This window comes from Muscardinus avellanarius (genome assembly GCF_963383645.1).
Source record: "Muscardinus avellanarius genome assembly, chromosome: 2".
NCBI classification, from domain to species: Eukaryota; Metazoa; Chordata; class Mammalia; order Rodentia; family Gliridae; genus Muscardinus; species Muscardinus avellanarius.
In genome coordinates this window covers 109886566-109958654 of record NC_137787.1, presented here as the reverse complement: position 1 = coordinate 109958654, position 72089 = coordinate 109886566, and the positions used below count along the sequence as shown (strand labels likewise).

Here is a 72089-nt window from a genome sequence, read left to right as displayed (position 1 = left end):
GCATGCAAGATAAAAAAACACTTTAAAGAGAAAGTATGAACATTTGAGAAACAAACAGTAAAAAAAACCTCAGGAAAAAAAGCTTTAACTAAAACTCCCAAATATAAAGAAAAAACAGATTGCTATTGTATAACTGAAAAACACAATAGCCAAGTGGATGGGATAAATAAAATGGAAGGAACTGAGAAAAGAGTTACATAAACTAGAAAAGGTAAGTGGAATTACAAAGTTTGAACAATGGAGAGAGAATAAATTGAAAAAGGTCAAGAAGCTAAAGAAATCGTGCAACTATGACAAAATACCTAATAATATTGAAGGAATCACAAAAAAGATCCGGAAATGGATGATGTTAAAAACACATATGACTGGGCTGCATGACCCCGACCCCGGAAGGGTGGGCAGCGCGGGCAGGGCACCCTTAGGCCACCACCCACACACCTGGAAGAACCCGGAGGTCCGGGCCACAAGGCCCCGACCCGGGTGGGTGGACGGGCGCTGGCAGGCACACTTAGGCAATCCCCCACACCCGGAAGGACCCAGAGGTCCAGGCCACAAGGTCCCAACCCTGGGCGGGTGGAGCACCCTTACAGGACACCCCCACACACACCCGGAAAGAAAAAAATATTTTTCATCGCTACCAAGTGCCTGATCCCACATCCTCTCCAAACCACACATACTCTCTTCTCTTATTAAAAAAAAAAAAAAAAAAAGGGAAAAGAAAAAAATATTCGAGAGGGGTTAAGATGGCCACAGCGGCAGCTAGAATACTGGAGATGCAGACAAAACATATTCATCTGAACTAGAACTTTTGGAAAAATTCCCCGTGAAGGAGGACTGATGCTTCTCTATATCATTAAGAATCCTGGACATCACCTATAAGAAGAGAGTCTAGCAGAGACCTAGGAAGAAGGCGGTGGTGGCAGCAGTGGCTGAGATGGCGGTGGAGACTTGTATTTGGGAGAGGAAGACATCTGATCCAACCAACCCTGATCCTCTGAAGAAATTACCCCAAAGGTCGAATACTACTGTCACGCATGCTTAGGAACACTGGACATTATGCAGTAAGGGAAATGAGCTTGGGAAAGATTTGAAATGGTGGAGACAGTCCCATTGGCAGCGGCAAGTACTCAGGAGAAGCAGAGATCTGATGTAATACACCTGGAACTTTTGAAGAAATTACCTCAGAGGCAGAATACTACCACCATGCACCCTCGAGAACGTGGGACAACCTGCTGGATGAAGAGGGTGCTCAGATCAGAGCCTGCTGAGGAGTGAGGCTGGTGCCGGGGCCAGCGAGGCCAGGATCGGAGCCTGCCATTAGGCAAGGCAGGTGATGGGCCTCCAAGTCCAGGATCGGAGCCTGCCATGAGGCAAGGCCACTACTGAGGCCTCTGAGGCCAGAATCAGAGCCTGCCAAGGGGTTAAGCTTGTCCCGGGGTCAGCAATGCTGGGATCAGAGCCTGCTGCGAGACAAGGCTGGTGCTGGGGCCTTCGAGGCCAGGATTGGAGCCTGCCAAGGGGTTAGGCCAGTGCTGGGGCCAACGAGGCTGGGATTGGAGTCTGTCGTGAGGCAAGGCTGGTGCTGGGGCCTCTGAGGCCTGAATTGGAGCCTGCTGAGGGGTTAGGTTGGTGCTGGGGTCAGTAAGACTGGGATTGGAGCCAGTCGTGAGGCAAGGCCGGTGCTGGGGCCTCTGAGGCTAGGAGCGAAGCCAGCTGATGTGTTAGGCCAGTGCCAGAGCCAGCTAGGCCTGGATTGGAGCCTGCCACGAGGCAAGGCCGGTGCTGAGGCCTCCGAGGCCGGGATCGGAGCCTGCCAAGGGGTTAGGCCAATGCCAGGGCTATCGAGGCCAGGATCAGAGCCTGCCATGAGGCAAGGCTGGTGCTGGGGCTTCTGAGGCCTGGATAGGAGCCTGCCGAGGGTTTAGGCCGGTGCCAGGGCCAGCAAGGCCGGGATCGGAGCCTGCTTTGAGGTATGGCCGGTGCTGGGGCCTCTGAGGCTGGGATCAGAGCCTGCAGAGGGGTGAGGTCAGTGCCGGGGCCAACGAGGCCGGGATCAGAGGCTGCTGTGAGGCAAGGCCGCTACTGAGGCCTCCACAGCAGGGATCGGTGCCAGCCAAGGGGTTGGGCCAGGGCCGGGGCCAGCAAGGTTAGGATTGGATCGGAGCCTGCCGAGGGGTTAGGCCAGTGCCGGGGCCATCAAGGCCCGGATCGGAGCCTGCTGTGAGGCAAGGCCAGTGCCGGGGCCTCCGAGGCCCGGATCGGAGCCTGCCATGAGGCAAGGTCACTACTGAGGCCTCCGAGGCAGGGATCAGCGCCAGCCAAGGGGTTAGGCTGGTGCTGGGGCCAGCCGAGGGGTTAGTTTGGTGTGGGGGCCATTGAGGCCAGGATTGGGGCCTCTAATGAGGCAAGGTCGGTGCTGGAGCCAGCGAGGTCAGGATCAGAGTCCCCCAGGTGGCCAGGCCACTACTGGGGCCGTCAAGATTGGAATCGGAACTTGCAATGTGGCATGCACAGAGAAATAGCACAGAAAATAAAATCCAGATGCTTCTTCTAATTAGCAAGAACTAGGAGGAAAGGGGTAGCAGGAGGAGGTCGAGTAGTAGAAAGGGCCCTATTGAGAAGCGATTAAGGTGACCAATCAGAGAGGAGGGGATGGGGAAGGATGGAATCTCTTTAAAACTCATGAGGTGCGTAAACAAATATATTAAAGATAACCATCAATTAAGCGTGGGATCAAGGGAGGGGAAGGGAATGGGATGGGGATTGGATGAGGGCTTATTGCATGATATGTGCTTGTATATCCTCTCAAGTCTTGTATTCAAAAGTGATGTATGATTACAAAAAATAATAATAAAATAAAATGTTGAAAAAAAACATACATATGTGCCAGGTATGGTGGCACATGCTTGTAATCTCTGCACTTGGGAGGCAGAGACAGGAGGATTGCGCAGGTTCGAAGCCAGCAGCACTGGCTTAAGCGACCCTGTTTTCAAATAAAAAGTATAGCCAGGAGTGGCGCACGCTTGTAATCCCCATGCTTGGGAGGCAGAGACAGGAGGATCGCACAAGTTCAAAGCCAGCTGCGCACGCTGGCTTAGGAGACCCTGTTTCCAAATGTTGAAAAAATGTAAAAATAGGTCTGGGAGTTTAGCCTGGAGGTAGAGGGCTTCCAGGAACCCCAGTACCACCAAAATAAATAAATAAATAAATAAATAAATAAATAAATAAATAAATGTATAAGATATGTTTGGGAGTGTAGCCTGGAGGTAGAAGGGCTTCCAGGAACCCCAGTACCACCAAAAAAAAAATACATATGAAAATCCAAAGGAGTATATGAAAAAAAGCCCTTGTGTAATTAATAAGCAATTTCAACAATGTTAAAGTTTACTATATCAGTATGGAAGAATTAATTGCACATATGCATATATTAGCAACACACAAATAGACTAAAATAAAAAATGAAATACCATGTAAGCCACTTAAAGTGTGAAAAATTATAAGTATAAATTTAAGAAAGCTGCCAAACATGGTGATGTATGACTTTAATTCCAGTACTTAGGAAGCTGAAACAATAGGATAACAGGTTCAATAACAGCCTCAGTAACTTAGCAAGGCCTTCAGCAACCTAGTGAGACCCTGCTTCAAAAGAAAAAAAAAATTAAAAGGGCTGGGGGTATAGCTTGGAGGTGAACTGCCTTGGGTTCAATACCCAATACCTCCATCAATCAATGCATAAATACATAAAAATAAATAACAAAGTTTATACAGAACTTGCATGCTCAAAACTAGAAAGTGTTAATGGAATAAATCAATGAGGATCTGAATAAATGAAGAGGTATACTATAATCATGGATTAGAGGAATTAAAATAGTGAAGTAACCATTTTTCCCAAATAGATATAAAAGTTTCAAACAGACCCTATCAGCCACCCATGGTGGTACATGCCTAAAATCACAGTACTTGAGAGGGGGAGACAGGAGGATCACAGGTTTAAGGTTAGCCTCAGCAACTTAGTGAGACTTCAATATAAAATAAAAATGGCTTGGCATATATCTCTGAAGTAGAATAGCCCTGGTTTTAATCTCCAGTACCAAAACAAAAAGGAAAACAGCTCACTCCTATCAAAACTGCATAACTTTTTGTAGATAGAGACAAGATTATTCTAAAATTTATATTAAAAGGCAAAAAACAACTAAAATAATTTTGGAGAAAGTCAGTTTATTCAATGTTAAGATTTCTTCTATAGGTACAGTGCAAAGACTGGACCAGATCAAGAGGAAGATAGACAAATATATCATTTATCTGAGGCACATGCCATTTTAGAGGCATTTTTCTTCATTTTCAAATATTTGTAGAATTTTTAGCTACCTTTCAGGTAATTATCTCTAGTTTAATTATATTATCATCTGAGAATATAATTTATATGTTTGCTTTCTATTTTTTTAAACATTTTTTTCAGATGCAGTGTAGAGAGCCCAGAATGAGGTGAATCTTAGAGAATATTTCATGCGGATTTGAGAAGAATATGCTCTGCTGTTGTATAGACTATTTTAAAAATATCAGATATATAATGTTGATTAATAATGCTGTTCAGTTTTACATAGGTTAAGAAAAGGAATTCAGAGGAAGAAAAAAAGCCTTTTCAGTAAATGTAGCTAAAGCAATGAAACATCATGGGCAAAGAAAAATGAACATCAGTCTAAACCTCACAACTTGTAAAACAAAATGTCAAAAAATGCACCACCAACTTAAAGGTAAAATGTCAAACTACAAAAAATTTTAGAAATAAAGATAGGAAAGTGTCTCAGGACCTATGACTAAGCAAATTGGTCTTTCACTTGACACTGGAAGTACAATTCATAAAGGGAAAACTGTAAATTGAACCTCAGTGAAATTAAATATTTTGCTCCTTAGAAGACCCTGTTAAGAAAACAAAAAAGACATGCTACAGACTAGGATAAAATGTTGAGAAACCATATATCTGAATAAATGACTATTATCTAGAACATATAAAGTTCTCATCAGACTCAAATTCAAGGAAATAAAAAGTACAATTAGAAAAATAGGGAAGCTGGGCATGGTGGCCCATGCTTGTAAACCCAGCATTCGGGAGGCTAAGACCGGAGGATCGTGGTCTGCAGACAGCCTCAGCTACTTAATGAGGCCGTTAACAACTTAGTGAGACCTTGTTTCAAAATAAAGAATAAAAAATAAAAAAGAATAAAAAGGGTAGGGGGTTTAGCTCAGAGGTAGAATGCCCCTAGGTTCCATCCCTAGTACTGCAAAAAAAAAAAGAAAGAAAATGGAGAAAAGATATAAAGAGATATTTTACCATAGAAGATACAGAGAAGGCAAATAAGCGTATGATAAGTTATTTGCCATCATTAGTCATTAAAAGAATACAAATTAAAACCACAATGAAATATTCTGCATACCCATTAGAATGTCTAAAATATAAGACACTGACCACACCAAAGGTAAACAAAGATGAAGAGAAATTGGATCCTTCAGATGTTCAGGAATGCAAAATAATATGGTCACTTGGAAAACATTAGGCAAGTTCTTTTTTCCATCTTATTTTTTAAAACACTTTTATCGATGTGTGTTGTTATACATTGTTATACATCATAGTAAGGCTCCAAGTGGTGTAAATGTACATGCACACAGGTCTTGGTATGTTTCCTTTCAGATCCCACTACGCTTCCCACCACTTCCCACACATTATAGTGAGATTGACAATGATGCCTTCATAAATGGATTAGTAGGCAATTTCTTAATGAAACATGCTACCATGTGATACAAGTGCACTCTTGAGCATGTATCCCAAAGAAATGAAGACTCATGAGGCCAGAACAACTTCTGTCAACACCAGCACAATGCCAACACTACTTGCTATAACTCCCCAGTGAAAACCACCCAGATGTAACTCATTTGGGAATGGTCAAACTGTAGATAGAACATCCATACCATAATATAAAACTTAGCAGTGAAAAGGAATAGAATATCAAAACACTCAACAAACAGTGTGAACTTTTATGTAATTATGTTTAATGTTTAAGTGCTTGGTGGCAAATTTAATTTATTACCATTTTAGACACTTCTTTATTGCACGAATGGAACCAATTTTAGAGCCATTTTTTATACTCTTACATCAACATAAGTGAAAAGTTTACTTTTCTGTGTGGTACTGGGGATTGAATTCAAGGTTTTTGTATGCTTGAGCTACACACTCAGACCTTTTTATTTTTTATTTGAAATAGGGTCTTGCTAAGTTGTCAAAACTGGCCTTGAACCTGTGACTCTCCTGTTTCAGCCCCCAAAGTACTGGGATTACAGGTGTGTGACACCACATCTGGCTGAAGTTTGCTTTATGACTAAAGCCAAATACCTAAGTTCAAATCATACTCTAGTAAAACTATGGCTGTTAGGCTAAAACTGGTTTTAGTAATTTAAAATTTGTAAGTAAGCCCCATATTTCTATTTAAATATTAGGCTGATCCAACAAAATTTACCAAACATTTGTTGACTCTTTGCCAGGAATTCATGGTCTAATGGTGGATAATAAATGTCCTATGTCACTATATTGTGTCAAGGGAGATAGATGTATAACAGAGGTATTTGCATGAATTACAAAAAACATAGAAAGGAGATGATCAGCTTGCTGAGGGTGCAGGGGAGGCCTTCCTAAAGAAAGCCTGTTTGAGCTGAATTTTAAAGGTGGTCTTGTGACTACCTTTCTTGTGAACAGGAAAGAAATCTGATAAGAAGATTGGATATCATATGGAAATTTACAAAGAAACAGGGGCAACCTTTTGTTGTTGGTGGTGATGGTGGTGGTGATGGGGGTGAAGTGACAGTTATCTTGGATGATGAGGCTAGAGTTAGTTGGTGGTGGCAGTACTCTTGCTGGGTATGGCAGGAGTGGTGGTGGTATTCATGTTGGCAGCCATGCTGTCGTTGCTGCTGGTACTGGTGGTAATTGCCAAGAGCAATACTGTAGGCTGTGGCATTGTTGGTGGTATTGACAGTGGTGGAAGTGGTGTTGGTGTTAGCATCATGATGATGGGAATGGTGATGATACAGATGTTACAGGTGGTGGTAATGGTACAGATGATGGTGCAGTGAAGATGGTGGTGCTGGTGCTGGTGGTATTAAATGATGGTGGTAGTGTTAAGGTGGTGGTAGTAGCGATAATGATGGCTACCAGTGGTGTTGATGGTGGGGATGGTCGTGGTTGTAGATGCAATTTTGTGGGAGCTCACAGTATTAGTGCTGGTGGCAATGTTACTGGTTGTGATAGCTCTGCAGGAGGTGTTTGTAGTGGTATTGAACAAAATAACATAGAAGGATGTGGTATTTATAATTTTATAACTGTTTGGGACAGTGGTAGAAGTTGTGTTGGTGCCGGTGGTGATGGTGATGGTAGGGATGATAAAGTAGGGTTGATGAGGGTTGGTGATGGTAGGGATAAAGAGGTAGATAAGCCAGAAAATAACTGAGAACCAGACTGATTGATATTCTTGCAGAATGGCGGCTGTGAACACTAGGAAACTAGTGGGAAACTTCTTAGCAACTGTCCTTAAAAGGACAGAAGTGAAGATATGGGGGGTTGAATAACAAAGGCCAACATTTTTTATCATTTCAACCACAGTCTCCATGGAAGTCATTGTGTTCCTGGAGGCTTATTTAACTTTAAAGTCTTGCTTTTCTCTGTCTGCTTCTGCCATTGAGTCAGGGTATAACCTCCAGCAAATGATTTAAGCTCATCGCCTACATGTTCTCAGTCCCCAAATTAAGGCATCAGCCTCACTAATGATTTTCCTAAAAAGGATGACTGCTCTTGTGCTCAAAAGAGCTAAACATGCACACACTATCATTATCAGGATTAAGTACAAAGGGACTTCTCTCTTGGAAAATCAGGCTGACAGGAACTGTGGGCTGAAGGTCCCAGGGCTGCTGCAAAGAGGAGGTACTAAGGGGCGGTGGGCAGAGGACAGAAAAGAACAGGGCAAAGCTTGAAAGTTCACTCTTATTTAATGATTAAAAGGAGGAGAGACATAAAGCAAATAGATCCTGAGTGGTGTTATTATAGAGATTCTCAAAAAGTGAAAGCTGGAGTCTCCTATTGTTTAAAAATAGAAAGATGAAAAGAGGAGGAAATCACTGAAGACAGTGGTGATCTTAAATGTGTGCATCAAAACTTTGCTCTTTCAGATTGCTTTTGCAAGCACTGTTATTCCTGAAAATGGTTTGTACAGTATATGTAGAACTGAGATTTTAAAAAGAACCTGAAGAAATGTCTCCAAGGCCACAGAGGTGGTTAATGGTGGAGCCAGGATTAAACAGTATAGGCACACTGGAAAGAGCACAAAAGCAGAGATCTGTTTGTTTGCTGATACTTCCCATCATTTTTTGGAGAGTTTCTATTTTTTATTAGTTTTAACCGTGTTGCTAATTCCTCCAAGGATGGGCTGCTGTTGACTGTCAGCTCCCATTTCCTAAAGAGAAAGGCATACTTCCAAAGAAGAGGCCCACTCTCTAGACTTTTTTATTGTATACTTGGGATAGTATAGGAATGAAGCCCCCTTGGGAAGTAGGAATCACATTCTCTCCACCTGCTTAGGAAAACTGACATGGTGATGAAAGAAGGGGACTCCCAGAGACTCAACTGAACGTGGCAGAGGGAGAAGGAAGAAGTAGGGATGATCTGGCATCTTCTTCACCCACTTAAGGCCAAACAGGCTTGTTTAAAGATGAAATGCCTCCACTTGATTTTTGTCATTAACTTTTCTTCCCCTTAGCTTTAGAAGAATAATTTAGAAAGTCTTATCTATGGTGAAGAAATAATTAGCTAACTGTTAATTGTTCCTCTCACTTCAGTTTTGATTTAATGTTGTTGAAATTGAAAATGACACATTCATATTAGATCATTTTTGTTAAATATTCATTGAAGTTTCTCATTGAGTGATATCTGGGGTGATACTTAATAAACAACTAAAATTAATACTGGGTGACAGCACTTGAACTAAATTTTGTTTGTCTTTTAATTTTTCCATGTTGCTGTTTTATCCAAGCAATAAAGTTTAAAACAAAATAGATAACAACTAGCATAAGACAAGCTTAGATTTCAAAAAAACTAATAAAACAAAATACAGTGAGAGCAAAGCAAAGATAAAAGAATAAACTTTGTAAGAAAGTGACAAATATTTGTTGGAAAGTCTAATTGAAAGAGCATAGATTCAATCAGAAGACAATGTTCAGAGCAAGTGCCACCAAGAAACATGAGCAGGTTCAAGACCAGCATCATCAACCTAGAGAGGCCCTCCTCAACTTAGTGAGACTCTGTTTCAAAATAGAAAATTAAAAAATAGGGCTGGGATGTATCTCAGTGGTAGAATACCCAGGTTCAATCCCTAGTATCACACACACACACACACACACACACACACACACACACACACACACAAACTGCCTAGACAAAGTGAACAGAGTCTCTGAGGCTGTAGGGCTATAACAAAAGATACAGTATTTGTGTCATTGGAGTTACAGAGAGAAAGAAGTGACAAAGTAGGACTGAAAATTGTTTGAATAAAACATAGCTGAAAATTATCTAAATTTGACAGAAAGGTAAACTCATAGATTCAAAATACTAAGCACATTTCAAAACAGTTTAAGCCAAAAGAAATCCAAACCAAGACATACTACAGTAAACCTTCAGAGACATGTAAAGAATGAAGATTAATCCAAAAGGAAGAAGATAAAGAACCCTAAAAATGGAAGCAACAACTGAGAAGTAAGCAAGCACACAAATAGTTGGACATCTCAACACCTTTCAATAACTGATAGGCCAAACTGACAAAGTCAGCAAGTATGCTAAATAACCCAATGATATCATCAACCAAAAGGAATTAGTCAACATTTATAGAATGCTCCACTCATTAAAAACAGAATACACTTTATTTTTAAGAATCTACTGAATATAAAGCAAATATAAAAATATCCTGGGCTATAAAAAAACCTGGACATATTGAAAAGTTGAAATAATACAGTTTTCTGATCATCGATCTAGAAATCAATAATAGAACAACAGAAAAACTCCCAATAATTAGAAATTAACACATTTGAAAATAATTCATGAATCAAAGAGGAAATATCCACTCACCCCATGTGGCAGCTGCGGATATATATATATATATATATATATATATATATATATATATATATAAGTTATATTTGACTAGGTCAAATGTAACACACATGTGCACATCACACTGGCATGGACATGCACCATTTTGCCCAGAACTCTATATAAGGGACAGGTCAGTAAATTAAAGCTGCTGACTCTGCATGCATTCTTCTCACTAGGGTCTCATTGGTGAAACCTCCCCTGCAACTATAGCTGGCCCCTGACACTTGGCGTATTCTGCAGAATGTGAGAGCCCCCAGAAGCCCTCTGGAATTGTATCTTGGGGAAGAATAAACCAGGGTAAAGGAGATGTGGTGGCCCCCACCCTGCTTGCAGTTCCTGGTAGCAGAGTATCTGGCCATGTGGAGCCCACTTAGAATTGGGATGATGTACAGTCCCAGCCAAAAGGAGTCTGGAAGGCTTTAGAAATGCCACATTGGGCACTACTGCAGCACAAGAAAGTGGCTAAGTGTGCCTGTCTTGCGCTGAGGCACCATCCATTGGGGCCATTGGCAGTGCAGGGAGAGTCTGGACACCAGTGGACTGCTGTGGTGGTGGCAGTCAGCAGAGGGCTAGACTACAGACTTAGCTCAAATACCTGGTTTGCCTGGTTGGCAGGAAAACCAGACGACCTGAGGCCACATGTGGAATTATTTACTGCCCCCCCCCACAATGCACAAAGTGTCCTGGCACTAGTTGACACAATGCCACCCTCTTTGGCAAACCAACAAGTTTTCCAGACCTAGGGCTGCCATCGGGGGTTATGAAGGTCCTCTCATTACAGTTTGACATGCCCCAGTGACTTTGGAAATTGGGCAACAGACTCTTAAGTAATATATATCCCCATAGCTGAGTATATTCTGGGGTTGATAAATTGCAAGGGATTGACTGTGCAGACAACTATCAAAGAATTCCAGCTATGGGTGCATGTGGTAAAGATCATTATTAAATGACATCTCCATCATGCTCGCTCCCCCAAGCCATGAGGATCGTGAATGTACAGCAGTCAAAGTTACCGGAGGAGCCCGAGGAAATTGTACAAACAATACTAAAGCTAGAAGAGGCAAGAGTAATTTGCCTGGCCCATAGTCCATTCAACTCTTCCATGTGGCCAGTGCAAAACCTTGATGGTTCCTGATGCATGATAGTGGACTAGCAAGAGCTAAATAATGTGAAATAGCCCTTGCATGCAGCAGTACCCAACATTTCAGAGTTGCATGAACTGGGGCAGTTCCATTATGTTATGGACTGGGAAAATGCATTTTTCTCCATTGACATTACCCCACAAAGCCATGAACAATTTGCTTTTACCTGGGAAGGGTACCAATAGATCTTTTTGGTATTGCCCCAGAGATATCTGCACAACCTTGTGTCATGGTCTGGTGTTACAGGATTTATTCTCCTGGTGGAAACCTGAGGCTGTATGGTTATTCCATTTTACTGATGCTGTTATGCTAACATTCTGATTCTCTAGCAGAGCTAGAAGCAGCTACATGCAATCTCCAAGCCAATATACAGGAATGGGGATGGGCTGTCAATGAAGACAAGGTCCAGGGACCTTTGGTATTCTGTCAAACTCTCGGGAGTTTTCTAATTGGGTAAGAAAAAGGTGATACCTGAAGCAGTGATAGGCTGAGAACAGTCAGTTACAGAAGTATCTAAGTCTTTGGGGGTTTGGCAAATGTTTATACCTCATTTTAGACATGCTTAAGTACACTTTATACCATCTTGTTTATAAGAGGAAACTTGGGATTGGAACCCTGAAATAGAAAATACTTCCACCAAAGAAGGATGTGGCACCTGCACAAACTCTGCAGATAGTAGACCCTGACCTTCTTTCCTACTAACCCTCCAAGTGAATGATGTAGTCTTTGGATGGGTGTTATAGCAGAAACAAGGGGCAAGAAATAGCCTAATTGGATTTTGGTCATAGCTATGGAAAGGGGAAGAGGCATGCTACTCTCTCATTGAAAAAGAGTTAGAGGCCTTATATGATGCCCTCTTAGCTTGTGAACTCATTATAGACACTGGGTCAGTGGGGGTGCAGACCACCTACTCTATTGAAGGTTGTCTGAGATCCTAGACTTAGATTCCCTCCCCCCAGGAAGGATCAGCTCAAATAAATGCCCACTCTGACAAAGTGAGGTGCATACTTAGAGCAAAGAACACTGCTTTCTAGAAGCCTTTTGTCTGAGCAGTTACATACTTTGTTAGGGCCAGTACAGCTCTGAGTGACAGCCCCATCAGAACCCATGGAAGCAGGAGATGCCCCAAGTCCCTATATGGAAGGGAAAGCATTGTTGGGGTCAGTGCACTTCCAAGCAACAGCGCCAAAGTCCCTGTGAGGAAGGAAGAGCTCCCCTTACCTGCAGAAGCGTGCTATTCTAATGGCTCCTATAATGGGCAGGGCAGCCGTCCTTTTGAGTGCCTGTGTTCTTATAGACTGCCACAGAAACATCTTGATATGAGACCAGTGCCAAACACTCAGTGAATAGTGACCTCTGGGTGATCTGGTTAGTTCTCATGAAGGAGACTGGGCCCTTACATGTCTATGTAGACAGCTGGGCAGTCCACAGGGGACTAACCTATGGCTGCCCCAGTAGGCAGCACAGGACTGATTGATTGGGCACCACCTATTGTGAGGCAAAGAATGTGGAAGGACCAATGAAAATGAGGCCTCTGAGAAGGAGCTACTATATATCAAGTTCCAGGGCATAGGACTTGGAATACCCCCAGTAATAATGTGGCCAATGCTTTAGCAAAAGCTTGAGCTCTTCGGCTACTTCTTGAGCCTTTCTCAGTAGCACCATGGTTACATAAGAAGTTAGGCCACATAGGTGCCCACAACATGGGGCTTGTAGCCTAGGGTGGGAATTGTCTCTGACCTGTGCTCAAGCACAAGATGTTGTATGACAGTATCCTTGCTGTGCAGAACACCACTTGCAGCAATGTAGGGTTCCTAAAACCATGGGATAGGTTCCCCAAGGTATTAAAACTTTTCAGAAATAGAAGGTTGACCATCCTGGCAAACTGCCAGCAGAACACAGTCACTGGAGCACAAATTTCTAAGGGGCCCAAGAATTGCTATCTTCCCATCTCCCCATGGAAATCTAATCTTGTCATAAAACCTACAGTCTCCCCAGGGTATACAGGAACATTGGTTAACCAACACCAGTTTATTTTTGAATGCTGAGGATTTTGTTTTTTAATTGATACATAGTATAGGCACATATTTATGTATAATAATGCAATACATATGTACAGAAGATATAATTAGAATAATTAATATAGAGGTCCTTAAACTTTTATTATTTCTCTGTACTTGGGAATCTTTGAACTCTCTGAGTTAATGTACTGTGCTCTAGAATTCTAGAATCGATTGCTTCTCTCTGTGTTTTGATGCTTGTTATCCAAACTCCCTATTCATTTTCCTTGCTCTCCTATCTTTTTTTTTTTTTTTTTTGGTGGTACTGGGGTTCCTGGAAGCCCTTCTAGCTCCGGGCTACACTCCCAGACCTATTTTTTTTTTACATTTTTATTTGGAAACAGGGTCTCCTAAGCCAGCGCACGTGGCTGGCTTCGAACCTGCGCGATCCTCCTGTCTCCGCCTCCCAAGCACGGGGATTACAAGCGTGCGCCACCACGCCTGGCTCTCCTATCTTATTAAATGTAGAACTGTGTTTTATTCATTTCACTAACAATGTTTTATCCCTTGATAGACATATGAAATATTTCCAGTTGAAGGCATTAAAAACAATGCTGACATGGGCATTGTGTTAGAGGAACTTGTATGCAAACGTGCATGGGTTTTTTCTTTTTCTTTTTTTTTAATTGATGCATTGTAGTCATACATATTAGTGGAGTAGTAGTGGTAGAGGCATACATACACGCATCCCTTATTTAGCCCTTCCCCAATTCCCACCCCATTTCCTTCCCCCTCCATATTTCTGTGTTTGTCTTAGTGATTGACTTTGTTATGTTTGTGAATGTATATAATGTACATCATGGAATTTCCCTCTTTCTTCCTCCCCTTCCCTTCAGTTAGGTCACCTTATTTGTTCATCTTTAGTTTCTCCTTATTCATCTAGGGTTCCTCCTATGACTGTTTTTCTCTTTAGCTTTGGCATATTATGAAGAGCATCCAATTTTTTTTATTTTTTGTGACTGACTAATCTCACTTAACATAATGTTCTCCAGCTCTATTAATTTCCCTGAAATTGAAGTAATTTTGTTCTTCATTATGGCTGAGTAAAATTTCATTGTGTACATATCCCACAGTTTTGTAATCCATTCGTCCACTGATGGGCATCTTGGCTGGTTCCATAGTTTGGCAATGGTGAATTGTGTCTATGAACATAGATACACATGCATTAGTTTGGTAGTTTGGTTTCCATTCTTTTGAGTAGATACCCAGAAGTGACATTGCTGGTAGGTTTGTTTCCATTCTTCTGGGATCCTCCATACTGTTTTCCAAAGTGATTGCACTAATTTGCAATCCCACTAATAATGTACTAGAGTTACCACTTCTCCACATCCTCACTACTATTTGTTGTTGTTTGTGTTTTGAATGATTACCATTCTAGTTGGAGTTAGGTGAAATCTCAGGGTAGTTTTGATTTGCATTTCTCTGATTGCTAATGATGTTGAACTTTTCTTCATATATTTATTGGCCATTTAAATTTCTCCTTTTGTGAAGTGTCTATTTCATTCACTTGCTCATTTTTATTAGGTTATTTGTTTTCTTAGCAGTGACTTTCTTGAGTTCTCTCTATATTTTAGATATTAGTCCTTTATCAGAGGAGTCTTTGGCAAAAATTTTCTCCCATTCTGTTGGCTCTCTGATGAGGTTCTTGACTGTTACCTTTGCTAAAAGAAACTCGTCAGTTTAATGTAATCCCATATATTAATACTCATTTTAATTTTTGTGCCTTTGAGGTCTTGTTGAGAAAGTTTTTACCTGTGCCTATGTATTGAAGTGTTGGACCTATTCCCTTTTATAATAGGTCCACAGCTAACATCATATTAAATGGAGAGAAACTGAGAGTTCTTCCTAAAAACAGGTTTAAGACAACAATATACATTATTACCACTTCTTTTTTATATAGTACTTGAGACCCTAGCCAGAGCAAAAGGCAAGAGAAGTAAATCAAAGGAGTACAAATAGGAAAAGAACTAAAACTATCCCTATTTGCAGATGACATATAATATACTTAGAATACCCAACAAACTCAACGAAAAGGCTTATATAACTGATTAACAAATTCAGAAAAATGTTTGAATACAAAATCAATCTTAAAATATTGGAAGCTTTCCTCTATGACAACCATAAATCCACTGAGAAAGAAACCCATAAAACACTTTCACTTTTAATAAATAAAATATATTTATTATATATTATATATAACATAATTATAATATAATATAATATAATATAATATAATATATTATTATATACTATACTTCCACCTAAATAAAATACTTAGGAATAAGCCTAAGCAAGGAAGTAAAATACCTCTAAAAGGAAAATGATAAAACATTGAAAAAAAGAAACTGAAGAAGATCTTTGGAGATAGAAATATCTTCCATGCTCTTAGATAGGCAGAATAAATATCAAAATGGCCATTCTTTCAAAAGTGATCTACAGATTCAATTCAATACATATTGAATTATCAAGGTCATTTCTCACAGACATAGAAAAATCAATCCTTAAATTCATTTGGAACAACAAATACCCCAAAATAGCCAAAGTAGTTCTCAACAGCAAGAATCATGCAGGAGGCATCACAATACTTGACTTTAAACTATACTACAAAGCCATAGTAGTAAAAACAGCATTGTATTGGCACAAAAATGGACAAATAGACCAAAGAGCAGAATAGAAGACTCAGAAACAAATCCACACACTTAATCAATTGATTTTTTACAAAGGGGCCCAAAATATACTCTGGATAAAGATAGTCTGTTCAACAAATGGTGTTGGCAAAACTGGTTAACCAGCTGGGAATGGTGGCACACGCTTGTAATCCCTGCACTTGGGAAGCAGAGACAGGAGGATCGCGCTGGTTCGGAGCCAGCCTTGCTGGCTTAAGAGACCCTGTTTCCAAATAAAAAATTATAAAATAGGTCTAGGAGTGTAGCCCAGAGGTAGAAGGGCTTCCAGGAACCCCAGTACCACCAAAAATTAATTAATTAATTAATTAATTAATACTGGTTAACCATATGCAGAAAAATGAAAATAAACCCCACTTTCTCACCTTGCACAAGAGTCAATTCAAGATGGATCAGAGACTTGAAAATTAAACCAGAGACCTTGCAGCTCTTTGAAGAAGGCATGGGTCTCCTTTCCATCTTCCAGTGGTCACTATTGCAAAAGCAGGTTGGGCCTTGCCTCAAGACCATAGAGATAGCACTGGCATCAATCGAGGGGGCTTTTCCTCCACTCAGTAAGGCTGTGTAAGATTCCACTGCCCATGCCAAAGTCTTCAGTGGACAGGGGTACTTAAAGAAGACAGAGAGGCAGTCAGACAAATGTAGGGAAGAAAGAAAAAATGCAGTGCTCTACCCCTGCCAAGAAAAGAGTTGAAAGGTAAAATGGAGAGTAAGCAAATGTTGAACAAATAACAAAGAGATAAAATACATAAGGAACAGTCAATTTTGCAGGTGCATGAAGAGTACGTGGTCTGCTTCCCCTCATGAAGTTCTGGAGTTGCATACGGATGTTCAGTGCCAACAATATGGCCCTATGCAAAGCCTGGAGAAAGAATATGCATGTAAACACACAATACATGCATACTGCATTCACATGTGTGCACTCACGTACTTCTGCATGCACACACACACACACACACATACACACACACATACACACACACACACACACACACACACACACACACACACCTGCATGGGTTACACCCCCAGATCTATCCTAGTGAGGCCTCTAGGTAACCTGGAGGCTGAATAGGACAGAGTATATGAGGGTCTGCCACAGCTCATGCCCCTGACTCAGCAGATGGATAGTTGATGAGTCAGAGGTCAGAGTAAGTACACACTCTGTCCCCAGGACACAGGCACTTCTGCTTCATGTGGTCCCTCAAGTCACACCAGCAATAGATTTCTGCAGCTGCCCTTTGGATAAGCTTTAGTAGATCTTCTTATGGAACCAAGCAGCATTCCTGATAGACTCCCACCTCTCTCAGAGCGTCTTTATATTTTCCCAACCCCAGGGTCATCCAGACTAGTCAAAGGAGCAGCTGCCCATGTTTCTCAATAACAAAGCAAAAAAAAAAAAAATTGACCCTTTGATTTAAAAAAGATCATTGAGAGTTAAAATATAAAGTTCTAGAGGAAGAAATCGGAACAATGTCTTCATGGTCTTGGAATAGGAGACAATTTCTTAGAAAAGTTCTAAAACTACTAAAGCAAAAAAAAAAAAAAAGAAAGAAAATTGTCTTCGTTAAAATTTAAAACTGTGCTTATCAAATGCACCATTAAAGAGGTAAGGAGAAAGCCAGGCATGGTGTTACACACCTGTCATCCCAGTTTTTGGGAAGCTGAGGCAGGAGGATCGCAGGTTCAAGGCCAGCCTCAGCAATTTAGAGAGACTTGCAGCAACCTAGTGAAACCCTGTTTCAAAACAAAAAATAAAAAGGGCTGGAGGTATAGCTTAGAGATAAAATGCAACTGGGTTTAATTCCTAGTACCCTCCCCCTGAAAAAAAAAGAGAGGTAAGAACACAGGCACAGACTTATAGAAAATATTTGCAACAATCAGGAAAATCTTTATCCAGAATATATAAATATGACATAATCAATAGAAACACTCAACTGAATTCAAAATTACCAAAGAATTTTGACAGATGCTTCACAAAAGAAAACCTCCATATAGCCAATAAGCATATGATTTGGTGTTCACATTCATCAATTATCAGTGAAATGCAAATGCTCAAAATAAAAACTGCAGGCAATCCAAAAAGGAACCCAAGGAGAAAGCATAGGTACCTCTCCAGTGCTGCTTTGGGGACTATGAAACGTGCAGTGCCTTTGGGAAAGACGTAGTTTTTAAAAGTGTTCAATTCTTATCCTGTGTCTGAGCAATTCTACCTCAAGGTATAAAAACAGTTTCCTAGGGTTCCTATAGCACAGACTGCTCAACTTAAGCAACAGAAATGTGTCATGTAGAATTCTTAAGAGTAAAGGTCTTCGTTGGTAAGGCCACCCTCTATCTAAAGCACTGAGGAAGCATCAACTACAGCCCCCCCCCTTTACTTTCTGCTAGTTCTTTTTAGCTTGGGATAGAACAATTGCAATTTTTATCTAAAATTATTCCTTGTGTGTGTCCCAAATCATCCCTTTTAGGGGCCCATAGGTATAGCTAAGTGGTAGGGCACTTGTCTAGCAAATGCAAGGTCCTGGATTGATCCCCAGCACTGAAAAAAATAAAGATGTCTACAGAATTTCTCTTACTTATAAAGGACCCCAATCATTTTAGAGTAGGGACTTCAAGATATGAATTTGGGGGAGACAGAATTGAAGTCGTGACATTTCTGAACATACATGAGTGCATCCTGTCCACAGAAAGCCATAAACAAGAATATTGATGGCTGTTTAATTCATAATAACTGACAAGAAGCCAGATGTGCAACAAAGAGAATGGATTGACAATAAGTTTATACAGTAGAGCATCAAATGATGATTCAAACAAAACAAAATGATTGCTACTCTCAACCACAGGGATGACCCTCAGAAGCATCCTATTGAGCCAGATATTTACACACTAGTTTTCTTTATATAAAATGTATATGAGCTAAGCCGGGCGTGGTGGCTCAAGCTGACTTCAGCTAAAATGCAAATCATAAAGAAAACTAACAATAAAAAATGCTGCTGAGGATGTGGGAAAACAGGAACCCTTATATACTGTTGGTGGGATTGCAAATTAGTGGAGGCATTACGGAGATCAGTGTAGAAGTTCTTCAGAAGACTTGGAATGGAATCACCATACAATCCAGTGGTAACTCCTGAGTGATTTTCCAAAGAAATTGAAGTCAGAATTTACAGAGATACATGCATGTCCATGTTTATAGCAGCACAATTCACAATAACCAAATTATAGACTCAATCCAAGTGCCTGTTAACAGATGAATGGATTATGAAATTGTGGCATATACACACAATGAAATTTTACTCTGCCATAAAGAAGAATAAAATTATGTCATTTGCAGAAAAATACATAGAACTAGAGAATGTTATGCTAAGTGAGGTTAAGCAGTCTCATAATGTGAAGGGTTGTATATTTTCTCTCATATATGGATGCTTGAGAAAAATTGGGAAGCAAAGGATTTTAGACAAAGGAGGGAAAAACCAGTGGAGTGATGGAGAAGCCTCGCCTAGGGGAGGGAGAGAGGGGATATTTAAAGAAGGAAACAGTTCAAGTAATGCTATGTACATATACAAAAGTATCAATGCCAATCTCAATATCCTATACAGAGAAGGGGAGGGAGTGTGGTGGGATCCAGAGGGGAACACACCATCTGCTGTGTGATGTACGTTTCTATCACTCTGAACCTCATCGTGATGTATAATTACAATGCATCATTAAAAGCATATTTGTAAAAGTCTACATGAAAAAATAATAAAGTATGTGAGCAGATAGGCCTGTTTCAATACAGAGCCTTTGTCTTTTTCATACAATTTTATTTTAAGTGTTGACAAAAATAGTTCATCTGGAGGAGGCGTAATAAAATCTACCTAGCATGGCTGGTTAATCCAAAACTGTCAAGTCTAGCCAGCAAAAGTCCAGGGACAGATTCTCTTAAGAGCTAATGCTGCAGACTCTAAGCAAATAGAGCCTAGTAATGAGATAACCATCATCTCTCCAGTCACTTTTACTTGAGGCCTATGTAACATATGCTGCATGATTATATTAGAGCTCTCCAGAAAAATGGAAACACTATAATACTGTATACAGATGCTCCTCAACTTATGATGAGATTATGTCCCAACAAACTTACTGTAAAGTGGAAATATGTTAAAAGTGCCTTTAATCCCCCTATCCTACTGAGCATTGTAGACTAGCAACACGTTACCATATAGAGCATTAGCGTTTCCCATAGGATAGCATAGCTGGCAGGAAGCTGCAGCAAGCTGTCACTATTCAGCATGAACTAGAGGACTGTACCACATATTGTTAGCCAAGGAAAAGGTCAAATTCAAAAAAACAGTTGTAGTTTCTACTAAATGAGTATCACTTTTACATAATTGTAAAGTCCCCAAATCACTTTACAAACATAAGTCAGTGACTCTCTGTATAGGAGTACGTAAGAGGAAACTTATTATGGGTGAAAAAGACTGAGAAGTAGCTGGGCATGATGCTGCATGCTTGTAATCAAAGTAGTTGTTAGGCTGAGGCATGAGGATCACAGGTTCGAGGCCAGCCTTAGCAACTTAGTGAGGCCCTCCACAATTCAGTAAAATTCTGTTTCAAAATTTAAAAAATAAGTCTGGGGATGTATCTTAGAGGTAGAATGGTTGTGGATTCAACACCCAAGTGCCAAAAAAAAGAAAAAGAATTCTAAGAAGTCCCATGATCTACCATCTGCATGCTGGAGAAACAGGAAACAGGAAACTATACCAGTGGAATATTTGGTTCAAATTTTGAGGCATAAGAATCTGGGGCCAATGATATAAGTCTTGGTCTGAGTCCAAAAGCCTAAGAACCAGGAGAATAGATATTCCAAGTAGGAGTAGATAGATGCCCTAGGTCTGCCCACATGGGGAGAGCAATTTCCTGGACTCAACCCTTCCAAATGCCCATTTCATGCAGAAATGCCTCACAGGTACACTCAGAAATAATGCTTTACTGGCTATCTGGGCATTTCTTAGCCCAATCAAATTGGCACATAAAATTAACCTTCACAATGAGCAAAGATAGAAGAGAGAAAGCAAGGGTTGTGGAAAAATTAAGAGAAGATATTTTTTCCCCCCTTCACACAGCCCAGGAGACATGTTGATGCACAGGAGAGAGCAGGGAAGCAAATTGATAAAGGGCATCAGTTACACATCAGTTTATCAGGAAAGCAAGTTTTGGGTTGTGGCAAAGTCAAAACCATCTGCAAGACTTTTGGAAAAAATGAAATAATCGACATTAGTATTGATAATATCTGAATTCCTGCCCTCAAATTCATTTTTCTTTTGTGTTTTTTGTTTTCTTTTATTTCAGTTTTTACTGTCTTCAATATAATCATGTAAAAAAAAACATTTCAAAAGTGCAAAATAGTAGAAAATCAGTGCTATTCTTCCATGCAAACAATCATTTACTTAAATAAGCAATACTAATGTTGCAGCTAAAAATACGTACAAAATGATATTATATTACAGTTTAAAAATAGTCTTAGTCAAGAGATTTCACATGATACAAATGAAGCAGTGCAAATAATGTATGGTTAATAAAGGATTTCAATCAAGCTTATTACTTTATGTGATATACAGCCATGATAATACCATAGGTAGATGGAAAGAGAGAAAGGTCTCTTACAGTCCCCTCCCCTCACCAGGAGGAAAGCAGCATTTCTGAACACAGTAGTTTATCCAGCTCTCCAGGGTTATGCCATCCATCTTTGGTTGCAGGAAGGCACTCCTAGTTCTCCTTTGGTTTACTCTTAAATAATATCTATTCTAATGTGAAGAGTAAACATAAGTTTGAAGACAGCAACTTGACAAAAGCCTACCCTTTAATATAGAATGAATGCCACCTGATTGTCTATAACCCTAATACTTTATACAATAGAGAAAATAAAACTTTTAATGTATCTAAAATTTCTTAGTAAATTACTTATTCAGCATTAGTCCATAAGCAGATGGCAAGGAGAAGCCAGGCTTGATCTACCCATGCCCACCTTTGCCCACGTGACCTCCCTGGTGACAGGAAAGGACATCAAGCACTGCTGGTCGCGGGATGGCTGCCGTGAATAGTACATGCCAGTGCTTTGGATGCCATGGAGCATTTACCAAAATACAGTTAAAAAAACACCATAACTTGTGTGCCTTTGTTACTTTAATAAGCAAAGGTATGTGGAAATCTTAAAGGGAGTTTAAAAAACTCATAAAAATGACTATAAAGACAATAGCAAATGCTGAGCAATAAGAAAGAAAATACCATAGCAAAATGGCAAGCCTTGGGAAAAAATTAGTCCATAGTCACTCATGTTTTTATTTTATTTTATTTTATTTTATTTTAATTTTTGGTGGTACTGGGGTTCCTGGAAACCCTTCTACCTCTGGGTTACACTCCCAGACCTATTTTTATGTTTTTTTATTTGGAAACATAGTCTCTTAAGCCAGCGCGGCTGGCTTCGAGCCTGCTTCATCCTCCTGTCTCTGCCTCCCAAGTGTGGGGATTACAAGCGTGTGGTATCACACCCGGAGTCACTCATGTTTTTAAAGGTAGGTTTCACTTACCTTTTCCAGACTCAGCTGACAGTGACTGCAGTAACTGTAAGTTTTTCTTTTAAGTATTTTCCTCTAGTCAAACCTATTGTGCCAAGAGCCTTTTAAATAAGCATTCTGGAATTAGAGTACCTAATAAAGATAATGATGTTTGCTTTTTTGTGTGTGTGGTACTAGGGATTGAACCTGGGGCATTCTACTTCTGAGCTACATACTTAATCCTCTTTTTTTAAAATAGGGTCTCACTAAGTTGCAGAAGGCCTCACTATAAATTGTTGAGGCTGGCGGGGAACCTGCGATCCTCCTGTCTCAACCTTCCAAGTACTGGGATTACAGGCATGCACCACCACACTCAAATGTTTTTAAAGGGGACATCACAATATCACCTTCACCCAAGTAGAAGTGACAGGTGACCAAAATCCTATTTCACCATGGCTGAAAGAGGTTATTGGTAATATAAGCAGCCTGTAAATCATATGTAATTTCAGGTTCATCAATTTTTACAATTTTACTCTCAACATAAAAATAGAGCCTTTTGCCGGGCGTGGTGGTGCACACTTGTAATCCCCGCGCTTGGGAGGTGGAGACAGGAGGATCGCGCTGGTTCAGAGCCAGCCTCGCTGGCTTAAGAGACTCTGTTTCCACATGAAAATATTAAAAAAAAATAGGTCTGGGAGTGTAGCCTGTGGGAGTATATACCGGAGGTGGAAAGGCTTCCAGGAACCCCAGTACCACCAAAATAAGAAAAAAAAAAAATAGAGCCTATTATCAAATAATTCAAATGTCATTTATTTTCCTCTATGTGGAGTATAAAAGAGCATGTCTACACTAAATAACTTATTTGCTTTATAAGGATGTACCTAATGTGAACTAAACTGTTCACATTACTTATTTATTTATTTATTTATTTATTTATTTATTTATTTATTTATTCAGCGGTACTGGGGATGGGACCCAGATGCATTCTACCTTCAAGATATACCCCAGGTCCCATTTTTTAGTATATGTATATATATATATATATATATATATATATATATATAGAGAGAGAGAGAGAGAGAGAGAGAGAGAGAGAGAGTGTGTGTGTGTGTGTGTGTGTGTGTGTGTGTCTGGAGATGGAACTCAGGGACATTCGACCTCCGAGCTACACCCCTGCCCTATTTTTTATTCTTTATTTAAACCGGTCTCACTGAGTTGCAAGGGGCCTCTCTAAGTAGCTGAGGCTGTCTACGAACTGCGATCCTCCGTGGTCTCTGCTTCCCAAATGCTGGGATTACAAGTGTGTGCCACTATACCTGACCTAAACTGTTCACTTTAGACTTACAGGGACTCAAATGGCTGTAAAAACAATGAATGACATCAGTGATTCCTGGCAATCTACCTGTCCATCAGTGGTAAGAGAGTAAACAATGCTCATATTAAGCTATATTCCAATCTACAGCATATAGTAAATATAGGAAAAAATGCTGGCTCACAAACAAAAACAAACAAAATCACCTTTTCACACATCCATTTGAGACAGCCTTCAGGTGCAGAGAACACAAAGATTAATGTATCTTTATGTAGAATGGGTTCTACATATCAAGAATTTGATCCTCAATTAAAATATTTTCTAAAAATAAGCAATAATTTTCTAAAAAATGTTTAACAAGCCCCCAATGCACTATATGCCATCTCTAGTAATAAGCAATAAAATGTGGCTCCTGCATGTGATGATTAAAGGATGAAAAGATCCAAACTCGTCCTAACCATGAGTAAAGAAGGCCAAGTGCTTTGCTTTCCACTCCCTTCCTGAAGGGGGGATTATCTTCCAAGACCTCAACGCTGAGTAAGTGGCAGACAGCATGCAGGAAATTATGCAGCAGTGGAGAGAAAAACTGTAGCAACGAACAGGTGGATTTTCTGGGAAAAGATCCCTCACTATCCATATTAAGCAGCCACAGATAAGTTATTTTAACTGTAAGGGCTGATCAAGGAAGATACTCTGGGTTTGGTAGATCTCTTTAAGGACCAACACTACTGTATGTTTAGGCTCCCAGTAGCATAGATGGCTTTGTAAAGCAAATAGATATTCATTAAAACTTTCAACGGGCTTCTCCTATAGCACACAGTCAATATATTGGCCTCCATTCAGCATCCCCACATTGATAGGCAGGTCTTCTTCCTTAACCGCCACAGAGGTCTCTTCTGTGTTAACATCACTGGACTTCTCTGAACTTGGTTCAAGTTCTGCTTCAGTTTCTTTTGCAGTTTTTGAAGCATGTAAGGCAAGTTATGGAGCTCTGGTGAAGGATTTTCAGGCCAGCCACAGTGGACCCAGCAAATTTTTCTTAAGGTCCTTATTCATCCTGGTCAAGCCCTCTCTTAGCTCTAAGTGCATCTGCTTCCTGCCTTTATGATACGGGATCAACATTGGCTCAAATTCTACTCCTGGGACTTCCATTGATTTAACCCTATGGGCCACAGGATCGAAAGGATGATAAATATTGAAGAAACCTTTGCCTGTTGTAAATTTTTAATTGAGGTCAATTATCTTTAGTCCTTGGACAGTAAGGGACATTCTAATGGGAGATCCAAAGGCCAAGAATATTTTTGATCTGTAGATAAACCAGAAGTATTTTACAGAAACCTGCCCAATGCCAACATTTAGATAAGCATTATTTCTAGTATCATCAACATTACTGCAGAATTCAGATTCTTTGGGGCTGTTCACTCCTGAAGCTGACTGGGTGGTTGGTCTACTAGTACCCACTAAATTTTTATGTTCCTAAAATAGTCTAATATCTTCTTTCTTGATCCTACAGGAATTCCCATTTCCTGAAGATCTCTGTCTATATGCAAAGCCAAAGCTTCCATATATACTTTTTCCTCCTCGTAGACATTAAAGAATTAATTGAGTTGAAGTTTCTTCAAATGTCCCTCTAGTGTTGATTTATCTCCTTGACCTGTAGCAATATTTAGTGAACTCTTTTCACTGTCACTATCCCCCAGAGCATCTTCCTGATTTGTTAGGATATCAAACAATATAAGAGAACCTAAACTATGACCAGCAATGAATACAACCTCTTTGAAATCAGGTGTGCATATTTGGTTCATTTCAGAAGCTACTGTGTCCACAATAGTCTGACAGTAGGTGGGGATATTGTAGAAGAAGACATCCAAAATTGTGTCATTGGTGAAGTGCCCGAGGTGGTTAGTGCTGGGTAGTATTATTAGATGCAGACCTATATCCACACCAGTAGAATGCAAAGGACTGTGCCAGTTGACCGGGAGAAATTCTACTCTCCCAATCTGCTGATTTTCTTCAGCTTTTTAAAAATGTGTCAGTAGAGTGTTCAAGGAAACACCGTGAATATCATTAACACACTCTACAATGCTTCAGAAATGAAGATTACAAGCTGGTCCAATCCCATGGACTACAAAAACCAAGTGATCTGTTTGTAAAGGCTCCCCACAGTGAATTTCAACAGACAAGTTCTCAACTCCTCTTTTCACTGTTTTTGGCCAACCGTGCTCTTTAGGTGTTGAACCCCACTCATCAGACCCTGCTACTGGCTGGCAAAGCACCATGAGCTTTGAATTGTGTAATATAATAATTTTTCTGTTGGGAGACTCTAGTTTTTTCCCCACTTATCCAGAGTTACAATAAGCTTTTAAGTTTCCTCTAAAACATAGCTGAAGCTCTCTGAGTAGGGAATGTATTTATTGTCTTTGTCTCCCTTGTAAAACCAGGTACATCGTCACACCTCTGAGGCTAGTTCATCCCAGCATACAGCATACTGCATATTCTCCCACAAGTGAACAGTATATATCCCCCATCAGTGGAGACAATTCTCCATTAGAATGTTTTCCAGAGCCATATGCTTCTTCCAGCTGCTGTGAATCCTCAGAGTTGAAAGGAATCCATGTCTTCTTAGAGTCTAATATTTTACAATATAAATCAATGTGTAGAAACTGGTTCACACAAACTGCCAGCATCCATGTCTATTAGTTCAAAGGAACTACAGGAGTTTGGTGATGGGAATGGATCTGAGAGAACTGGCCCTGGTGTGATTCCACTGACCTGAGGACATTTCACTCTCTGACAGCCCCCTCCCTCACTCATGTCCCGAACTCTGCCCTTCAATGCCCTCACCAAGGGACACACTTCATGTTGCAGGGCATTTATTTCTGAGCCAGGGTGGAGCAGAGCCTGTGGCCCTATGACTTGCTTGGAGCCTGGTCTCTTCCAAGTGCCCAGCTGGTGACGAGGCATTTTCTGTTTCAGAAAAAATATATATATTTTTAAATGTGGAACTGAGGATTGAACCCAGGGGCATTCTACCTCCGAGCTACACTCTCAGCCATATTTTTTATTCTTTATTTTTGAAACAGGGTCTCACTAAATTGCAGAGGGACTCACTAAGTAGCTGAGGCTGGTCATGAATCTGAGATCCTCCTGTCTCAGCCTCCCAAACACAGTGTCACAAGCATGTACCACCACACCTGGCTTTAAAAAAAAAGTAATGTATGTATGTATGTATGTATGTATGTATGTATGTATGTATGTATTTGGTACTGGGGATTGAACACAGGGACATTTACCTCCAAACTACACCCCAACTTTTTTACTTTTTATTTTATTATTTTTTTAATTTTGAAATATGATCTCATTAAGTTGCTGAAGTTGGTCTCAAACCTATGATCCTCTGGTTTCAGCCGCCCAAATACTGGAATTACAGGTATACAATATCACACTGAAAGTATACTCCCCTGGCACAAATGGAGGCATTTTTTCATAAGAGGCTAATGAAAATAATATCCCACACCCAGGAAATCCTGCTGCTTGAACTGTGCAGGTTCTTTCCTATGTGAACGGGACACTATTACATGCTGATGCGTGGGATTGTGAATGACGCTTAGACAAGCAGGTCAGCAGCAGATGTGACCTGAGGCCCCTCCACTGAGCTGGGCAGCGGTTCTCCTGCCCCATGTCCCGAGATGTGTAGGCAGTGCAGGTGGCTCCAGACCCGCAGATCTGTGCCTTAGTGCTGACTGTGCAGGGTCCATGTTTTGCCCCTGATCATTCCCCCTCCACATGCTTTGCTGACACAGACTCTGCATCATCTAAGACCCTTGATAGCTGGTTCCAGTAGGATTCAGCCATATGTAGCATTATTAGGGACTGGATGGCAGGAGGAGAAAGAGTTACAAGCACACTTCCTATTCACTCCCTGCCTGCCTTCAGACTGTTGACAAGGGCAGCCCCCCTCCCCCTGCCCCCTGTGTATTCAGCCCTCATTGGGCTTAAAAACACCCTATTTTCCCTGTTCCCTTCACCCCAAGGGTGGTGATGGGTTGTCTCTGTTGCAGTGCTCTGTGGAATCAACATCCCTTACTTTCTCAACCCTCCTCACACTTCTGCAGAAAATCTGATCATTACATCCTTGTAATTTGGACAATATGGATTGAGACATATTTCTGGTGGAACACTCATACAGCTGATCCTTCATTAATGTCAGCCAGCTCAGTCCCCCTCATCATACAGCCACAGTCCTCTGACTTAATGGCTGTATTCACGTGGATACACATGGGAGAGCCCCTTGATGAAAACAACTGGTGGAACAATTGGCACTCATCAAGAGTCCTGGGCAGTCCTGGGCCCAAGAGCATGCCACTGGGCAGGGCCCAGCCAGTCTTCCATGCAGCGTGCCAAGTGCATCCCACTTCTCTCCTACTTTTTTCTCTATTTGGCATTTCACTTCTTGAAAATAGTTTTCCTCTTCCAGCTTGAGAACAAGTCAACTATTTACAACTGAAACCAGATATACAATAAGAGCTGTTGCTCATGTCTCACTTTTTCTTTGACTAACATGATATCTTTGGTCCTCACAAAAACATTTGTCTGACTCTTTCCTGTTTCCATGGTCTGTTTTCTCTTACTCAAGATTATCCTCCACAGAACAAAGACTGTGTTCATTTCATTCTCTATTGTATGTCTGGTCTGGGGACTAAAAAATAATAAATAGTACATCATAAAACTCAATAAATATTCATTAAATAAATTGATGAATGAAAAATGAACACGAGTATAAATAAAGAAGACAGAATGATATATTTTTCAGGCTGATTCTTCTAGTGGCACAGGAAATAAATTCATTTCCTTAAACTCAAATTATAGCTACATGAAAAGCTAATTAAAAATGCAAGGCAGACTTAATAAATGTAGCAGCAATATAGGAAATAGAAAATCACCATTAGAACGCCACTGAAATGATTTCTCCAGGCAGTTGATGAATACTAAAATTAATGGGTGGAACATTAAGGAGAAAAAAAAAGTTTGCATAGACTCAAAATATCTTCTGAAAAATGTTTAATTACTATACTAGCCTTAGCATATGTTCAGAAATCCTCAGATATGACAGCTTTGGAAGATGAAGCTCAATTCTTTTTGCACTGAAGGCAGCTGGACACAGTGAACAGTCATAAAAAATAGTAGGATTTCTTGACCTCAGCACTATTATTTGTTGTGAGATTTCCCTGGGCATGTCAGGTATTAGGTTCTACCTGTTAGACACAAGAGTACCCTCACCTCCATTAGCGACAAGCAAGTATGTCTAACTGAACATACCTTGAGGAACAGAATCAACCCTTTCTGGGAACCACTGGAACAGAGTGTGGAAAGGTGAACAGAATAACTTACAGTGGAAAATTGTGGTGAAAATCACCTTAAGCAAGGGATTAGCATTCACATCACTAGTGGATAATCATGCTCCTGTCATGCATGCCTGTTATGGTTTGAATGTAAAATGGCCCCCAGATAAGCTCATGTGTTAGACAATGCAGCCAGTTTTGGAGGTCAGGAATGGCTGGAGGCAGTACATCACTAGAGGCATGGCCTTGGGGACTGTGTCTGTCCTTGACTTCTCCCTCCTGGACTCCACGAAGTGAGAGCAGCTTTTCCTCCTTCACCATGCCCTGAAGCACTGCCACTGCATTTCCTGCCTTGGAGCTAACCAATCATGGACTGACCTCTGAAACCATGAGCCAAAAATAAAACTTTCTTCCTTTAAATTATACTTGTCAAACATTTTGGTCACAGCCACACACACACACACACAAAAAAAAAAAAAAAAAAAAAAAAAAAAGCTGACTTAAAAAAATGCTCTAGTGTGATGAGATAAGAAAAGTACACAGTTTTGTCATAAGAAATCTCCAGACAAACCCACATTCAGGTACATTCTACAAACATACCTCACTGGTGCTCTTCAAAAGTAGCAAGGTCATGAAAAAACGGGGAAAGTAGAGAAAATAGTCATAGATTAAAGGAGGCATGATGAATAAATTAATGTAACATAGTATTCTGGCAAGATCATATCACAGAAGAAAAAAATCATTAGTGCAGAAATGATGAAATGTGACTAACACCTCAGTTTGGTTCAGTGTTACGCCAAGTTATTAGTTTTGGTAAGTGTGTGATATTTATGTAAGATGCTAATGTGACTGAGGAGGAATGGAGGAACTCTCTCTGTTATTTCCATAGCTTTCCTAAAATCTAAAATTATTTCTAAACAAAGTTAAAAAATAAACAAAAGCAAGGTATTGAATGCTAAACAGAAATGCATGTACCTTTCAGTCTTTTTACAAATGTGTTCCTTGCCTCATTAGCGGTTGGTTTACCCCTTTGTTCCCAGGACACTTTCTCAGTCCAAAATCATATCGTAGCTTATGCTTTTAGTGACTTCCAGTTACATATTTTACTACAGCTCCATGACAGCCTCATTCACTAGGTAAACAAGATGATAAAATTTCCAAGCCTCAGGCTGAAAGAAATAACTTGGGTGAAGTTTCCTCTAACCCAACTACGATTGATGGAAATCTCCTGGAAGTAAATTACTTCCATTTATCCCAAACCTCATTGTCTTTCTGAAGATCTAGCGGATGCTGGAAGCCCTCCGAGGACAAACCCTCATTTGGAGGAATGAGGCTTTGGTTGCTTTCAGTTTTTTTTTCTTTTGTGATTCATGTGTGGACACGCTGCACAATGGGGTGTAAATTATGAGGGCACTAAGCTCTCCTAACCAGAGAGTATCTAGCCCATAATGGAAGTGCAGAAAGGCGCACAAGAGCCAGGCAAGAATGGAAGAGTGCATTATTGCCTCCGTGGGGAAAGGGACCATGCATAACAATGTTGTTTTGATAGTAAAAACACTATGTGCCATACTGCACTTTATGCTATCATAACAGAACACTTGAGAGTGAGTAATTAATAATGAACAGAAATATATTGAAATTTATTTTTCACAGTCCTAGAGAGTGGAAAGTCCAGGACTGATGAGCCAGGGTCTGGAGAAGGCCTTCTTGCTGCCATCCCAAGGCAGAGGGGCACAGAGACGATCTAGAGGCCAGAGGAAACAAAGGCAAACTCACAGCCTCATGCCCTCTTATAATAATTGGCTTTCATCTGTGCAGAGGAGAGGAGATCTTATGACTTTAATGCTTCCCATCAGGCCCCACCTCTCATCCTGTTGCACTGTGGACTAACTCTTCAACACACACTTTTGGAGGTATACATTAAAACCACAGTATCATGATTCCAAAGCCTCCATTTGGTTCCTGAAGAATTATGACCACAGATACACTTAGGTTTTCCTGTTTGTCCAGTTCTCTGGGCTGGACCAAGCTTGTAGGACATTGGAACCTTGGCCCAGTGCCTTTTGATTGGGTCTGACCTAGTAAAAAGTTTAAATAAGGTGAGCATAGATCCAGCAGGATCACATGTGGGCAGTAAGAAGGACACAGCCTTACTATGCCTCCTTAGGATAATGGCCAACATCTAACTCAGACTGGGCCTCTGACCTCTCTCCTAGGAGGAAGAGTTGGTGTAAAGCTGAAAACACAACCAAGAGAACATTTTTCAATTTATGACATTGTAATGGTGACATTAATCTTTCTGTCTGCAATATTCAACAAGTTTTTAGGGCTATGGATGGATTCATGACCTACCATTAGTACCAAGGATGGCTGACACAGCATCTCTCACCAAAAAGCAATGAGCCTCATGCTATAAGGAGACTTATAATTTTGATTCATCTAATCTGGGAAGGAAAATGTTTAAAACATGCATTTTTCCAACTATAAAATAATACTGGCATTATTTAGAAAAGGAAAAGATATATTTAAAATAAAATTAAAATTATCCACAAAATTCTAAACACGAAAGAAAACCAAGACAAATTATCAAAGAAACAGTTTGCTCAAATTAACTTCATAAATGTTAAAATCTTTGGTACCATATAAGATACCATAAGAAGGATTTAGCAACAACCAGGGAGAAAATGTTGACAATGCAGGGGAAAAACAACAAATTAATATTCACAGTATATAGAGAACTCTTACATATCAATGAAAAAGAAAAATCAATAAAAGTATTAGAATTCATTATGAATAGGTAATTCATATATATATAACACACATTTTCAATAAACATTTTTAAAGATAACACAATTTTGCCATAATTAGAGAAATAATGAAGTCCCTTTTCTGTCCTCTAGATCTTTCACATATGAAAAAAAAATGTATATCCCTTGACTTTCTTAGACTGACCAATTTTACTGATGGAAGAGAATCTGTGAAGTAAAGAGAGGAGGGGAAAAATAAACTTAAGGAAGGAAACAAGCCAAATATTTTGTCCATATATGGAGATAGTACTAGCTTGAATGGGGAGAGGAGCTGTAGTAGGATGGGATAAGGAGTGAACCACAACTAGAAATGTTGTGCACATAATATGAAGGTATCCCTTTTAACCTTACCATTATGTAAAAATACACTTTGCCAATAAACTTATAGAAAAATAAAAATAATTATAGAAATAAAAATGTAAACCAGAATGAGATATCATTTTTTCTGCTGAAATAAACAAAACTAAAAAGAATATTGTTATCCATTTGGTATTGGAAGGAAAACTGAAGCTATCAACTATTGCTGGTGGAAATGCAAATGTGTATGAATATGTATGTAATATACTTCATGCCAAAGTAAATTTATATAAACATCTTGAAGATAATTTAACAAATTATCAAAATTAAATTTGTATGCCTCTCATATTTAGAAATTCTAAGTACAGCACAAATATTTACAGATATATTTACACAAATATGTACAAATGATAATAATGTCAACCTTAAAGAAAGCTAGGAGACAAAAATGTGTTTAATTGGGTTTATGTGTATAATGTGTATAATTTGGTTATATGTGTGTAGAAAACACACATAACCCAATTTTAAAATGGGCAAAAAATAAACCCTGAACAATATTTCTCAAAATAATACATATACCCAGTACTTGGGAAGCTGAGAAAATCACGGATTTGAGGCCAGTCTCAGCAACTTAGTGAGGCTCTCTGAAATTTGGTAGGACACTGTTTCCAAATAAAAACTTAAAAAGGTTGATGGTATAACTTGGAGGTAGTCTTTCTGGGTTCAATCCCCAGTACCACAAAAAAGAAAAGGAAGGAGGCAGAAGAAAAGGAGGAGAAAGAGATACAAAAGACTAAAAGGTTTATGAAAAATAAGTTCCACACTATTAATCATCAAAGATATGCAAATCAAACCCACAATGAGCTATCATTGCATATCTATTACAATTACTATTATCAAAAAGAATAAAGATGACAAATATCTGCAGTCCCATGTTTAGTGAAGGCACAATTCCTTCTAGGTGGTTGAACACACTGTAGGGAATGAAGACTGAATCTTTGGACAATATCCCTTATCAATTTTTCTACCTCTGGTCACAGAAATGGTTATCAAGATGTGGTCCAGGAACTCTTAGGAGCTCCCCAATCCTTCCATGAGTCCATGTCTTCCACATAATTTTCACGATGCTATCAAAGATTTTTTTTTTTTTTTTTGGTGGTACTGGGGTTTCTGGAAGCCCTTCTACCTCCAGGCTACACTCCCAGACCTATTTTTACATTTTTATTTGGAAACAGGGTCTCCTAAGCCAGCGCGTGCGGCTGGCTTCGAACCTGCGCAATCCTCCTGTCTCTGCCTCCCAAGCGCGGGGATTACAAGCGTGTGCCACCACGCCCGGCCTTCAAAGATATTTTAAAACAATTTACTGCGGGCATGGTGGCGCACGCTTGTAATCCTCCTACTCGGGAGGCAGAGACAGGAGGATCGCGCAGGGTTTGAAGCCAGCCGCGCTGGCTTAAGAGACCCTGTTTCCAAATAAAAAAGTATAAAATAGGTCTGGGAGTGTAGCCTGGAGGTAGAAGGGTTTCCAGGAACCCCAGTACCACCAAAAAAAAAAAAAAAACAAAAAAACAATTTTCTGCCATTCTATGATAACTATAGAGTAGAGTTTTCTGGAAGCTATGGGATATGTGATATCACAGTAAATTACATGCAGACAGAAAAGGTAGAATTCATCTATCTTCTCTTTGGCCACACATTAAAGAGATTATCGAAAAGGTAAATCAATACCAGTTTTCTCACTTTTTTTTTAAGAGAACATAGACTGGGCATAGTGATACATGTCTGTAATTCAAGTACTTAGAAGGCTGAAACAGGAAGGTCACAGGTTTAAGGTCAGCCTCAGAAACTTATCAAGACACTCAGCAACTTAGTGAGACCCTGCTTAATAATTAATAATGATGATAAAGGGGTCAGGGTGTAGATTCAAAGTAGAATTTCCCTAGGCCCAACCCTCAGTGCCCAAACCAAAACAAAATAAAACAAATATCCAGTTCATTGTATAAAATATAAGTTAGAGCCGGGCATGGCACTGCAGGCTTGTAATCCCAGCATTTGGGAGGCAGAGATGGAGAATCCTGGTTTGGGAGGGCATCAGTTACTTAGTGTGGCCCTTCACAAATCAGTGAGACCCTGTTTCAGAAATAAAAAAGACTAGACCAGTGTGGTGGCACATGCTTGTAATCCCCACTCCTGGAAGGCTGAGACAGGTGGATTGTTTAGGTTCGAAGCCAGCCTCAGCTGGCTTAAGAGACCCTGTTTCCAAATAAAATATAAAATAGGCCTGGGAGTGAAGCCCAGAGGTAGAAGGCCCCTGGGTTCCAACCCCAGTACCACCAATAAATAAATAAATAAATAAATAGACTAAAAAATAGGGCTGGGGTATAGCTTGGAGATATAATGCCCCAGGGTTCCAAACCCAGTAGAGAAAAATAAGTTATATTATTATAAGATGGATTTATTTTTAAGTGAATAACAAATATGTATATTAATATATCTCCTTTAAATTTCTAATACACAAAATATCATTTGACAAGGAATTACATGTGCTCAGTAATTTTAAAAATATAAATGGAGAGACTTCTGGAAAGATGGCGACCTAGGGAAGCAGCATATACCAGTCCTGCTGACACTTGATCTCCAGTGCATTAAAATGTTCTTACAAAAGCCAGAAAATACCACAACTTTACAAAGAACAAAGGTGGCAGAATAAAAGGCTAGAAGACTGATCAGAGAGCAGAAAATAAACCCAACCGTCTCGCAGCCATGACTGCTATAGCAGTGCCATCTTGCCCCACTGCATCTGACTCCAGAGACAAATAGGAAAATAACCAAGGACCTGAGGTGAGCAGCTGCAGATTATTGGAGTTTATAACATAGAAAAAGCAATTCAACAGCAGGAACTAGACATTGAAGAAATATGGGCCCAATTAAAAAGATCCAACTTAAGAATTATTGGCATAGAGGAGGGAAAGGAAGGTGAAACCAAGGGGCTCAATAATCTATTCAAAGAAGAAATAGCAGAACATTTTCTGAACATTGATACATGGGTACAGGAAACTTATAGAACCCCCTTTAGACAACATCAGAGAAAGGATTCTCCATGCCATATAATAGTCAAAATGACCTATGTAGAAGTTAAAGAGAGAATCTTAAAGGCAACAAAAACAAAAGACAGAGTGACATTCAGAGGAAAGACAATCAGAATCACCCCAGACTTCCCAAACCAAGTCATGAAAGCCAGAAGGGCCTGGAGTAGCATATTCCAAATTCTTCAAGAAAACAACTTGCAGAAAAATTTCTTACCCAGCAAAACTATCTCTCAAACTAGATGGGGAAGTAAAATTCTTTCATGACAAACAGAAGCTCAAGGAATTTATGTCTTCAAAACCAGCACTAGAGAAAATACTCAAAGAGATTAACTACAGAGAAGAAACAAGAAATACATGACAGAACCAGAGAAACAAGAATTTCTATCCAATAGACAAGTAAGAAGAGAAGAAAAAACAGTATTTCAAATAGAAATAACATCTCAACATGTCAGGAATTAAAAATCATCTCTCAATAATCACACTGACAACATCACTGGCAATCAGAGAGATACAAATCAAAAGTACCCTGAGATTTCACCTAACTCCAACTAGAATGGCCATCATTCAAAACACAAACAACAACAGATGCTGGCGAGGATGTGGAGAAGTGGGAACTCTAAGACATTGTTGGTGGGATTGCTAATTAGTGCAACCACTTTGGAAAGCAGTATGGAGAATCCTCAGAAGAATGGGAACAAACCTACCATTTGATCCAGCAATACCACTGTTGGGTATCTACCCAAAAGAAAAGAAATCCAACTACCAAACTAATGCATGTGTATCTATGTTCATAGCTGCACAATTCACCATAGCCAAACTATGGAACCAGCCAAGATGTCCATCAACAGATGAATGTATTACAAAACTGTGGGATATGCACACAATAGAATTTTACTCAGCCATCAAAAAAACACCTCAATTACATCATTTTCAGGGAAATGGATGGAACTGGAGGACATTATGCTAAGTGAGATTAGTCAGTCACAAAAAATAAGAAATCAGATGCTTTCCCTAATATGTGAGAGTTAGGGAGAAATGGGTCATAGGAGGAACTCTTGAAAGAGGAAATCCTATAGAGGAGCAAACAAGACAACCTAAAGGAGGAGAAAGGAGGGCAGAAGAGGAAAATCTCTAAAGCACACAATGTACTTAAACATATCGAAGTCAATCACTAAGCCAAGCAATGGAGGGAAGGATGGGGAGGGAATGGGGTGGGAATTGGGTAGGGGTTAAATCAGCAATGAGTACATGTTTGTACACACAAGTTTTTTACCCCAATAAGTTGTATGAATATAATGTACCAATAAAAAAAATGAAAAAAAAAAAGAATTCTCACAGAATCAGGGAAGCGAAGAGGCCCACGAGCATCCTCTTAAGACAGCCTGGTTTCAGCCAACAGGATTCCAAAGAGGTGGACTTAGATGGACACTCACTGCAGGTTGTCCAAGGGATCAAAATTCTCTTCTGTGTCAAGGGAGGGCCTGGAATGGGTAGATGGAGCTATGCTAGCAGTCAGCTGGACACAGGATTGAGTTCTCTAAAAGCTGTGTGCTCTGGATAGGACATTTAGAAGGGTGATATATTTTTGTTGCATTTGTTTATTTTTGAGAGGAGGTCTTGTTCTGATGCCCAGGAGGGGCTCGATCTCATGATGCCTCTGCCTCAGCTTCTCTAGTAGCTGGGATTCTAGTTGTGCACCGCTGTGTTTGGCTCCCATGGTGATATTTTAGTGCTTCTGAGTTGTAAGGGGCATGAACCTATGGACACCATTTCCCCCTCCCAAAACAAATGGCATGGACTATTAACATTTTTTGAACTAAAATTCACATAACATGAAATTCATCTTTTTCGTCACAGAGAGTACTATTCAGTGGCTTCCAGAACTTTCACACAGCATGTGCCAATCATCGCTACCTAGCTCCTGAACTTAGCCATCACCCCCGAATAAAACCCCATGTCCACTAAAAAAAATAATAATAATAATCACACTGAATGTAAATGGCCTCAACTCCCCAATAAAAAGACATAGAGTTGCAAAATGGATTAAAAACCAGAATCCTTCTATATGCTGCTTGCAAGAAACACACCTTACAAGTAAAGACAGAAACAAACTCAAAGTAAAGGGATGGAGCAGGGTAATTCATGCTAATGGAACTCGAAGGCAAGCAGGAGTTGTAACTATGATATTAGATAAGATAGACTTCAAACCCAAGCTCACCAGAAAAGACAAAGATGGTCACTTTTTACTGGTAAAAGGATTACTACAGCATGAGGAAATAATGATAATCAACATTTATTCCCCAAACATAGGTGCAGCTACTTTCATAAAACAAACTCTTTGTGACATCAAGCCACATATAAATCCCAATACAATAATACTGGGACATTTCAACACACCTCTCAGACCTTCTAGACAAAAGGTCAGTAAGGACACCTCAGACCTAGAGAACACCATTAACCAAATGAACCTATTGGACACATACAGAATATTTCACCCAACTACAGCAGAGTTCACATTTTTCTCAGCAGCTCATGGAACCTTCTCCAAAATAAATCACATCCTGGGCCACAAAGTAAGCACAGACAAGTTAAAAAAAATGTGACATATTCCCCTGTGTATTTTCAGACCACAATGAAATGAAACTAGAAATCAACTATAAGAAGACTCAGAGAAACCACATAAACATGTGGAGACTGAACACCAAACTTCATAATGAAGAATGGGTCATAGAAGAAGTAAAGGGTGAAATTAAGAAATTTCTAAAAACAAACAAAAAATAGAGATACAACATATTAAAACCTCTGGGACACTTTGAAGGCAGTATTAAGAAAAAAATTTATAGCACTGAGTGCTTACATAAGAAAGACAGAAAATCACCAAACAAATAATTTAATGACACACCTCAAAGCCCTTGAAAAATAGGAACAATCTAACCCCAAAGCCAGTAGAAGACAGAAAATTGTTAAAATCAGAGCAGAAATAAATGAAATAGAGAATAAAAAATGATACATAAAATCAACAAAACCAAAGGCTGGTTCTTCGAAAAAATTAATAAGCTAGATAAACCACTAGCCAATCTAACTTAAAAAAAGAAGAATCAACACAAATTTTGAAGATAAGAGATGAAAAGGGAGATATCACAATGGACAGTGCAGAAATCCAGAGAATTGTCAGAAATTACTTTGAAAAACTGTACTCCAACAAAATGGAAAATCTGGAGGAAATTGACAACTTCCTTGATAAATACAACCTTCCTAAACTAAGTTGAGAAGACATAGAAAACTTAAACGAATCAATAGCAATCAAAGAGATGGAAATGAGCCGGGCATGGTGGCACATGCTTGTAATCCCAGCATTTGGAAGGCTGAGACCAGAGGATTGCGGTTTGTGGACAGCCTCAGCTACTTAGTGAGGCTGCCCGCAACTTAGTGAGACCCTGTTACAAAATAAAAAATAAAAAAATAGGGCAGGGGGTGTAGCTCAGAGGTTGAATGCCCCTAGGTTCCATCTCCAGACCTGCAAAGAGAGAGAGAGAGAGAGAGAGAGAGAGAGAGAGAGAGAGAGAGAGAGAGAGGCTGAAATGGCAATAAAGACCTTACCATCAAAGAAAAGCCCAGGACCGAATGGCTTCCCAAGTGAGTTTTATAAAACCTTTATAAAAGAGGTAATTCCTATACTCCTCAATATATTTTGTGAAATAGAGAAAAATGGAACTCTCCCAAATACATTCAATGAAGCCAACATCACACTAATACCAAAACCAAATAAAGATATTTCAAGGGAAGAAAACTATAGGCCTATATATCAGATGAACTTGGATGTAAAATTGCTAAACAAAATACTAGCAACACACATTCAAAATCACATCAAGAAAATCATACACCATGACCATGTAGGCTTCATCCCAGGTATGAAAGGCTTGTTAAACATACAAAAAATCAATCCATGTAATTCATCATATAAACAGAGCCAAACAAAAATTACATGATCATTTCAATAGATGCTCAAAAAGCCTTTGATAAAATCTAACATCCATTCATGATAAAAAAAAAAACTGCAGAGAATTGGAATAGAAGGAATATACCTCAACATAATGGCAGTCTGCAATAAACCCACAGCCAACATCATATTAAATGGGGGAAAACTTCAAGAATTCCTCCTAAAAACAGAAACAAGACAAGGATGCCCATTATCACCACTTCTCTTCAATATAGTACTCTAGACCCTAGCCAGAACAATTGGGCAAGAAAAGGAAATCAGAGGAGTTAAAATAGGAAAAGAAGAACTCAAACTCTCACTATTTGCAGATGACATGATATTATACCTAGAGTACCCAACAAACTCAACCAAAAGACTTAGAACTGATCAACAAATTCAGCAAAGTATCTGGATACAAAATCAATCATAAAAAATCAGAAGCTTTTCTGTATGCTAATCATAAATCCACTGAAAAAGAAATTCAGAAAACACTTCCACTCAGGATCTCACACAAAAAAATAAAATACTTAGGAATAAATTTAACCAAGGAAGTAAAAGACCTCTACAAAGAAAATTATAAAACACCAAAAAAAAAAAATCGAAGAAGATCTTAGAAGATGGAAAGATCTTACCTGACTTTAAACTATACTACAAAGCCACTGTAATAAAAACAGCATGGTACAAAACAGCATGGCACAAAAACAGATACATAGAACAATGGAGCAGATTAGAAGATTCAGAAATGAAACCACACACTCACAGCCAATTGATATTTGACAAAGTGGCCAAAAACATACAATGGAAGAAAGATGGCCTGTTCAACAAATGGTGTTGGCAAAATTGGTTATCTATATGCAGAAAAATAGAATTAAATCCCACCTTATCACCCTGCACAAGAGTCAATTCAAGATGGATCAAAGACTTGGATATTAGACGAGAGAGCTTGTGGCTCCTTGAAGAGGGCATAGGTCCAACACTGCAACACATTGGCACAGATAATAATTTTCTCAACAAGACTCCAAAGGCACAAGAAACTAAAAGGTGAATCAATACATGGGACTGCATTAAACTGAAGAGCTTCTGTTCAGCAAAGGAAACTGCCAAGATCCTCAAACGAGAGCCAACAGAATGGGAAAAGATTTTTGCCACCTATTTCACAGACAGAGGACTAATATCTAGAATATACAGAGAACTCAAGAAAATCAACACCAAAAAAACAAATACTCCAATTAAAAATATGCAAGTGAACTTAATAGACACTTCACAAAAGAAAAAATTCAAATGGCCAATAAATGCATAAAAAATGTTCAACATCATTGGCAATCAGAGAGAAGCAAATCAAAATTACTCTGAGATTTCACCTAACTCCAACTAGAATGGCAATCATTCAAAACACAAACAACAAACGCTGGTGAGGATGTGGAGAAGTGGGAACTCTAAAACATTGTTGGTGGAATTGCAAACTAGTGCAACCACTTTGGAAAACAGAATGGAGGATCCTCATAAGAATGGGAACAAATCTACCATTTGACACAGGAATACCACTTCTTGTTATCTATCCAAAAGAAAGCAAACTAAACTATGAAACTAATCCATGTGTATCTACGTTTATAGCTGCGCAATTCACCATTGCAAAACTATGGAACCAACCAAAAAGTCCATCAATGGATGAATGGATTACAAAACTGTGGGATATGTACACAACGGAGTTTTACTCAGCCATAAAAAAATACAATTACAGCATTTTCAGGGAAATGGATGGAACTGGAGGACATTATACCAAGTGAGATTAGTCAATGGCAAAAAGTAAGAAACCAGATCCTTTCACTAATATGTGAAAGCTAAAGTGAAATGGTCATAGGAGGAGTCCCAGGCAAAAAGGAGAACATATAGAGAAATCAATAAGGCAATCTGACTCAGGGGAGGGGAGGTGGGGAAAAAGCTCTCTGAGGCACATGATGTATTTAGACAAACCTATCCATATCAATCACTAAGCCAAGCATGGGAGGGAGGGTTAGGGAGGGAAGGGGGTTGAGATTGAGTGGGGGCTGACTGGGGGATGTGTGCATGCATGTCTACACAAGTCTTTTTTTATTATACCACTATGATGTATGAATATAACGCACCAATAAAAAAGATTAATTCCAAAGGAGTATTATTTCACCAAAGGAGAAATAAATAATACATGCCAGAACTGGAGAAACAATAATTTCCATTCAGCAAACAACTAAGCAAAAAAGAACAAACACTATCTGAAACAGAAGTTAATTCTCAAAATGTTAGGAATTAAAAGCCATTTTTCAATCATCTACACTGAACATAAAAGGCCTCAACTCCCCAATAAAAAGACATAGAGTGGTAAAATGCATTACATCTGTCTGCTGCCTGCAAGAAACACATCTTAAAAGTAAAGATAGTCACAAACTAAAGGTAAAGGGCTAGAGCAAGGTAACCCATGCCAGTGAAACTCAAATACAAGCAAGAGTAGCAACTATGATATCAGACAAGTTAGATTTCAAGCCCAAGCTTATTAAAAGAGACAAAGCAGATCATTTTTTACTGGTAACAGAATGATCCAGCAAAAGTAAATAACGATAGTCAGCATGTATGCCCCCAAAACAGGTACAGCTACTTTCATAAAACAAACTCTTTGCAACATGAAGTAACACATAATCCCAATACAGTAATACTGGGAGACTTCAACACTCCTCTCACACTGTTAGATCAATCTTATAGACAAAAGGTCAGTAAAGATGCCTCAGAACCAAAAAACATCATCAACCAAATGGACCTATTAGACACAGAATATTCCACCCAACTACCACAGAGTTCACATTTTTCTCAGCTGCTCATGGAACCTTCTCCAAGATAGATCACATCCTGGGCTACAATGTGAGCCAATTTCAAAAAATGTGACATACTTTTCTGTGTCTTCTCAGACAATAATGGAATGAAATGGAATCAATTATAAGAAGACCCAGGGAAACCACATAACATGTGGAAATTGAACACTACACTGCTGAATGGGTCATAGAAGAAATAAGGGATGAAATAAAGAAATTTCTAGAAACAATTAAAATAGAGATACAACATATCAAAACCTCTGGGACATTTTGAGGGTAGTATTAAGAGGAAAATTCATAGCACTGAGTCCCCACATAAGAAGAACAGAAAATTATCAAATAAATAACCTAATGATACACCTCAAAGACCTTGTAAAACAGGAACAATGTAACTCCAAAGCCAGTAGAAGACAGGAAATTATTAAAAATCAGAGCAGAATTCAACAAAGTAGAGACTAACAAACCAATACAGAAAATCAACAAAACCAAAAGCTGGTTTCTCAAAAAAATTAAGAAGATAGATAAACCATTAGGCTGGGCATGGTGGCACACACTTGTAATCCCAGTGCTTGGAAGGCTGAAACAGGAAGATCACACAGGTTTGAAGGTAGCCTCAGCTACTGAGCGAGGCTCTCAGCAACTTAATGAGACCCTGTTTTTAAATAAAGTATAAAATAGGTCTGGGAGTATAGCCCAAATACAGAAAAGCCCCTGATTTCCACCCCCAGTAGCACACACAAAAAAGAGAAGCAACCCAAATTATTAAGATAAGAGATAAAAAAGGAGATATTACCACCAAAGGTGTAGAAATCTAGAGGATTACAAGAAACTACTTTGAAAAACTATACTCCAACAAAATGGAAAATCTGGAAGAAATTGACAACTTTCTAGATAAATAAAACCTTCCTAAACTGAGTCAAGATGATATAGACAATTTAAACCAACCAAAGCAATCAAAGAGATTGAAATAGCAATAAAAAGCCTAGAATTAAAGAAAAGCCAAGGACCAGATGGTTTTTCAAGTGAATTTTATAAAACCTTTATAGAAGAACTAATCCTGATACTCCTCAATTTATTTTGTGAAATAGAAAGAAAATGGGACTCTCACAAATACATTATATGAAGCCAAAATTAATACCAAAACCAAATAAAGACATCTCAAGGAAGGAAAACTACAGGCCTATATCATTGATGAACTTGGATGCAAAACTGCTAAACAAAACATGCATTCAAAACCACATGAATAAAATCATACACCATGACCAAGAAGGGTTCATGCCAGGTATGCAAGGTTGCTTCAACATATGAAAATCAATCCATGTAATTCATCACATAAACAGAACCAAAGACAAAAATCACATGATCATTTCAATAGATGCTGAAAAAGTATTTGAGAAAATCCAAAATCTATTTATGCTAAAAGCACTGAAGAAAATCAGAATAGATGGAACATACCTCAGAATCATAAAGGCAATCTACAATAGGCCCACCACCCACATTGTATTAAATGAGGGAAAACTGTGAGCATTCCCACTAAAAACAGAAACAATACAAGGATATCCATTATCACCACTTCTTTTCAATATAGTACTTAAGACTTCAGCCAGAGAAATAAGACAAGAAAAGGAAATAAAAGGAGTACAGATAGGAAAAGAAGAACTCAAACTTTCACTATTTGCAGATTACATAATACTAGAAGAGCCAACAAACTCAACCAAAAGACTTAGAGAACTGAACAACAAGTTCAGCATGGTGTCTGGATACAGAATCAATCTTAAAATATTGTAAACTTTTCTGTATATAAAGCATAAATCTTCTGAGAAAGAAATTCAGAAAACACTTCCACTCAGGATATCCCACAAAAAATAAAATACTTAGAAATAAACTTAATTCATTTGGAACAACAAGAAAATAAAAATAGCCAAAGTAGTTCTCAGCAACAAAACCATGCAGGAGAAATCACAATACCTGACTTTATACTATACTACAAAGCCATAATGATAAAAACAGCATAAAACAGATAAATACTATTTGTATTTTGTTACTGGCACAAAAACAGATAAATAGACCAATGGAACAGAATAGAAGACTCAGAAACAAATCCACATTCATACAGCCAATTGATTTTTTGACAAAGGGAAAAAAACATACATTGAAACAAAGATATCCTGTTCAACAAATGGTGTTGGCAACACTGGATAGCCATATGCAGAAAATTGGAAATAAACCTCACTTTCTCACCCTTCACAAGAGTCAATTAAAGATGGATCAAAAATGGAAATTATATCAGAGACCTTGAGGCTCCTTGAAGAGGGCATAGGTCCAACACTGCAACATATAGGCACAGGTAAAAACTTTCTCAACAAGACCCCAAAAGCACAAGAAACTAAAAGGCAGATCAATACGTGAATTGCATTAAACTGAAGAACTTCTGTACAGCCAAGGAAACTATCAAGAACTGTCACGGACTAATCTCAGTCGGTTTGTAATTGTCCATTCCCAGTCAAAATCTCAGAAAGATGGGGCAAAAGGCAGGTGGAGTTCTGCAGCCTCTTGTCTGCAGCGATTCTTTCTCCTTTAGGGACTGAATTTTCTTTAGGTCCCTAAATGACGACGCTTTGGAAAGAATCTGAGGTGGACAAAGGCTTCTTGAGCCAATGACACTTTATTATGAAAACCCCAAGAAATTTATACCCTTTCCCAGTAAAGTTAAGAGAAAAGGGGGGATGGGTGTCTTTCAGCTGGCTGTTGGCCTTTGAAGAAATAACTCCTGTTTCTCTCCAAGGACTTGCAGATAAGCAGTTCCAGGTGGCAGCCTCCCAGAATAGTCATGGCTTGGGAGCTTCTCGGGGAATCTTCTTTAACTTTTCCTGGAACTTTCCATCTTTTGGGCTCAGTTCATATAACAAGTGTGGGGAGATGTGGTAATTCAGGTGTTGGCATCTTATCTTCTAAATATGAAAGCTTAAGCATACTCACAACACAGTTTGGTAGACAAAATACCGCAAATAACACCACAAGGTTCTTAGTTCTAATTGTCAGATGTATTTTCTTAACTGCTGAGCACTCTTCTTTAGACAACAAGCCTATTAAAAGTCTACTTATCTTTAATGATCCACTTCCCTGTCACAAACTCTCTGCAGCCTGCTTCTAACTTTCTAATTTCTTTCTTTTCCAGTTGGGACTTTCTTATGATAAGCTCTTTTTCATGCAAAAATGCTTTTCTTACTCTTACGGTATTTCTTTTCCTTCATACATATATATTTAAAATGTCTGTCCTTTATTTTGTAATATTTATTTCTAATTATGCGGCCAGTTTTTCTATCTCCTGGAATGCTCACACTGAGGTAAAAGTTAACAGTCTTTTTCTTTGGGTCTATTGTATTTGGGCAGCTAAGTTGTTTCTTTAAGGTTACACACAAGGTTTCTCTCTGTCTCTAGGCAGGATTTCAAGGGTAAATAATTATTTTGAACTGAGCTACTTTTGCCGGAGTTGATAGATAGTGATGAAGGTCGGAGGCCATTTGTGATTGCTGCAGCTGGGGTGCTTATCACAGTACCTGAATTCTGGCCAGTTTCTCATTATTGTTGAGCAGAGCCAAGGACGTTTAGACAAATTATTAGAGAGTTTATTTCCATGGACTCAGTTTCTTTTTATAGTTCTAATTTCACATCACTGGAGCAATTCGTGTAGAAAGTTAAAAGGAATAATAGTGAAGGGTATCTAAAAGTGAGGGGTACTTTGGCCAAAGACGACACCTCCTTCTCGGGGCGTTTTTGCCGATTTAACTATGTGGAGTGGGGTCTCAACACATAGATGCCGAGGCAGCAGGATGTCTTGGCAAAGAACCTTTACCAAGAGCCAACAGAATGGGAGAAGATTTTTGTCACCTATTCCTCTGATAGAGGACTAATATCGACTATACAGTGAAGTCAAGAAATTCCGTACTAAGAAAACAAATAACCCAATCAAAAAATGGGCAAAGGAACTAAATAGACACTTCACGAAAGAAGAAATTCAAATGGCCAATAAATGCATGAAAAAAATGCTCAACATCATTAGCAATCAGAGAGATTCAAATCAAACTACCCTGAGATTTTACCTAACTCCAACTAGAATTTCAATCATTCAAAACACAAAAAAACAAAAAATGCTGGTGAGGATGTGGAGAAGTGGGAACTATACTACATTGTTGGTGGGATTGCAAATTAGTGCAACCACTTTGTAAAACAGTATAGAGGGTGCTCAGAAGAATGGGAATGAACTTACCATATGATCTAGCAATACCATTTTGGGGTAGCTACCCAAAAAATGGATACCAAAGTACCAAAATAATGCATGTGAATATATGTTCATAGCTGCATAGTTCACCATTGCCAAACTATGGAAACAGCCAAGATGTCTAACAACAGATGAATGAATTACAAAACTTGGGATATGTACACAATGTAATTCTACTCAGCCATAAAAAAACACAATTACATCTTTTACAGGGAAATGGGTGGAACTGGAGAACAATATGCTAAGTGAGATTATTCAGTCACAAAAATACGAAATTGAATGTTCTCTCTACTATGCGATAGCTAGGGATAAAATGGGTCATAGTAGGAACTCTAGATGAAAAAGGAGATACTACAGATAAGCAAATAAGGTGACATACATGAGTGGATGGGAGGGGGGATGAGGGAAATTATCTAATGTTCATGATGTGCATTAACAAACATATCAAAGTCAGTCACTAAGCCAAACATGAGAAGGAGGGAGGGGAAAGAAATTGGGTAAGGGCTAATTGGGTGATGTGTGCATGTATGCCTCCACCATCTTTTACTTGAGATGTAGGACTATAATACATCAATAAAAAGTTTAAAAAAAGAATATAAATGGAACATGAGACTAAAACGTTTGGGAAATGCAGCTCTTCGACAGGCATTATTTTGTTGCTGTCCTGCAAGAGTATGCTGGCAGAACATTTGGTCCTGCTCTGAGCCTGTGCACATTGATTCTAGCACATGTTGGTCCTGGGTGCATCATTCCCAAAGTCTGCCTTCTGCTGTCTGCCTGCCCTGATTGACACAGAACTTCTACTGCCTCAAGAGAGGGGTAAGCTAGGAGGGTGCTAGCTTATGTGGTGATTTATACTCCAGCAGATATTTCTGCTGCTCCTGCTTACGAATCTTATTCTCTAGTAAAGAAAGGATGTTTTTACTATTTATCTCTACTTGGGGTCCAGAACCTCAGAGATAACTATTTATCTTTATGTGGGGTTCAGAAAGATCATTCAAAGGCATGCAATTCACTACATGACTGCTTTTAGAAATATTGAAAGCTCCACTCCTACCACCTCCTCATACAAACACAATTATATCTCATTGATGATTCATTTTAGTTCTTATTTTTAAAAGACTATTAAATTATTTGCCTTATATGATCAATATGCATTTGAATTTTCAATTATTTGCAAGATAGGAACATAAAAATTCAAAACACACATACATTCATACCACCAATGATAATTAGTATAAAATCTTGGTCCATTTATTTAAAACTTCATTTAATGGTTATACTTTTATAAAACATGCACTATATCCTTACAATAGAAAATATAATATTAAAATATTTAATTTCTTCATACCACATCATTTCCTGAGGGCACAGGTGTTGAGGTCCTGGTTTGGTTCCTGTGGTTGTTTTTGTTCCTGCTATTTGTTTTCCTATTATGAATTATGCAGTACTAAAAATCATTGTACCTAAGCTTTCTTCAGAACTGTGATTATTTCCTTAGTATAAATTCTTAGACATTGAAATGTTGGCCCATAAAGTGCAAAAAATGTTAAAGTTTTTTTCATTTCCATCCATTTCCAGGCTAGTTACAGCAGCTCATATTTGTCCAGCAGCGCGGGAGAAAACTCTTTTCAGTAGAGTTCTTCAGAATTAGGTAGTTTGATTTTTAAAATCTAATTTGGTTGAAAAAAGCTATATTTCATTGTTGCTTAAAGTTGCTTTCTTTCATTACTAGTGGGATGGAACATTTTTCTCTATAGCCTTAGTATACAGGGATTTTTTTTTCCAATTTATATATTTGTCATCAGTCTGCCTATAACTTTAAGCCTTCACTTAAGTTATTTTTACATGTTATTGACATTTTTTTGTAAACATGCATTTTAATTGGTTCCTGAAATGGTGTTAAATACATATTTCACATTTACAAAACATTTTCCCATTCCCTGTACATTTAGGTCTAATTACTCACTGTTTTAACTTTTCTGTCTGTAGTAACAGAGCTTTGATAACAAATTACCACAAATGGGTGGCTTCAACATCAGAAAGTCATTGTTGAAAATAGATTCTGGAAGCAGACAGTTCAAAATCCAGGTGTCAATAGAGTTATATCCTCTAAAAGAGATAAGGGCAAGTGTGGCCCAGGCCTCTCTTCCCACTCATAGACAGTCATCTTCTCTCAGTGTCCCTCCACATCACCTTCTTTCTATGTGTATCTCTGTGCTGAAGTTTGCCCTTTTTATAAGCACACCAGCCATGTTGCATTAAGACTCACACTAATCTCTCATTTTAACTTGCTTCCCTCTTTCCTTCCTTTATAGGAAGAATCTTCCTATACGCGTTTTTTCTCTAAATAAAGTCACATTCTGAGGTATTGGGGGTTAGGACTTGAACACATGAATTGTGGAGGCACACAATTCAACCCATAACATCATCTCTGGGCTTTGGTTTTGTTTGTATTTGTGCTTATCATTTTAGATTAAATTCTCAGGAGTGCAGACAATGAATCTTGAGACTTTTGTTGCATATTGTCGAGGAGGTAACTTGCATTTATGCTAAAGAGAAATAACCTTTCATTTATAATTAGAAATGGGACTTTATAAGAAACATTTTGTCTCCTGGCAAGAACAGAACCTGTCTGCAGGGTGAACACAAGGGACCAAGGACAGCTCCTCTACTGGGCTCCTATTATGCTGGATGGGAGGCTCTGGTTTCCAGGGGGTTTATGAGAGCCAAAGAGATTATGGGTAAAGAGCTAGAATTACCACTGGAAGATCCTGGGGCCCCTGTTTACCTCCCATAGAGGCCCCTACTCAGAATACAAGTCGCTAGGAATATTCCCTGACTCATGGCAACTTGTCCTCATAAAGAGACCTGAAAAAATGGTGTTTCTCTTAAGGGCTGTATAAGTGTGCCCAGGCAGTGTTTGACAGGGAAACAGACCTTCTAGCAAGTTTCCTTTCTGGTTGACAAAGGCCATCCCTGAAGGGTTCTTCACTGTCTGCTCCACCCTGAGGTCTGTCCTAGGTCCTGCTCTCTTCACATCCATTTTCCAGTGGACAGAATCTAATTAAGAAGCAATTTAGAATAATTAGATGCCAGTAATGAATAAAAGGTAATGAGACATTCGATCTGCTCACAATTTAGCAAGAGCTGTGTCTTTGCTAATTAGGAAGTTAAGCACCTGTCAGAACTCAGAGCTGACCTGCAGTTTCTGTGGCACAGGATAGAGCAGTGCAAGGGGGAAAAGAAAGTATCAGCCAGGCACAGGTCAGGTGAGCCCGCCCATTCCCTGGAGGAGAGATGCCAGAAATACTGAGGCCATAGGAGCAGAAACGTACATGCCCATAGCTATGGGAGGAGTCATGAGTGCGAGGCAGGCACAATGGCAGTAGCTTCTAATAGATGACCCTGTTTAATCCCCAAATAATCTGCAAAGTACATACTGTTACTCTCTATTTAAAATGGAAGGAACTATGGCTATGGAGGGAAACTTGAGAGTGGAGAGAAAAACTATCATTAGCAATCCAAGCCCTTTCAGAACCCAGACTTTCTGCCCTCCATCACCTCCTTGAAAATCTTAAGACAATTAGTGAGTTGCTAAAGGTAATTTGTACAATTAATCTGTTTCCTTCCTAATGAATGTTAGATTCATTGAGATACATAAATTTTTTCTTTCCACTAGTTTAATTGTCTTTATAAATTAGCTGTGACAGTTCTGGTGGGATTTTCCCATTTCTGAGGACAAAGGTAGAAAAAAGAGCTAATCTGTTCAGCCACCCTCCCCTAAGAAGTATTTCTCAGCCCACCAGGATGAAATGCCTTTGGTTAAGATGCTGGTCACTAGACTTCTCTTGGCTTCAAAAGTAGTGAGCTTGGGTCTTTACTTGAGTCTCTACAACAGAATGAAACCGGATAAGCTAAACACCAGCAACTTTGCAAGGGCCCATCGGAGAACTAACATCACAGGGAAAAACACCCTGAAATCTGCAGGACCAGACACATCCAAAGAAATAGCATGTAGACCGGTTCACCTTGACCAGAAGCCAGTGAGGCCAGAAATTTAATAGAAACACCTAACTGACTAGTAACTTCTGATGCACTAGTAGAAGCCAAGCACAAGTACAGATCAAGATGACAAATTGTTCTATGGTCCCTGCACCAAGTCATGAGTTGGAGGACATCATCCCAGGCTTTTTCCCCTCTAGTTCCTCCACCACATTCTTATGATTAGACTCTAAAAAAGGCACCCTAATGGCCCTTGCAGGAGCAGGGAATGAGTGCTTACTAAATAACACACCCAGAGCCTTCTCCCCAACAGCAGCCTCCACTCCAGGAGAAAGACTCCCCGGGCAATACTACTAAGGTCTTATCCCAGTATGGAGATGGGGCATTCTTCCCCATCCCATCCCCTCCAACTTTTCTGCCTCACCTAAGGAAAAAAAAATTTAAAATATAATCAATAGGGAACAAAAAGTCAAGGACATAGATTGGAAATGGAGGAACAGAACCACTTGTAAAGGCCATACCCATACTGCGAAATGATCTGAAGATGAAAGTATACCTCCTGCACTGGCTCTTACCCCACATGAGCAATGTCCCAAACAGTCATGTACTGCTTAATAATGTGGGTGCATCCTGCAAAATGCGCCATTAGGTGATGTCATGTCTATACAAACATCATAGAGTGTACTTACACAACATTGGCTGTGATGTCACTAGGAGATATCATCTTATGGACTACGCTCATATCAATGGTCTACAATGGACCAAACATCATACACCACTCAAAACTGTACAAAAATTGGGCCTGAAAGAACTGCAAAATACAAATGCTTCCCTAGGCATCATTCAAAGGGAAGCCTCTGAGCCAAGATGAAAGATACACACTGCAAGAACTGCAGACACTGATAATGTAGTTTCATAAGACCTTAAATGTGGCCCAACTCCAGCCAGATTGACACACAAGTTTACATGGAGAGCCACCCAGCAATTCCAGAAGCCATCCAAGTTCTTTTAGTAAGCATATTCACTTATACAGCTTTGGCTTCATTGCCTGAATAAGAGAGCCATGGCTGAAGTACCTTTCACCATTCTGAGGAACAGATATCCAATCCCAGCCAGAGAACAAGATTCTATGCTTTATTTGAAATGATCCCTTAATGTGTTTGCATCTGTCCCTCAGAAAATCATGTCCTGATGTTAAGGATGGTGGGTTTGTATCTATTTATTGTCAGTACCAGAGCTATTTGGAGCTAGTGTGGAGTTTTAGTCGACATCCCCTGTAGTAATAAGAAATTATGACTTTGCATCTGATGGTGAAAGCATTGGTTGCTTCTGGCATGTCTGTTCTGATTGTGGAGCTGTTAACCCCACCTCCTAACTAGAAATATTTAGTGCCATGTCCTACATAGATAAGGAAGAGACTTGCTACCTGTCCCATTGGCAATGATTAGGTAGACAAAACACAACTAAATGGAAATAAAGTGTACAGCATGATAGAGGAAATAACTGAATAAGAACTTATATTACTATTAGAAAAGAGAGAGAAACAGTTATTAAATTACTATGTCAGAGGAAATGCTAAATCCTTCACATATGCTAGTCTTTGTCTTTTTATAACTTTTCAGCCTTGTCTGTTTGATGGGTATTTCTCATACCCTTTTAATTATTTCTTATAAATTATGTTTCATACAACCTCTATCAACCAGAGAATAGCTAACCACTGGAAGAGGAAAGGGCAGATGAATTGACTACTCTTTTTCTGAATGTCAACCATCAATATTCATCCCATGACATTTTCACCTGGAGAGCCTCTGGATTATGGGGAATAACAAGAATGAACTATATACAAATGTGATCTTCCTCTAGTTAGCTTCTTAACAAAGATCATAGCAGGCCCCCCTTGCAAATAATCTTTCCTATTACCTGCTCAAGACTCACTGAGCTGCAAGAAGCCTCTGGGCTGACTGTTCTGCCAGACCAGATATGGCTACTCTGAAGATGGACATCTCTTCTTTTGGCCAAGTTTCAATCTTCCACTTGCTGATTAAAGTACTTATTGCTAGTTCTTCATCATTTAAAATTGGGTGCAATGTATTAATTGAATAAGTTGCTCTGGCGGCCTAGTTTTTCTTCCATTAAAAATATTTGGGGCAGCGCGACGGAGCGGCGGCCCCTGCCACGTCTCCGGGCGGCAGCGGCAGTGGGCGCAGGAAAAACTCAAGTCACCTTTACTGAAAAGCAGTCAGTTTGCTGAAATTATTGAAGCAGAAGTTCTTGAATTCAAAGAAAAGGTACCTCGGTGGAACCCTGAACTTGAAGAAGAAGAACAAAGATCGGACACCAGACCTGCTGCAGATACAATCGGAACGCCGATCGGAACACCAATCGCGGCGGCCCACGGAGCTGCCTGCCCAATATTACCATGGCAAGATAATCCGGGACTGAAAATGGACTTAGGGCCGCATATTAAGCAGCGAGCAGCACGCACATCAGAATTCTGTGTGCTCACCAGCGTCTGGACCACAACAGCATAGAGACTCCCATGGAATCCTGAACCAAGGAAGTCAGGTACCTGAGGGCGCCCAGGGAAGTGGGGGTCCTAGCGTGTGCACAGCCCCAAACCCCCAGCCCAGGCCCAAGCCTCAGAACCGAGCACTCTCCTCGCGCACCTTGTCTGCGCCCCGGTCCCCTGCTAGTAGTCAGCGTCTGTGCCACTGCCACCCCTAAATTGGATCCTGCATGTGTGTCTAGCCCCCGCCACCTTGCCAGAGCCTGCCTTCCAGGCTGTGAAAGCCCTGTGTGACCCGGAAATCTCCTTGGGGCACCCCCAGCTTCTACGTCCCGCGGGAGGCAGAGACCATTGCTGGACACCACGCACTGGATCCTTGAGCACCTATCCTGCACCCCTGGCCCACTGCTGGGTGTTCCCACCCCCCTGGTAGCCAGATGCTTAGTTCTAAGTGAGAACACAGCTCAATACACCTTGGAAGAGCATACCAGCAGCAATAGACAGCTGCATCCACTCACACCTGGGTCCAGTAATACCAGCGCACCCATCCTGCACTCTCAGAATAGGCAGAGCTCTGGCAGTAAGTGTGGGCATCCAGGAACCAGCATCCATTTGCCCAGGGTACATCTTGGGACCACACCGGCTAGCCCAGCTGGAATTTCCAGAGACACAGGAAAATCCATCGGGCCACAATATCTGCACAGGACCTCAGGGGGAAGTTCCAATTATACTTTGGTCATTCTCCACCCTTGCTGTAGGGAAGCACAGGCTGGAGACTAGGGTGATGAGTGCAGAGGTGCTGACCACAGGTTAGAATTTCGCAGAACCTGTGAATTGTACAGAATCAAATAACAGTGAAACCAGACATCCGGACACATAAACCTAAAGCAGCTAAAGGAGAGAAAGGTGTCCAAACACCCAGAGTGACCTAAGAAGATAAAAATAGAGTACAAAGAAGACTAAGAGACATTGGATGGTATTCTGAAAGCTACCAAAGCAATCAGATACGCACATATTATATGGACCTGACCCCATATGCGTAAATAAGGAGGACTGTTTGTTATACTTTTAATGTGGATGTTTTGTTTTATTTTGCTTTTACAGTGCTTTTGTTGTGGTATGGTTATTGCTCTTTTTTTTTTTCCTTTTAACCCACACTTCTTTTACTTTAACTTGTTGATATATATATTGGATAGTTTGCCTTATTTTTTGTATTTCACACAGCTGCTAGCTCCTTTTATTTTATTCTTGTTCTTTTTTCCTCTTTCTTCCTCTTTCCTTCCTTTTTTTCATTCTCCTCCTTTGATTGGTTTTCCTTCCTTTTTCTTGGATTACATAATAGTCTTGGTATCTTGTGTGGATTTTTTTTTTTTATGTCTGTCTGCTCCTTCCATCACCCCTATTTACAAACATTCCCACACTAACCTACATACTTTTCTCCCCCAAAACTTTTCCCCATAATATACCTCCTGGTTTAATACTCAAAATATTTCTTATATCCATAATTACTCTACTAACAACAAGAGTCCTAGTAGTTAACTCTCTCTCATTCCTAGCAAGATATTACCTTATCATACTTAAAGTCTTTCTCAACATAAACATATCCTCTACCTAATCCAACTCCTTTACCAATCACCCCAGCTCCTCACACATCACCCACCCTCAACACTGGAAAGGCTCTGCTGACTTTCCGATACCCCTAAACTCCTAATATTAAGATTTGACTAAGCATAATACTCACGAACGATGGGTAGAAATCAGAAAAACAGGACAGAGAACGCTATAAATAAGAGAACCAGGAATTATGAAGAGACAGCAGAAATCATGAATACTGACCTACTAGAAATGCAAGAAGGGGAGTTCAGAATCTTGGTGTTTAATATGATGAAAGGATTTAAAACAAGTATAGAGGAGGTTAAAGGTGAATTAGAAACAATAAGAAAGCATCAGAAAGAGGTCTGGAATGAAATGAAAGAGGCAATAAGTGAAATGAAGACAGCAATAGAAAGAAATTCTGGAAGATTAGATGAAATGGAAAACAGAATATCAATATTAGAAGACAGTACATCCCAAACCGAAAACACAGTCAGCGATGTACAGAAATCTTTACAGCAACAAAACCTAAACATCCAGCAATTATGGGATAATATGAAGCGCCCTAATTTACGGATAATAGGTATTGAGGAAGGGATAGAGGTACAGACCAAGGGCATCTGTAATACCTTCAAGGAAATAATCTCAGAAAATTTTCCAAATATGGAAAGAGACTTGAATCTTCAAGTCCAGGAGGCATACAGAACTCCACTGAGACAAGACCAAAGAAAGACCACTCCACGCCACATAATAACCAAAATGACCAATATAGAGGCTAAGGAAGGAATCTTAAAAGCAGTGAGAACAAAAGGATGGGTGACATATAGAGGCAAAACAATAAGAATCACCCCGGACTATACAACCCAGGTTAGGAATGCTAGGAGAGACTGGTACGACGTGATTCAGACCCTGGAAGAAAATAACTTCCAACCCAAACTAATCTATCCAGCAAAACTACTATTCAAGATCAATGGGGAAACCAAAGTCTTTCAGGATAAACAGAATCTCAAAAAATTCATGAATTCAAAGCCAACACTAGAGAAAATTCTTAAAGAAATAAACCATAAGGAAGAAAAAAGAAGCAGACTTCAGAATCAGAGAAGAGAGGAAGTTAATAAGTGGGCCACTTAAGTAAAGAAGAAAGATCACACCACCCAAGAGTAGACAGAACACAAAATGACAGAAAACAAAAATCATATTTCAATAATATCTCTTAATGTCAAAGGACTTAACTCACCAATCAAAAGACATAGACTGGCAATGTGGATTAGGAAACATAATGCAAATATATGCTGTCTGCAAGAAACTCATCTCACAGCCAAAGACATTCACAGGCTGAAGGTGAAAGGATGGAAAAAGATATACCATGCCACTAGTGACCAAAAAAGAGCAGGGGTAGCAACCCTGATATCCAACAAAACAGACTTTAAACTAAAACACATCAAAAGAGACAAATCAGGGCACTTCCTTTTATTAAAAGGAACAATACACCAAGAAGATATAATAATAGTAAATATTTATGCCCCAAATATGGGTGCAACCACATTTGTAAAACAAACCCTTCTGGACATAAGATCACAAGTAGACCCAAGTACAATAATTCTGGGAGACTTTAATACGCCTCTCACACCACTGGATCGATCTTCAAGGCAAAAGATGAGTAAAGACGCTTTAGAACTAAAGGAAACCATAAACCAAATAGACCTAATAGACGTTTTCAGAGTATTTCATCCAGGAACTACAGAATACACTTTCTTCTCAGCAGCCCATGGAACCTTCTCCAAAATCGATCACATCCTGGGACACAAAGAAAATACCAGCAAATTCAAAAAATGTAATATAATTCCATGCATCTTTTCAGACCACAATGGAATAAAAGTAGAAATCAACAACAGGAAACTCAAAAGAAAGTATTCAAATTCATGGAGAATGAATGATACACTGTTGAATGATAAATGGGTAAGAGCAGAAATCAGGGAATAAATAAAGAAATTTATGGAAACAAACGAAAACAGAGTCACAACCTACCAAAACCTATGGGACACCATGAAGGCAGTACTAAGAGAAAAGTTTATTGCATTGAGTGCCCACATAAAAAGGATGAAGAACCACCAAGTAAAGAACCTAATGACACAACTCAAGGATCTAGAAATTCTGCAACAGTCTATTCCCAAAGCCAGCAGAAGACAAGAAATCATCAAAATTAGAGCAGAAATAAATGAAATAGAGAACAAAAAAACGATTCAAAGAATCAATAAAACAAAAAGTTGGTTCTTTGAAAAGATTAATAGAATTGATAAACCCCTGGCCAACCTAACCAAAAGAAAAAGAGAATCAACTCAAATTATCAAAATTAGAAATGAAAAAGGAGATATCACCACAGATAGTGAAGAAATTCAAAATATTATCAGAAACTACTTTAAAAATTTATACTCCAATAGACTTGAAAACCTGGAAGAAATTGATAGATTTCTAAGCACAGTTAACCTTCCTACACTCAACCAAGAGGACATAGCAAGCCTAAACTAACCAATAACAACCAAAGAAATAGAAATGGCAATAAAAATTCTTCCACCAAAGAAAAGCCCAGGCCCAGATGGGTTCCCAGCTGAATTCTACAAAACCTTCAGTGAACAACTAATACCAATACTTCATAACATGTTCTGAGAAATTGAAAGAGATGGAACTCTTCCAAATTCCTTCTATGAGGCCAGTATCACATTAATCCCCAAACCAAATAAAGATACCTCAAGAAAGGAAAACTACAGACCTGTATCCTTAATGAACATAGATGCAAAAATTATAAACAAAATACTAGCTATACGCACTCAAAACTATATCAAGAGAATAATACATCATGACCAAGTCGGTTTCATCCCAGAAAAACAAGGCTGGTTCAACATACGCAAATCAATACATGTTATTCACCACATAAATAGAACCAAGAACAAAAACCACATCATCATAGCAATAGATGTTGAAACTATCAATAACCTAAAGAGGAAGCCTACAGAATGGGAAAGGATCTTTACCAGCCACCATTCTGATAGGGGCCTAATATCCAGAGTATACAAAGAGCTCAAAAGGCTCTACACTAACAAAACAAACAACCCAATCAAGAAATGGCAAATGAACTAAATAGACACTTCACAAAAGAAGAGATACAAAGGGCTAATAGATACATGAAAAGATGCTCTTCATCACTGGCCATCAGGGAGATGCAAATCAAAACTACACTGAGATTCCATCTAACCCCAGTCAGAGTAGCAAGCATAAAGAAATCAAACAACAACAAATGCTGGCGAGGATGTGGGGAAAGAGGAACTCTTTTACACTGTTGGTGGGAATGCAAACTAGTTCAACCACTATGGAGATCTGTGTGGAGATTCCTAAGAAAGGTGGGAATAGATCCACCATATGATCCAGCTATACCACTCCTGGGTATCTTTCCAAAAGGGTTGAATTCAGAGAACTACAGCAACATATGCATACCTATGTTCATAGCAGCACAATTTGTAATAGCCAAAATATGGAACCAACCCAGATCACCATCAACAGATGAATGGATAGCAAAACGGTGGGAAATACACACAATGGAATTCTATTCAGCCATAAAGAAGAACAAAATTATATCATTTGCAAGAAGATGGAAAGCCCTGGAAAGCATCATGTTAAGTGAGATCAGCCAAGCACAGAAGGAGAAGATACACATGTTTCCTCTAATATGCCCAAACTAGAAAACACAAAGGATACCAGTAGGACCCCAGATATTAGAGGGGAAATACTAGCTAAGTTTTAATGGAAAGATAGGAGAGGAGAAAGGCCGATCTTGATTAAGGAGCGTCTACACCTGAACATGTGTAAAATTATGAATAAGACACGGTTAACCTGGACAACCATTGGTGGGGGGGGGGGAGAAAACGGGGGCGGGGGGGGAGAGGGCACCAAATATAGTGTAAATGTATACTATTTATGTTCAATTAAAAAATTGTTAAAAATAAAAAAATAAAAAAATAAAAAAATAAATTTAAAAAAAAAGAAAAAAAGAAAAGCATTTGACAAAATCCAACACCCATTTATGTTAAAAACCCTGCTAAAAATTGGGATAGAAGGAAAGTACTTCAACATCATCAAGGCAATATACTGCAAACCCAAAGCCAACATTATATTGAATGGGGAAAAACTGCAAGAATTTCCGCTACAGTCAGGAACAAGACAAGGATGCCCACTATCACCACTCCTTTTCAATATAGTCCTTGAGACTCTTGCAGCAGCAATCAGACAAGAGAAGGAAATCAAAGGAATTCACATAGGAAGAGAGGAATTAAAATTATCCTTATTCACAGATGACATGATCCTTTATCTGGAAGACCCAAAGAACTCAACCAAAAGACTTCTGGAGCTGATCGACAAATTCAGCAAAGTCGCAGGTTACAAAATCAACCTAAAGAAATCAGTGGCCTTTCTTTATGCCAACAATGAATCCACAATGAAAGAAACAAAAACAACAATTCCATTCACTATAACCTCAAACCAATAAAATACCTAGGAATAAACCTAACCCAAGATGTAAAAGATCTCTACAACAAAAACTATAAAACATTAAAGAAAGAAATTGAAGAAGACCTTGGAAGATGGAAAGATCTCCCGTGCTCATGGATAGGCAGAATAAATATCATCAAAATGGCCATTCTGCCAAAACTGATCTATAGGTTCAATGCAATTCCCATTAAAATACCAGTGACATTCTTCAGAGACCTAGAAAAATCAATCACGAACTTCATATGGAGAAAGAAAAGACCTAGAATAGCAAAAGCAATTCTCAATAACAAGAAACACGCAGGAGGCATTACAATCCCAGACTTCAAACTATACTATAGAGCAATAGTAGTAAAAACAGCATGGTACTGGCACAAAAACAGATATACTGACCAGTGGATTAGAATAGAAGATACAGAAACAAACCCACACATCTTTAGTCAATTAATCTTTGACAAAGGGGCCAAACACATACGCTGGAGAAAAGACAGCCTTTTCAACAAGTGGTGCTGGGAGAACTGGCTAACCATTTGTAAAAAGATGAATCTAAACCCCTATATCTCACCAAACACAGGAATCAACTCAAGATGGATCAAAGACTTAAAAATTAGACCTGAGACTGTGAAGTTAGTAGAGGAGAGCATAGGTTCAACACTACAACATATTGGCACAGGCAGTAACTTTCTCAACAAAACCTCCAAAGCTCGGGAAATTAAAGCAAGAATAAATAAGTGGGATAACATCAAACTAAAAAGTTTCTTCTCATCAAAGGAAACTATCAATAACCTAAAGAGGAAGCCTACAGAATGGGAAAGGATCTTTACCAGCCACCATTCTGATAGGGGGCTAATATCCAGAGTATACAAAGAGCTCAAAAGACTCTACACTAGCAAAACAAACAACCCAATCAAGAAATGGGCAAATGAACTAAATAGACACTTCACAAAAGAAGAGATACAAAGAGCTAATAGATACATGAAAAGATGTTCTTCATCACTGGCCATCAGGGAGATGCAAATCAAAACTACACTGAGATTCCATCTAACCCCAGTCAGAGTAGCAAGCATAAAGAAATCAAACAACAGCAAATGCTGGCGAGGATGTGGGGAAAGAGGAACTCTTACACTGTTGGTGGGAATGCAAACTAGTTCAACCACTATGGAGATCTGTGTGGAGATTCCTAAGAAAGGTGGGAATAGATCCACCATATGATCCAGCTATACCACTCCTCGGTATCTTTCCAAAGGGGTTGAATTCAGAGAACTACAGCAACATATGCATACCTATGTTCATAGCAGCACAATTTGTAATAGCCAAAATATGGAACCAACCCAGATCACCATCAACAGATGAATGGATAGCAAAACGGTGGGAAATACACACAATGGAATTCTATTCAGCCATAAAGAAGAACAAAATTATATCATTTGCAAGAAGATGGAAAGCCCTGGAGAACATTATGTTAAGTGAGATCAGCCAAGCACAGAAGGAGAAGATACATATGTTTCCTCTAATATGCCCAAACTAGGAAACACAAAGGATACCAGTGGGACTCCAGATATTGAAGGGGAAATACTAGCTAAGTTTGGATGGTAAGATAGGAGAGGAGGAAGGCCGATCTTGATTAATGAGGGTCTACACTTGAACATGTGTAAAATTATGAATAAGACATGGTTAACCTGGACAACCATTGGTGGGAGGGGGGAAGGGAAAACGGGGGCGGGGGGGAGAGGGCACCAAATATAGTGTAAATGTATACTATTTATGTTCAATAAAAAATTGTTTAAAAAATAAAGTATACAAATGAAAGGCTTACAACAAAAAAAGCCTAGAAATAAAAAAATAAATTAAAAAAATAAAAAATAAAAAAATAAAAATAAAAAATAAAAATATTTGGCCTCCCTGTCTTCCTTCTCTCTTCCTGAATCTTCTAACAAAGCATACAAGTTTATGAATCAGAGGACATTCTATATCTTAAAGAAATGGGTAAAGAAAGGGGAAGAATTCCTAGTTTCCTTCTGAGCCCTAACTAATGTCTCCTGGTCTATATGTGATGTGCCTTGCCTTCCTGTTCCCATAATTCTCTTGTAGACTCCAGTAATTCCTGCTGTAGCTTGATGGGCTCATGTATCATTCCTCTGCCAATATAGTTCTCCTTGGGGATCTCTTCAGATAATTTAGCCCAATTTGTCCCGCTTGGTATTCAGTGGACCACTCTGTATATCTCTTTGGAGTCAATTCTCAGCCCTGGTAAATCTCATGGCAGACCATAGATTGCACCTCAAAGAGAGAGCTACCCCATATCCAGAGGAGGGGTAAAAATATCATGGTGCATTCTCTTCCTCTGGAAGTACCCCAACTTTGCAAAGGGCAGCTAAATGATATCTACCTCCACAGTCTTAGAAGTGGAAGATGCAGGCCAAGAGACCCTTTTCTACTGTCACTAGAAACTTCTTAATTACTTTCATTTCTTAATTAATTACTTTCACACTCCCTCTCTCCAGGCACTAGTCAGATTTATAAGAATCAGGAGAGGAGGTATACTACTTACTACAACCTATGTGACTGCTAACAAAAGACTTTGTTTCTAATTCTCATAGATTAATATAACACAGCCTTTTGGGAGTCTTTATAATTGCCTATAATAGGACCTGAAAGATCTCACAAAGGGTTTAGCTATGGGGCTGAATCCTTTAATAGGACTTCATAACAGCTGAAGAATGAATGAAAAGAGGACTGGGATTTTCTTTTTTGTGTTGGTGCCATGCTTTTATTCAAATGAAAGGAGGAAAACTATATCATCCAAAAAACAGTAAATAAAGTATTTTACAGCACAGCATCTTTTAAAAAAACTGTAACTATATTATGTTTACATATATTTCTCAATAGTGCAAACTCTGGACTTTCATCATATAAAATTTTCTCAATCATATCAAGTTTTCTACCCATGAACAAAAGTTTGTGCTATTTTACATGGAGTTCTAAATGGTCCAGATCTTGCCATTGTTGTCTTATGACCAGAGGAGGTAAGGGTAAGTCAGAAAGACAGGTCATGCTCTGATAACACTTCTACTACAAAACTGATATTTACCTATTGGGGGTCCATCTCTGTTTTTCTTTTTAAAAAAAATTAATTCTGGAGCCAGGCGTGGTGGTGCATGCTTGTAATGCCAGCATATGGGAGGCTGAAGCCAGAGGGCCACGGTTCGTAGACAGCCTCAGCTACTTAGTGAGGCTCATTACAACTCATTGAGACCCTGTTTCAAAAAAATGTAAAGACTGTAGCCAGGTGTGGTGGCACACACTTGTAATCCCCGCGCTTAAGAGGCAGAGATGGGAGGATCACGCAGGTTAGAAGGCAGCTGCTCTGGCTTAAGAGACCCTGTTTCCAAATAAAAATATAAAAAATAGGTCTGGGAGGGTAGCCCGGAGGTAGAAGGGCTTCCACAAACCCCAGTACCACACACATACACACACACACACACACACACACACACACACACACACACACAATGTAAAGACTAAAAAAAAAAAAAAGAGAGAGAGAGAGAGAGATGAGGTGTAGCTCAGAGGTAGAATGCCCCCTAGGTTCTATCCCCAGTACCGCAAAATAGATTAATTCTGATAATAATTTAAAAATTGAACATTCTAGCTGGTCATAATCTATTTTTCAGACTGAGATTCTGATAGTCTCTGTCACTTTTTTTCTTAATATTCTGTTGCCAGACTTGTTTTTCATAATAGAGCAAGATATTTAAACAGAGATCTCATTAATTGAAGTCATTGCACAAAGTTTTTCTTGGATACCTCAAGTGTACAGTGAGGCATAGGGATGGGAAGGACCTTCCCAGAACTCAGAGTAAGATGGGCCTGCCTAGGAGACAAGCATATTCTGGATTTCCAGAAAAGCTCCATCATCCCTCTAACCATCCTGATAAGACTTGCCAGGCTTCTAATCTGCATTGCCTCTTTAACAGCTTCTTTAGTTACTAGCGCATTTTTAATTTTCTCATTTCCAGAATAATAATGTGCTTTTCATTAAAAAATTTATGATAATAAAATTGAAAAGAGGGAAAAATGAATAAAGTTTGTCACATAGAATAATGATCCACTCTGTTGATTGTATCATGTAACAATTACAGCATTGCCAAAGATCAAAGTCACCTCAAATTGCCGTTTCTGCTTGTCGACAATGATTTTTGTTAAAGTAAATTTGGTGCTAGAAAGGAGTATATTGGTGTAATGGTTCGGTGAACAGAAAAGATGATTGTGAAAAAAATAATATGGGTCACAATAACAGCACATGGAGCAAAAATATTATCTTCTCTAATCATATAAGGTGAAAAGTACTTAAAAACTATTGCCAAGAAACAGAATTCCCAGAATACTGGTACAAAGAACTCTGGGAAACTTCTCTCCCAGAGAGATATATACAAAGCTGGTAAAAAATAAGTTAGCAAAGACAATGATCCAAGGTCTGTGGAGATTGATCAAAGGGCTTACAGTAAATTGAGAAGCATTATTCAAGAAAATCTACAGAAGCTTAGTAAAACAGTAGGAGGCTATGGTGTTTTTCTAAGGATTACACCTGCCTCTTTATCCCATAGCTCTTCCTCATGGATAAATTGTTAGAATGGGCATGGCAGCCAAATAACAGATCCCATTCCGTATCTTTCTGGAAGAAACATCAGTGAACATCATAAAAGTGAACATCATAAAAGCATAATTTTTCACAGTTCCACACTACAGAATATCTACACTGAGTACATGGTAGCAGTTAGTTGGCAAAGCCCATTGCCTGCTGCCAGCTCCTCTAAGTCTGTAAGGTAAAGAGTTCAGTCTCCTTTTCCTATATGGGTTTGTATTACCAGAGAGATTCTTTAATAAGATTATAAGATAAATACCAAGTATATTCTATCCCATTGTCTTGGAATGAAAGTCTACATAGTTTTGAAAGCTGGAAAGCCACCAGACCACATCTTTCCTGATTTAGAGATACTGAATACTGAAGATCTATAATGAGTATGTCCCAGTCTACTGGGACACCAGTGTCTACATCTTCTCAGCTACACTCCACAGCTCCTGATTTACAGAACACACATGGGAAATGGAACAGAAAGCCTCAAAGTCCATTAATACCCTGCCCCTCTTCAGAGGTTTCATTTCAACTGATCAGACTGTAGAGAAAATTGTATTCCTTGTATTCCAAGTGGAGTCTAACAGCTAGAAGTGATAGAACAGAGGGATACCAATTAGAAGTTTGTCGGGAAGTTAGGGGTAAGAGGAAGAAAGAGCTACTAAGTCACAGTTGTCCTGGTGGGAGTCTGCGTGCATCCTAGGGACTTCTCGGAGGAGTGGCTGGAGAGGGGGATGAGGAGATAATAATTCAAGATTAAATGAGAGGAAAACTAAAAAATGCCTTCAAAAATAAAAAAGCCATCAAGATACATACATATTTAATGATAAATAAGAGGAAACAATGATTAGTGCTGTGGGTTTAAACAAAGCCCAGATCAAATAATGGTTGGAAACTAAACAGTGCTGACCATGTGACAGATTCAAGGAGGAGTGATTTAAAATGAAAACAAGGAAGAAAAGTTTTAGCAAAACATCAGAGACACTTGATGACCTACTATAGACAAATTATTAACACATAAAGAAGTAAACATCACCAAGCTTGAAAGAAGAAATCAATATCTAGAGTTGCCACAATGCATTTCCCAAAAGGCCCAATTCTAATGATGACATTCAAAGAAACAGGAAAGTGTGGCCTGTACATAGGAAGAAACAAAAGCAAATAACAGAATTTATCTTTAGAGGACCCAGATGTTGGACTTATAAGACAAATATTTCAAAATAGCTATCATAAAACTATTTTTAAAATTAAACAGAAGTAACCTGAGCATGTTGGTGCACGCTTGTAATATCTGTGCTTGGGAGGCAGAGACAGGAGGATCATGCAGGTTAGAAGCCAGTGGTGCTGGCTGAAGAGACCCTGTTTCCAAATAAAAAAAAAACATATAAAAATAGGTCTGGAAGTGTAACCCGGAGGTAGAAGGGTTTCCAGGAACCCCAGTACCACAAAAAAATAAATTTAAACAGAAGTATTTAGTTGAAGTTATTGTGACAACATTTCATCAAATAAAGAATATGAATTAATAATATACATTATAGGAGATCAAATTAGATTCTGGGGTTTAAATATACAATAAACCAAAGAAAAAATTTACCATAGAAGCTCAACAGTAGACTTAAACTGAGAAAAGGAATTAAAACATGCAAAGATGAAACCATAAAGTTTATATAAATAGAAGAAAGAAGAAAGAAAAATGAACAAATATTCAGAGACATATTGGATATTATTAAGCATATTACCATACAAACAATAAAATTGCAGAACAAGAAAAATTTTAAATATTTTAAGAAGCAATTACTGAGAAGAGAACAAACCAGTGAAAAACATTAACCCATCCAGCAAGCTCAAATGAGGAAATCCACACTTACACACTTTCCTATAACTTAGCTTTTCTAGCTTCTGTTTCAGTTTTTCTCTCAATTGTGCATATTTGTTTTGATAAAATTCAGGATCTCAAAAGTTAAAGAAAAAAATCCAAGTTTTATACTTTCTATAACTTAGGTTTTCTAGCTTCTCTTTTTACTTTTTTTTATAGTTGTGCATTTGGAGCTATATATAATACTGTGACCCAAAAGCCAAAAAAGGAGAATCCAAGTCTGGTACTTTAAACAAATGCAATTGCCAATTCCCTAAATCAGAATTTTGTAGAAACTCAAGTCATACACCTTCCTATAACTTAGATTTTCCAGCTTCTGCCTTAATTTTTCCTATAATCTCTTCCTACTGAATCCAAGACAACTCTCTGCCCAGGACCACTGCTGTGGGTCAAGATGCTCAGCATGAACATGAAAACACAACTCACTGAAATTAGTGAGCTACATCTAAAGCATGCTGAGAAGAAAATCGTGGCAGCAAATTATTTCATCAAAAAGAAGACTTGAATCAATTACATACATTCCAACCTGAGATGCTACAAGTGTGTGTGTGCAAACCAAACCAGTGAAAGGGAAGGCATAACAATGAAAGCAAAAATCAGTGAACTGAAAATGGACAATGCAAGAGAAAATTAGTGCAGCTGAAAATCAATCTTCCTGGGGAAAGATAGAATCTCTTTAAAACACATAATGTATGTAAACAAATATATCAAAGTTAATCACTAAATCAAACATGGGATTGAGGGAGGGGGAGGGAGTGGAATGGGAATTGGATAAAGGCTAATTGGATGATGTGTACTTGGATATCCTCACAAGTCTTGTATTCCATTGTGATGTTTGACTACAATACACCAATAAAAATATATTTAAAAAAGAAAATCAATCTTCCAAAAAATTAGTAAGTTGAAAAGTTACAAGAGTGACAAAGTAAAAAGTGAAAGAACAAAAGTTGCCAACACAGTCATTGGAATAGAAGATATCACTTCAGATAGTACCACCATTAAAAATAAAATAAAGGAATAATAGAAACAACTTTATCCTTGTAAATTGAACAATTTAGAAGAAATGAACCAATTTTTAGAAACCACAAATGACTAAAACTCAATCAAGATGTATTAGACAATCAAGATAGCAATCAAGCATCAAAGAAGTTGAATTTATAATTTAAAAACTCCTCAAAAAGTAATTTCCATACCCATATTGTTCCACTGGGAAGTCTTCTAAACATTTAACATCAATTTTATTCAATCGCTTTCAGAAATAGGATTATATCCCAAAAAATAGGATTATATCCCAACTAATTTTATGAACCCACTATTACTCTACTATCAAAAGCAGACAAAAATAGTACAAAAAACTGAAGATTAACACCAGCTATTAAGTTAGATATAGAAGCCATCAATAAAATATAGTAAACTAAATCCAACAATCTATATAAAGATTTATACATTGAATACAATCAAGTGGGATTTATTACTAAGAAGGATTTATTTAAAGCTGATTTAATGTTTGAAAAAATATCAGCAAAACAATATCAATATGCTAAAGGAAAATAATAGAATCATATGACAATGAGAAAAAGTCTCAGCAAGTTCAGAATGTCAGGGAACTATCATACATTGATAAGATGCAGAAACAAAACCCTACAGCTAACACCATACTTGATGGCAAACGCCTGAATGATTCCCCCATAATATAATGATAAAAGCAAAAATTTAAGCTCTGATCAATTTTATTCATCATAATACCTAAAACTCTAGCTATACTAATAAAACAAAATAGTAATAACAATTGTAATAATTAAAACAGAAATTAGAAAGATATAAAACTATCTTTATTTGCAAATAGAATTGTCTATGTAGAAATTTCAACAAATCTTTTTCTTCTTTATAGCTGAGTAAAATTCCATTGAGTACCTATCCCATAGTTGTGTAATCTATTCATCTATTGATGGGCATCTTGGCTGGTTCCATAGTTTGGCAATGGTGAATTGTGCAGCTATGAACATAGATACTCATGCATTAGTTTGATAGTTTGGTTTCTTTTCTTTTGGGTAGATACACAGAAGTGTATTGCTGGATCATATGGTAAGTTTGTTCCCATTCTTCTAAGGCTCCTCCATACTGTTTTCCAAAATGGTTCCACTAATTTGCAATCCCATCAACAATGTTTTAGAGTTCTCACTTTCTACATCCTCACCAGCATTTGTTGTTGTTTGTGTTTTGAATAATTGACATTCTAGTTGGAGTTAGGTGAAATCTCAGGGTAGTTTTGCATCTCTCTGATTGCTTATGATATCAAGCATTTTTACAAATATTTATTGGCCATTTGAACTTCGTTTGTGAAGTGTCTATTTAGTTGCCCATTTTTTGATTGGATGATTTTTTTTTAGTGTTGAGTTTTTTGAGTTCTCTATATATTCTAGATATTAGTCCTATATTAGAGTAGGTGGCAAACATCTTCTCCCATTCTTTTGGCTCTCGATTGAGGTTCTTGACTGTTTACTTTGCTGAACAGAAGCTCTTTAGTTTCATGAAACCCCACGTATCAATTCACCTTTTAGTTTGTTGTGCCTTTGGGGTCTTGTTGAGAAAGTGTTTATCTGTGCCTATGTGTTGCATTGTTGGACCTATGCCCTCCTCAAGGTCTCTGGTTTGATTTCCAAGTCTTTGATCCATCTTGAATTGACTCCTGTGTAGGGTGAGAAAGTAGGGATTATTTCCACTTTTCTACATATTGTTTACCAGTTTAGGCAACACCATTTGTTGAATAGGCTATCTTTATTCCAGTGCATGTTTTTGTCCTCTTTGTCAAAAATCAATTGGCTTTATGTGTGCAGATTTGTTTCTGAGTCTTCTATTCTGCTCCATTGGTCTATATATCTGTTTTTGTGCCAGTACCATGCTGTTTTACAAAAATACCCTAGAACTATTCAACACACATACACGCATGCACACCTGAATCACATTTATATATGTAGAAACTAGAGAGAAAAAAGGAGAATCTCATGAAAATAGAAGGGAGGCTAGAAGAGATATATGGGTGGACTGGGAAGGTACTGGGCAATGAAACTGACAAAAGTATGTTCTGTGCATGTACAAATATATCACAACAAATCCCACTATTTTGTATAATTAGAATGTATCAATTAAAATATTTTCAAGAATATGTGGTAGATATACACAGTGCATACTATGTAGCCTTACTATTAGAATACTACTTAGCCTTTAATTCCTGTCATTTGCAGCAACATGGATAGAACTAGAGGACATCATGCTAAGTAAAATAAGTCAGATACAAAAAGACAAGTGTCGCACATTCTCATATGAGAAAGCTAAAAAAATATTCACCTGAAAGTAGAATAATAATTTCTAAAGACTAAGAAAGGTGAAATGTGGTGGTAGGGAGGGTATAAAAAGGTTATATTTGATCAGCATGTGCTGTGTGCATGTATAGAAATATCACACAGAACCCCAAATTAGCCACACAATAAACACATGTTCATAAAAAATTAAATTAGAAATAAACACATTTTATATATTAGCAGTGAACATTATGCTAAGTGAGATTAGTCAGTCACAAAAAGTAAGAAATCAGATGCTTTCCCTAATATGTGGAAGCTAGGGAGAAAAAGGTTCATAGGAGGAACTCTAGATGAAGGAGAAACAAGCACATGGAAAATGCAGTGTAATTAGCCATTTAGGAAATTTGAATGTAAAACTTTTTAAAAATCAAAACATGATTACACTAAATGATTACAAGAAATAATAGAAACTAGACCACTCACACATTGATGATGAGATCCATACTCTAAAATACAGTTTGGGATTAAAAACAAAAAAAATTAGCATGAAACTACTAGATTACCAGGCCATTGCACTACTGGACATTATCCCAGGAAAATATATATATATATATATAGTGGTGGTACTGGGGGTGGAACTCAGAAGCTTTCTACCTTCAGGCTATACTTTCAGACCTATTTTATATTTTATTTGGAAACAGGGTCTCACTAAGTTGCTGAGAGCCTCACTAAGTAACTGAGACTGGCTTTGAACCTGTGTGAGCCTCCTGTCTCAGCCTCCCAAGCACTGGGATTACAAGCGTGGACCACCATGCCCGGGTAAATTCTTATATTTTCATAAAGCATATACATAGCAGTTTTGGCTTCAATAATCAAGAACAGAAACCAGCTTATATGTCTTTAAATGGGAGGATGTTTAGGCAAACATAAAACACACACAGAGCAAAAGTGAGATATCTGAATATGATCAGTCATTTAGATAGAAGAGCATGCTTGTAATCCCCACGCTTGGGAGGCAGAGAAAGGAGGATCGCGAAGCCAGCCGCACTGGCTTAAGAGACCCTGTTTCCAAATAAAAATATAAAAAAATAGGTCTGGGAGTGTAGCCCGGAGGTAAAAGGGCTTCCAGGAACCCCAGTACCACCACCAAAAAAAAAAAGAACATATTCTAGTTGTGATATAATATTATAGCTTTTCAAAACAAAAGTCCTTACAGACAAGTATGTTTTATGAACACAATATTCTTCTTAAAAGTTCTAGAAAATCAGAAACATATAAACAATTTTATATGACCTGACCAAGTGGAAAAATTTTCAATACAAGGTTGATTTATCACCTAAAAACCAATTCATGTAACATATCCTATAAATAGAACAAAATACAAACCCGCAGGACTGTTGTAACAGATAAAGAAAAACCAAACAACAACCTTAAATAACATTTTGTGATAAAAATCTAGAAATTTCTCAACCCAATACAGAACACGTATGGAAATCAACAGCCAACATCATACTTAATGGTGCTTTCTGCCTAAGATAGAGAAAACAGAAGTGTGTCCACTCCTGACTCTTCTAGTGAAGATTCAAGATTTTACTGGGGTCTTTAGCCAGAACAATAATTCAGGAGAAAAAATATATATATATATGTATATATATATATTAATATATATAATGCATAGCAAGCAAATAAAAATATGAATATTAATAAATGAATTGAGTAGGATTGCAAGATGTAAGATCAATATACAAAAATCAATAATAAATACTCTACAAATGAAATTAGGCAACAAATCCACCATAATAACATCAAAATCAGTGAATATCTAAGAATAAATTTTACAAAAGAATTGCAAACCATTCGTGTAGATGACTAAAAACTGGTGAATGAAATTAAAGATGCAGTAGTCTCTGCCTAGCTGTAGGAGATAGGTTCCAAGACCCACAGTGTACACCTAAAACCATGAATAGTACCAATCTCTCTATATACAATATTTTTCCTATGCATACAAACCTATGAAAAGTTTAACTTATAAAGTAGGCATAGTAAGAGATTAACAAAAACAATAATTAATCGTAAAGCTAACAATTACAACACTATGTTAAAATAAGTTATGTAAATAAATTCCCTCCTCTCAAAATGTGGAATTTTTCACTTAATATTTTCAGACTATAATTGATCATTGATAAATTAAACTAGAAAGTATGATTACAGATTAATGGAGCTACTACATAAATAAGCAGAAAAATATTTCATATTATGATATGAGGACCTAATATTATTATAACATTACTCCCTAAATTGTTTCACAGACTCTAACCTATTAAAATCTTGGTTCTTTGTTGTTGTTGTTTTCACAGACATTAACAGGTTGATCCTAAAATTCATATAAAAATTCCAGGGATACAAAATAGCCCAAGTAGTCTTGAATAGAAGAACAAATTTGGGGGACTTATTTTTTATTTCAAAACTTACTACAAAGCTAAAAAAATTAAGACAATTTATTACTTAGCACAAACATAAGGATCATTACAGAGTTAAGAGTTTAGGAAAAAAAACCTTTATATTTATAGTCAATTGATTTTCACCAAGAATACTATGAAGATTCAACAAATAATGCTGAGACAAGTTAGATACCCAGAAATAGCAAAACAAGTTATAACCTTATACCATTAACTGCAAATTATGGCTGGGAACATAAAATCTAACACTATAGAACTCTTCAGAGAAAATATGGAAGTAACTATCCTGCCTTGGATTAGACAACATTTCCTCATCTCTGACAATACTCTCAAAAGAAGAGATACAAATGACCAGTAAATAAATGAATAAATGTTCAACATCATTAACTATTTAAAAACGTGAATCAAAACTACAGTGAGATTCCATCCAACTCCAGTCAAAGTGGCAATCAAGAATAGGAACAATAACAAGTACTGGCAAGGATGTGAGGAATAAAGAAAGTGTATACAATGTTGGTAGGATTCTAAATTATTACAATCACCATGGAAATCATTATGGAGTTTTCTCAAAAGACTAGGAATGGAACTGCCATATGACTCAGCCGTACTGTAAT

General features: G+C 38.5%; 1 pseudogene across 1 annotated transcript; it reads right to left on the bottom strand.

Moving 5' to 3' along the window:
* Positions 1-24577: 24577 nt before the first annotated feature.
* LOC308258768 (triacylglycerol hydrolase DDHD2-like) lies at positions 24578-53618 on the bottom strand (annotated as a pseudogene). The gene is made up of 9 exons: positions 53589-53618; positions 51254-51315; positions 49762-49907; positions 49500-49622; positions 31417-31498; positions 29240-29273; positions 28108-28224; positions 26085-26887; positions 24578-25997 (listed from the first exon to the last, which is right to left on the bottom strand). The product of its transcript is annotated as a triacylglycerol hydrolase DDHD2-like (transcript).
* Positions 53619-72089: the final 18471 nt, after the last annotated feature.